At 34.1% G+C, this 72,089-nt stretch overlaps 1 protein-coding gene across 1 annotated transcript; it reads right to left on the minus strand.

The window, feature by feature from the left end:
* Nucleotides 1-51,106: 51,106 nt before the first annotated feature.
* On the minus strand, nt 51,107-57,454 carry LOC149574951 (PHD finger protein ALFIN-LIKE 4-like). The gene is made up of 5 exons (XM_089814796.1): nt 57,196-57,454; nt 57,076-57,108; nt 55,572-55,800; nt 51,821-51,956; nt 51,107-51,632 (listed from the first exon to the last, which is right to left on the minus strand). The coding sequence occupies exons 1-5, from the start codon at nt 57,284-57,286 to the stop codon at nt 51,369-51,371; spliced, it is 753 nt and encodes a 250-aa protein (XP_089670922.1). The 5' UTR covers nt 57,287-57,454; the 3' UTR covers nt 51,107-51,368.
* Nucleotides 57,455-72,089: the final 14,635 nt, after the last annotated feature.

Here is a 72,089-nt window from a genome sequence, read left to right on the forward strand (position 1 = left end):
GCAAAATGTATTCCAAGATTATGAAAACAAAAAATACAAGAGTTCAACCTTAAAGGTGAATGAAACCCTAAAGCCTAAGAAAGCTAGGTTGCAAATTCACAATTAATATAAGAATTAATTATTAATGCACCTAAGAGAAAGCTTAAGCATTGAAGAGTAATAACTTAGCTAATTAAATCAAAAAGATTTAAGTAGTAAGAAAGAAAAATATTACTCTAACACCTCCCTTTAAGCTAAGTGAAGGGGAAAAGCTAACCTAGCAAAGCTATGAAAGCAAGAAATGGGTCTTGGCAACAAGGCCTGATCAAGTACCCAATACAGGAAAATCTTTGTAAACTAGAGACAAAGGAGAAAACCCAGTGGGAAAAACTCCTCTCCAAAAAGAGATGAAAAAAAATAACAAAAATAAATGCCTCAAGAGACTCTCTCAAAACCATAAGTACAACCAACCCCCCCCCCTATGGGAGAGAGATGAGACACCAAAGCCCCCCCAGAATGATTGAACCCCTATATAAATAAGTGAACCAATGGAACTCCAATGCGAAAGAAACAAGGGCACAAAACATGGAAACCCCTAAATGACTGGAAGGCCTAATTGATGTTCAAATGAGAAAACATGAGGATCTTGAAAGGGAATCCCCAATGCAGGTGTGTTGACATTGTTAAGAAAGAGGAGATGAATGTCCTCTGTAGAATCCTCAACAAGTCCAGTTGGAGGCTCAATGAATGGAGCTAGAGGGTCAGGCAAAGTCGAAGAAGAATCCTACTGAAGAGAAAAGACCTCAACTAGATGTGATGTGCTAGTCAAAATAGGGATCTCAGGAACAATACAAAGGTTCAAGTGTCTTGACTGCACCACATGATGCTCTTGTGAAAGAGAAGAGTTGTGCTCTGACAGTGGAGAGTTGTGCTCTAAATTTCCTACAGCAAGAAGGCCTCCTATTGTACTATCTCAAATGAAGACTGAATCTACAGTAAACTCAACTATCTTCCCTGATCCACTACGTGTAATATGATAAATTGAGAGAATTTTTGTAGACAAAGATGGAATATATAATACATCATTAAATGTACCACCTTGAATTCCAACTAAACCTTTCCCATAGACTATTAGGGTAGTGTTATTCCCCATGAGAATATGAGGAATGGGAGAAGCCTCAATAGTGGAGAAGACCCCTGAGAAGATGCCATATGGTGAGAAGCACCTGAATCCAGCATCCAAGGGACCTAGGAAGGGAATGCAATGGATGCCCATAATGCATGACCCTATCCAAAATCTAGTGTAGATTTCAAAGATGTGAAAGATGATTGAAAAGTAGACCCCTATGGGGTAGAAGAGGATGGAGAGGATACAATGCTCTTTTGAGGAAGAGCTTGGAAATTTGCAATTTGGTGCTCATAGCCATCAAATCTCTTTTGAAAATAATCTGACTCATCATGAGGTTCCTTCTGACAATAGGAATAGGTAGGAGTCCTAGTCTTCTTTTTCTCCTTCTTAGAAGAAGATGAAGGACCAGTAGAGTGCTAATAAGGGGAATCTGATCTCTACTTTGGCTTTAGCTTCTGTGTATCTTGAGGTGACTTCGCAAGCAATGCCTATGACTGTGAACCTATAAGTGAATCCATCTGAGTGAGCTTGGACTACTCACGAGTTAACCTGTCACAGAATGTCAAAAGAGGGCATAACATGTCATGCACCTAGAGAATCCATAGTGGAGTAGAAGGTAGAAGTGAAAACTTCATAAGGACCTCAAAGATTTGAGAGTATCAGAAAGATACACTCATCACCTACTTTGTCTTTCCAGCAACCTATAAAATAGATTGAAGAGACTTGAATCTCATCAAGAAGTCCTCAATGCTAGTGAATGATTCAAGAACCAAGGAGGTGAACTCTGCATCTATCTATAGAACCCTGAATTGATTCATTGTGCCAAACAAGGTTTAAAACTTGTCCCACATAGCCTTGGGTGTGGTCAAACCATCTAGGTGAAATAGTAACCCATATGAAATATGCATTGCAAGGAGGCCGATTGCCTCATCCATCTTATTGTGTTGCATGAGAACCTCATAAGGTCTCTGTAGAATTGGTTGAGTCGCATCAAGGCATGACCATAACCCATTTTCCATAAGCAATCTAGTCATCTATCCTTTCCAAGTATGGTAGTTGTGAGGTGTAAGGCGAACGACAAAAGAGTCTGCCATTAAGAGAAGAAGATAGAAGAAGAAGGGTCATTTTTTAATTAAATGAAAAAAATTAAAATGCACCCCCCACAATGTATAAATCTATCCCTCTTAAACTAAAGAACCAAGGAAAGCACAAAAAATGAGAAGAAAACATGGATGCTAGATGTAGAGAGGGAGGAAACATAAACCTCTACTTCAATGCCAAAAATAGAAGCTCAAATAGCCTCACAACAAAATGAGACTTTTATCATTGTCTCTAACTTGAAACTAGCTTTTTAGCACTTTTTTGGATCGAAAAAAGTCCTTTATATGCTCAAGTTATGGCCAAAAAATAACTGCTCCTCCAAAAATAAGCTCACTAGAAAAATACAATCACAAGAAAAAAAATTGATGGTCATATGGCCATCAAATGCCCATCTGCCAAAAAAATCCAGTCACTAGAAAATGACATAAATAGGCTAGAAAGTGACATAAGCTTACTGGTAAGTGACATCAGCTTTTGCAAAAATTGACCAGCCAGAACAATGATGTCAGTGGTCAAGATGTTGATGTCAGCCACTAGATTACTGATTTCAGTGATAGGGATGCTGACATCACATGCTAACAGTCATCTTGGTGGCACTCAGACGGTGCTCCATCATTAGTGGTGGCAGGTGGGTAGAGCTCCACCCACTGTGGTGGTGGGCAAGCGAAGTGCCAACAGGGATCGGGCATGGGTTGGGCCACAGCTGCACATGGGCCAAGCGTAGGTGGCCCTCCAGTGGTGCAGGGGTGGTGTGCGGGTGGTTACAAGGTGGCTACTTGATGAAGCAGCCCAAAAAGAAATTTTTTTTTTTTTTCTCCTTTTCATGTCCATATGGCCCTTGGGAAGCCAAAAAAAAATTTAGAGGTTACAGTAGCTGAAATTCACAAATTTTATATGAATTTCAACTATACTAGGCCTTTTGAGCATGATGGTGATATCTATTTTTTCCCAAAGTGTACTAAAAAATGTGCCTCCTTCTGATTGAAGAAAAAACCTTGAAAAAGTGGGGGTTTCTATCTCCAAATCATGGCTTCAAAATCTCCAAACCAGGAAGTAGTAGGGAAGCTCTAATACCATGTAGAAGTTATGAAAACCAACTTCACAGATCACCAAGAATACTTGCATGCAAATAACTTGTGTGAAGAGAAACCAGAGAAGGAAAAAAGCAAAGCTTGGAAAATCTCAATGGTGTGAGAGCAAAATGTATTCCAAGATTATGAAAAAGAAAAATACAAGAGTTCAACCTTAAAGCTGAAGGAAACCTTAAAGCCTAAGAAAGCTAGGTTGTACAATAATAATTAATATAAGAATTAATTATTAATGCACCTAAGAGAAAGCTTAAGCACTAAAGAGTAATAACTTAACTAATTAAATCAAAAAGATTTAACTAGTAAGAAAGCAAAGTATTACTCTAATAATTTTCAAATGAAATAATATCAAGATTAGATCAAATTTTGATGTGATCAAGTGCCCTGACCACTTTAAGGTTGAATTGAATGTTTTAAAAGTAGTTGCAAGTGACAAGTGTTTGCCGACAGTATAGTTGAGTTTCATGACAAAGCAGAACATGACAAACCAAGATTAGATTTGAAGCTCCAACACATATTATGATGTGTATCTAATGTTTCTTCACAGGATATTTTGTTGATTACTTTAAGGAGATATATCAGATATTTCCACAATAGCATTTATGGTTTTAATTGCTAGTAGATGAAGAAGATCATTTTCAACAACATTAGGATGAAGATAATTTCAGCAAGACACATGTTAGAATTAGATTGCAGATCTAGAAACTTCTCCTCTATAAATATTTCTTATTTTCTGATTGAGGGGGTTCCAATTTTGATATTTTTCACTATTGTAAGACAAGAAAGGTTCCAGGGTTGGAGAATTTGTTGACTTGATACCATTCTCAGTATTCCTCTGTTATGAACAACAGTAGTGTATTTATTTTGAAGCATTTTATACTACATAGTCATTCATTTTGTATTTTCTAAGTTTTGACATACAAATGATGTATTAATTTCAAGTACTTAATAAAAAGTTTTCATTTACAGTTTCATTCTAAAGTTTATCTCCTTTTTTGAGAATTTTATAGTTTTATGTGATATATGCCCAAAGTGCATATTGTCCATTTTTAGCTTATAGTGAAGTTGTATGTCCTTGTATTTCTTGTTGTTGGGTCAAGAACCTGAGTAATTTGCTTGATATTTCATTGATTGAACTGCAGGGATCATTGGAGGATTTGATAAGTATGAACTTCATTTGAAGATTGATGTCTATTTGTAAGTCAAATAAATAATCAAATTTATGGATATATGAGTATACTTCAAGTGTCCATGTGTATGTTAAGGTTTAGTTGATGCCCAATGGATAAGGGACTAGTTAGCTTAGAGGTTGCATGTTCTCTAATGTTGCATACCTAGGTTATGTTGAGATCCAAATATTTAATTGAATATCAATTTACATTTTTATCTATTGAAGAACTATAAGTGTTGGTTGTTACTTATTTTCATCTACTTTCCCTTTGGTTATAATTAGTTGTTGTAATCAGGAAGTTTATCAGAAAATCATAGAAGAATATTGACCATTTCTGTTATAGGGAACAATAGTTGAAGAAAAGAGTATCAAGCTAACAAGATTAATCCCTAAGGTTTGCCCACCTTGTCCTTGCAGAGCCTAAAGTGAAGTGAGTCTTGATGACTCTATTAATGTTGGTCTAGAACTAAGATTTAGCCTTGTTGAATATAGGATTTAGCTATGATGAGGCATATTAATGTCTCAATTTTGATATAGTTTTTATAGTTTAGACTTACTCTTTGTGCTTTGTCTAAAAATATTTCCAAAACATTTTTGTAAATATATTATGAACTTATGCCAGAGATAGGTAGAACTTACTAAACCTATGGATAGTGTGTATGACATACTTTGCTTAATATTATATATAGAATGCAGTATTTCATATAAATATATTTTAAGCTATTTTCTAATATCAGAATATGAGTAGGAATGTTATCTTGCATATGTGTTCCACATGTTTCTAACTTTTAGGAAATGAAGAGTGATGCAAAGGGTGGTGATTACTACATTAAAGGAAGAGGAATGATGGAGATCGATCACGACAAGAAAAGTACAATTTAGTTCCTATGGATAAGTCACGATTGTAGAGAAGTTACTATTCCAGAAAATCCAAGAAGACCCAATTCGCTATATTTCCTATGAGTTGTTATTTTGTTGCTTAATAATAAATGTACTATGTCATGGTTGATCTACCTCCTTTTCTTGCAATGTTTATTCAAGACCTTTTATGTCATGTTTTCAATAAGTATCCAATCCTCTATATAATGGATTGGGATCGTCTTAGTAAAGTAATGAGAAAAATAGATAATGCTTGTTTAAGATTTAGAAGTTACTCTTTTCCTGTTTTTCATGAATTATTCAGTCGATGTAATCAAAGAAGGATTTTAATGAAAGAGTGATTTTGGAATACTTGTTGTGTTCTTAGTTAGTTGAAACCAACCAAGGGGGTCCATTTGAGAGGTGGAATAGATTTAGGTAGAGTAGATTCATTCCTTACAATTTCCTATTTTTAAGAAAGATTTATTGTATTTTCCCTGCAGCATTATTGTTGTGAAAGTACCTGCAACACTTGTATAAAATGATCATGGTGGATGTCTTGAGTTGTTACCTAGTTTAGATTCATTTTCCAAAGCTTTATATAGTTATCTATTGTTGTTCCAAGTGTGTTTACTATTTATAGTAGTATAGATTCCTTTCATGCATTTTACTTTCTTGCAACATAGGTGTTAAAACTCTTAAAGGAACATAGTGCACATACCGTGTTGACTCATTTCAAGTCCTTCATTCCTGGGTTGACAATTAAAGTGTAATTTGTGATGGAATAGGTAGTCTTCATAATAGATATAGTATCCTTGAGAAAGACAATGGTGTGATTATCTTCATATATTATGAAACCCTTACAAGCTAATCCTTAGGCTTGTCCCTATCTTTTTATTTCCTGGTATTAGGTTTAAACCCAATTGATATGTTCCTTACCAAAAAGAACTCCAACAACTCCCACTATATTTTTCACCCTCTCATCAAGGGTTTCCACATATAAATATGTGTCACTTGATGATTTCTTTTGTGTGTTAGTTTACACACTTTTATTCTATTTCATTTATCATTGCTTTATCTATTAAGTGGTTATTGCATAGTCTTGTTAGAATGGTAGTTCAGAAAATATGTTGGAGGGTTTCTATAGATTTTCCCCCCTCTTTTAGGAGTGGTTGCGATAAACCTTTTTAGAAAAAATCTTGACATCTTAAGGGTAGATCCAATTGCATCCTAGAGATTATAAAAGTAACTTGATGAAGCACTTGATACCATTAACGATTTAAGGGACAAACTAAGAAAGTCCTCGACTAAGAGAAAGAAAATCATGAAAAGGTTGAATGAAATCTAAGAGGTCATAAAACAAATGGAAGATTATAATGGTTTTGAAGAATTAAAAGAAGCCATATTTGACCTGATGACTGAGAATGATAAGCTGAAAGAAACCATTTCTTAGAGGAGAAGAGAGAAAGAAGAGTTGACAAGGGAGGTGAGAAAAGATCAAAATGAATGAGATAATGTCATCTTAGAAAAATATGAAGATGAAACAATAATCAGAAGAAGCAAGGTACAACTAGTGCAGGTGAGAGAAGAGAATAGTCATCCTCATATTGAATAGTTCTTTCAGGTGAATGAGTAATTACTCAAGCTAACTAAAGAGTTGAGGAGTACAAATAAAAGGAATTAAAAGTTAAGAAAGTTAAATGAGAGCTTTGAGAAAATAGATGAACAATTAAGAGCCCAAAACAAAAACAAGTGCACCATCAATCTTGTTTATATTGGTGAAAATAATAATGAAGAAGGTGAAACCTCAGCAAGAGAGAACCTAGACAACATAATATTGGGAAGAACATCTCCAGAAGGAAAGAAAATTTATAAACCCACTTGTTATTTATGTTCTAAGAAAAGGAATACATCTAGCATGTTTTGGTTTAAGAAGATAGAAGTTGTTAAGAAATGTACCTTTGAAGGGTACCAAAATAACTACCATTTATATAGCCATACAACAGAAAAATTCTTATCTCATATTAATGAGAAGAGAATACATGGATATTTCTAGTATTACAAGTATGGACATAAATCATAGGATTGTAGAGCAAGAGAAAGATACAACGAATCATCTCCAAAAATAATGAGTTGCACTGGGAGGGACATTTTCCTACACTAGTTTTCTTAACCCATGGAAATGATGGTTAACCAAAAATCCATTGTAGAATAAGGATGAACCAAAGGAGAAATATGGTGGAACCTTTCTTTCAACCAAATAATTAGCTATGTCTACATACCATGGTGTGTGCACACTGATAGAGAACAAATGCACGTCAAGGAATTTGTCAACTATAACTTGTGTATCTCTCATTAATGGGCCTTAGAGGGATAATCCACTATAGTCACTTGGGGGAAGAGCAAGTGGTATCCCCTTGAGATAGGTTTGGTTAAAATCCACTTTTACAATGCCTCAAAGGGAAGCCCTAAGCATTCAAGAATTGGTTTCATATTGTGTGATGATTCTAGTAATATTTGGGACATAGGGGTTAAGTGCTTAGAGAATGGCACCAATGACTTGGAAGAATACTTGGTGGTAGCAGAGGTAATACTCATGGGGATTAAGTTGGAAGTTCAGAATCTCCATTTGGAAGTTGATTCACATATTATGGTTAATGTAATCATTAAAGGTGAATTGGATGCATGGTATTTGAAAAAATATATGAGGAAAATTTAAACCTTTCTAAATGAAGTTGGTGAATATTGGGTTACTCATTAAATAGGCTGAAAATAGGACCAATATCCTCAACTCAAATTCCCAATAGGAATGATCCAACTTGATTAACCACAAGGAAGTGATCAATGCACAAATGGGTCAAGCAATGGAGAATACAAAGAAAGGATGAGATCCTATGGTTTCTCACTATTGAAAGTATGTGCTTAAATCTTAAAATAGATAAAAGATAAAAACTAACCTTGAAGTAAAATAATTATGAAAAATGCTGATTTATGGTGTCTACGTACAATTTTGGGAATCTTGCAATCCGTTCTGAACTAGAAATGTCGAGATGGAGAATACCCAGAAAACTTTTGTCCTTTTGAAAGAAGGTCAACCTTGACCTTGATAGCGGGGCACAATCTTACCCTAGGGCACAATTGTTCCCTAAAAAGTCAACCTTGACCTGCACTTCTCTGATGAAATTTATGTTCACGGATCTCACTAGTTCGATGAAAAGAGTATCCAAATCTACTCTTGAATTTGTTGATCCACACCTGTATTTGCAATAAAAATGTTTTTTTTTGGATGGGGGTTTTCCTTGGTCAAACTCCAATTTTGAATTAACCTTGAAATTGAACTAAAATTTCAATATGTATAAACAAAGTAAATGAATTGTTCACCTCGCTTATATTGAAATCCTTGTGAAGGATTCAAATCCTTGAATCCACAAGTGCGGATGCTCCAAATGAATGTAGAAATGTATGTAGGATGTCTCAAATTAATGGCATTAGATCTTCAACACCAATCTTTAATGTATCTTTGCATAAAAAAGGCTTGAATGAATGTGGATGGAGAAATCTTCAACAAGAGGGCTCCATAGAGATTGAATCCTTCAATGGCTAACAATGGACCTCCTTGATGAATTGGATCCTTGACCACATGAATGCTTGAATGCTAGTGGATCTTTACTTCATAGAATAATGAATGTGATTCATAAAGGGTAGCTCCTAGTTCATAGAAAGTAGATGTCAAAATGAGGGAAGAAGGCTTCCCTATATAGAGATCTAGGGCACTAACTCCTAGAGAAGGTTGAGGTGGGAGCATTAAATCCCAATTAACCTTACCCCTAGGAATAGACCTAGATTAAATGTAATTTAAGAGTCTACCATTTCAAAACCTGAAACAACCGACTTGGAAGTGGGAAAATAAAACTTTCTAAAGCTTGATGTCACAAAACTCCCAAAAAATTTAAAATGGACCTAGGGTCAGGGACAAGGTCGACCTTGCCTTAGGTTAGGGTTGAGGTCTTACTTTAAATCAAAGAGAGAATGAGATCATCAAGCCCCAAGAGACTCAAGTCTTTGTCAACTCTAAGATCACAATAAGAGAGACATCTCTAAAAAAAAGAGAAAAGAAAAAGAGTGTGATTATCTTGCCCAAAGAGAACTTATGTCCCATTGTGAACCACACAAGGAAACTAGACAACTGGAGAGATGGAATTGGACCACCTAGTGGATGTGACTACTCACTAGTCAACCCGTCAAGGATTTACTCTTAAGAATATTCTATTCTATAAGAGTAAAACTATAAAAAAAAAAAAAGATCCAATCTTAAGGACACCTTTGACCTTAAGGGATCAAAAATATATTTGAAACCGGAGGGATCAAGAGATCCTAAAATATAAATAAATACTTTAAGGATTAATTGTCAATCCAAAAAGGGTGAAAAAGTATCTTGAAAAATAACATATATTTATTGAAAAGTGTGTATGTGCAAAAAGTGAGTAGAGTGTATGCCCCCATGTTAAAGTCATTGCTAACACTGTAACAAGAGCAATGGCTTTGATAGAAACATAAACAACTCTATTGATAATGTTTGCACTACAAGATGCCCCTAGACCAAGAAAAATCAAGGTAAAAAGTACATAAGCATACAAAGAACACTACTGTGGGGTCAGTATGGTCATAAGATTTTATATATATATATATATATATATATGATACTATTGCAAATGAATTGACATCATTCCCCGAAGAAAATAGAACTACAATCACAAAGGAGGAAAGATCACGTAAGAGAGTAAGAGATACAAAGGAGAATCTTTTCGGACCATGACTTGGAGACCAAAAAGAATCAGTGCTACCAAGTCGCGAAACCAAGCAGATTACACAAGGAAACATGTAAGAACAATAACATAGGTACAAAATAACATGAAAAAACATATGGAAGAAATAATCTAACAACATTTAGCAAACATATCATGGGAGAAATATAGTACAACACATAAATACACAACAAAGGCTAACATGAAGGACTAGCCAATCCAACGTGTTGCCTGCTCTCCCCATAATTGTTGTATATCATTTAGGGAAGGTGGGTAACTCATAAGAAGGACTATATCCAACATAGTAGGAATGATAGCTAGTTCCAAACAAGAATCCTCTTGAGAATCACAATGTTTGATACTAGGTGTAATTTTTAATTGTGAGGAAAGCATATTAGGTAAATCAATGACAATGTGAATAGTTTCATATTCATCATTAACATCATCAACATTAGCAAGAGTATCTTCTTTATCAAGATTAATCAAAATAGGATCTAAGATATTAATAGAATAATAAGAATCATGCAGCTTATTGTCATTATTAGTAACAACTTCTTCTAACACATCATGCATAGTTGTATCCAAAGAAGGTAAAGATTTTTGAAGAATAGAATTATGAGCTTTAGTTTGAGCACCACACTTTTTACGGCATTCATTAGCAGATTGATTACATTTTTTCTTACTTGAAATATGTTGAGAACTAGGAGGAACAATTATTGGATCCTTCACAGGTTCTATAGGATTATCACAAGATTGACAAGCAACAGGAGGAGCTTGATTAATAGATGTAGAAGCCATAGATAAAGGAGGTATGGAAGGTGTAGGAAAAAAACCAAAGTTAAGATCCATAGGAGGTAAACTTAACTCAAGAATATTACGATGCTTATAGGATTGATATGAATGGAAGAGATGATCATGTCAAAAAGGACATGAATTAGGTAATGAAGGCCAAGATAAGCTAATGGTAGCAGAATCCCTGGGCCTAGAAGTATAATATAAACTATGATTAACCATCTTCACTTCATCATCATAAACAAACTTAAGACATTTATGAATAGGAGAAGCAACAACATGCATGGCATTTAACCATGGTAAACCAAGCTTAAGTTAAAATTGATCAAAAGTAGGAACAACAACAAAGGTAGTGTTCACAATTTTTCCATAAAGTTCAATCAGTAAATCAATAGAACCAAATGATGGATGAAGAAAACCATTACAAGTTTGAATCCACACATCTGATGTATCATAAAAATCATGTTGGAAACCTTTCATAAAAATATTTTCTTCTATAATCACATTAACTGAGGTAGAATCAACAAGACAATCACAAGTGGGTACCTCAGCAATCTTGGCATAAATATAAAGGGGACCATCAAGAGATTTAATAGTCTTAGAATCATCAAAGGTTATCAAAAGTTCCTAAGGTTGTTTTTTCTTAGGTTGTTGTTGAGGTTTAGATTGAGGCTTCAATTTAGGCTTAGGTTTCAGTTGAGGTAGAGCTAAAACTTGAGATTGAAGTGGAGGTTGAGATTGAGGTGGAGAGATAGATTGAACCACATGCTCCACTTGATCAACAACATGATTAAGATCATCCATCTTTGAATCATACACAATGTCCATAGAATATGGTTGAGCAATAGTATTAGTATCATGAGTAAAGGATTCGTATGGATTTTCATATTTTGATTAGGAGGAGAAATAGATTTATTCCCACTACCATCAAAATTATCAACAGATAAAGCATTAGAATCAATTAATTCCTAAACTTTATGTTTTAAATAATAACACTTTTCAGTATCATGACCATTTTGACAATGATATTGACAAAAATATTTTAGATCAACAGATTTAAATTCCATTATAGAAGGTAAAAGAGGTCAAATAGGAGGTAAATTAATCATATTAGCAGTTAATAACCTATTCATAATAGAATGTAAAGTTTCAGAGAGAGAGGAGTAAATGTATGATTCAATTAAAAAGAAGTGGCATTATGAGATGCAACAACAACTTGATCAACAACTACATTTTCTTGTTTATTTACCTTGACATAGTTGTTGAATTTTTGAACTTTATTTGGATTAGGAGCAGCATCACTTTTATTAACAGGAATAGGAGCCATTGGAGTGCTGCTCTCAAATTGACACACTTGTAATTGATAATAATTAACCGTTGTGCAAGGTTGTTGAAAAGAAGTAATTTTAGTAAGTAAAATCTTATGTCTAATATCCTTTTGAAAATTTGACATAAATATACATTGAATATCAATATCAGGAACAAGATAGGAAATCTAAGCATTCAAATGCTTAAATCTACCAATAAATTCAGTCAATTTTTCTTTAGAATTTTTTTTACAAAGCATCAAATCAGTCAAAGACACTTGTAGGCCAATGCTATTTTGAAATTTTTGAATAAAAGCATTAGAAAGTTGAGGAAATGAAGTAATAGAATAAGGAGTGAAGGAAAAAACCCATTGTAAGGCCTTGTCACAAAAAGTTTGAGAAAACAACTTAGCTAAAATCCTATGATCATGAGCATAATCACTACAAAGGATTTGAAATATTTTTAACATGATGAATAGGGTCTCCCTTACCATTATAATTCTCAAGATGAGGAATATCAGCTTGTTGAGGTACGGGAGTACGAATAATATCTTGGGACAAAGGACTTCTCATGTGACATGTAGGAATACTAAAGTTGTTTTGAGTTAAAGATGCAAGTTGTTTTTGTAAAGATGACATAGTTTGATCCAAACTAATAATTGTAGAATCATGAGAAGAAATAGGATAACTAGCAACATTAGAAACACTAGGAAAAGTATACGAAGCTATAGGAATAGAAGACACAACTTGAGGAACACTAGGAACTACAGTTGGCATAGGAGTAGAATAAGTAAAAGGAACATGATAATAAGAAAGTTGTGATGTAGGAAGGGACGCAAGAGGAAAAATCATAGGGATAGAGAGAATTTTCACAATCACCAAAGAAGGAGTATAAATAGGAATGCTAGGAAGAGGAATAGAAGAAAGTTCTACACTAATGACAGGAAGAATCAACCCTAAATCTTGAGCTTCTTGAGCTAAGGGTTTAACATTGGAATGCACAAGGTGAGTAATACCATGCAAGAGATTAGCATCTTGGTTACTATCATGAAGAACTTTCTTAAGAGCCTTGATAGCTTGAATAGAATATTGATTATGGTTTTCTTGAAGAAGCCAATTGTCCATTTTATCAAGTTCATTGGAAAGTTTTTGTACTTTTTTAGGAGGAACTCTTAAAGCATAATCCTCATCATGAGATGAGTGAGAAGAATTTTTTCTCCATAAGAAGATTAGAATCAAGAAGAATCAAAGCCTCATCTGGAATCCTAAGGAAAAGAGAAGAAGAAGAAGACTTGGGCTCAAAAATACCCATAAGTCTATGATTGCATCTAACCCTAAGATTAGAAGTAGGACTCGAAGTAATAAAGCTCATAAACCAATGTAATAACTAAGAAAACATAAAGCATAAATATTTTTGTATTTTGAAAGAAAGCTTGATTTTTTTTTTGTATTTTTGAATTAAAATGCAAGAGCAAAAATGAAATCTAATCTTAATGCAAGAAAAGACCTAACAAATATGAAATGAAATATAACATTGAAAAACACAATAGGGCATCTAATTCCACAAAATAAAAGAGGGCAAGCATGTTGAGTCACCAAAATGAATAGGGTGAAAATAGGACCTATATCCTCAACTTAAATTCCCAATAGGAATGATCCAAATTGATTAACCACAAGGAAGTGATCAATGCACAAATTGGTCAAGCAATGGAAGATCCAAAGAAAGGAGGAGATCCTATGGTTTCTCACTACTGAAAGTATGTGCTTAAATATTAAAATAGATAAAAGAAAAGTACTAACCTTGAACTAGAATAATTCTGGAAAATGTTGATTTATGGTATCTGTGTATAGTTTCAGGGATCTCTGTAACCTATTTCAGAATAGAAATTTTGAGATGAAGAAAACCCCCAAAAAAAATTCCTTTTGAAAGGAGATCAACCTTGACCCTGATAGCATGGCATAATCTTACCCCAAGGCATAATTGTACCCCAAAAAATCAACCTTGACCTACACTATTCTGAAAAAATTTATGTTCACGGATCTTGCAAGTTTGACGAAAAGGGTATCCAAATCTTCTCTTCAATTCGTTGCTCCACACATGTATTTACAAGAAAAATGGGTTACTTGTTTGGATGGGGGGTTTGCCTTGGTAAAACCCCTGTTTGGAATTAACCTTAAAATTGAATTAAAATTGCAATATATATAAACAAAGTAAATGGACCTATTCACCTTGCTTATATTGAAATCCTTATGGAGGATTCAAATCCTTGAATCCACAAGTACGATTGTTCAAATGAGCGTAGAAATGTATGTAGGATATCTCAAATAAATGGCATTAGATCTTCAACATCAATCTTGAATGTATCTTTGAATAGAAAAGGCTTGAAAAAATTTGGATGGAGAAATCTTATACAAGAGGGCTCCATAGAGACTGAATCCTTCAATGGCTAACAATGGACCTCCTCGATAAATTGGATGCTTGAACACTTGAATGCTTGAATGCTAGTAGATCTTCACTTCATAGAATAATGAATGTGCTTCATAAAGAGTAGCTCCTAGCTTATAGAAAGTAGATGTCAAAATGAGGGAAGAAGGCTTCCTTATATAGAGATCTAGGGTACTAACTCCTAGAGAAGGCCGAAATGGGAGCACTAAATCCCAATTAATCTTAACCCCTAGGAATTGACCTAGATTAAATGTAATTTAAGAGTCTACCATTTTGAAACCTGAAACAACTGACCTAGAAGCAGCAAAATTAAACTTTCTGAAGCCCAATGTCTCAAAACTCCCAAAATTTGAAAATAGACCTAGGGTCAAGGATGAGGTTGATCCTTCCCTAGGTCAAGGTCAAGGTCATCCTTGACCTAGGTTAGGATCAAGGTCAACCTTGACCTAAAAGGTTTTCCTTGACCCAAAAAGTCAAAGTCCTCAGTTTCATAGAGAAAGTTGTCAGAAATAGGATGGAAATAGAGAGAGATGCAAAACAAGGGGAGAACAACCAGATCCATGCAAAGACTCATTCAAGACTCTTGACATGACCCCAAACCACTTACTCATAGTGCTAAACACTCATTAACACTAAAGTGATTCCATTTTAAGATGATACACTCATATGCTTAAGGAGGTGGGTGACTTGGAGGATACATTAAAATTGTTGGGGTAGAGGAGTTACTTGAAGATAACTTTGTGTTTTTTGATAATTTCATATTAGTAGACTATTCAACCTTAGACGTAGAGATTTAATAATAGGTGGATTGGAGGGCATATTTGTGACACATCTTGGGAGTACTATGAGTTTAAATAAAGGTGGGGTGAGTGTTTTTGTGACACACATATGCCTTCTCTTGCTCATGCAACATAATGATGGGGTGATCATGCCTTATTTTTAATGCCCATTTGGAGCATTCAAAGAGCGTATGTTTTTGTATTGTAAGGATTTTCCAAGTGAAAGGGTGATGGAAGCTAATTTTTCATTGAAAATGGATGACCAAATTTTGGCCTTCACAAGGCCAATCTGTGTAAAGAGGTTGGGCAATGTTTTCAAGTTTAACAGTGAAGAATGTTTTAGGGTAGTGGGCATGATTTTTGGGGGAGGAGTATCTGCTGAAATATTAGCATTCACATTCAAATTTGGACATATCCTCTAGTTTCCTATTTCTAGCTCTATTGGTAGGCTCAAATAGGAGAAAGGTCTTATATGGAGCAAAAATGGGTCGCTAGTACAGAGAACATTGTTGCAAAAGTAGAGGTTGGTTTTATTTTTCATATAGGTTGCAGTGGATGTATTCTTATTGGAGGATCATTCAGGTTGTGCTGGAAATAATGGTGTAGCAGCTAGGGATGTGTCTTTTGCCAAGGATTTTTTTCCCTTACTTTTCTAATGAGGACATGGCTAGGTGGTTTTAGTGATAGATGGGATGTGGCTTCCTTCTTGTCAACTCGAATCTTAAGTCTAAACATAGTGGCTCTTTCTTATTTTGTGATGCTTTGTATTTGGGGATGTCACGTTAATAATGTATTGAGGGGATGTTATGTATAGGTGATTCTCATAGCCATGTGGTGTCAATTTTGATATATATACTTCTACTTTTATTAATTAAATAGAATCATTGTCGATAAAATGATAATAACTTGTGTATCTTGTATTTGGTTAATTGAAATGAAACAAAAAAATTATGTAGTTCCTTTTTTATTTGTTTACTATGGTGATATCAAAAGAGTAGCCACATTTCTAACCTTCTTGTAATCAATGGTTTATTCATGATATATTTGATTTTTGCATGATATATATGAACAAAAATATGGTGCCTTATTATACAATGTTTGAATTTATTTAGAGCATAAATTATTATTAGCATGTTCTTTTCTATAACACTTTAGTTGAACTAAGTTCCTTGTAAATTATTATTGATGAAGTATAGAATTATCTATGATCCCCTATTTCTATCCTAATATGGCTCCTATTGCATAATCAGATTGGTTTATATAAATGTGAAAAGAAAGTGCTCAATTAGGGTCCTTAAGAATAGGATCTTAGGTTGATTTTATATTCCAAACAAAAATATTAATCATATTAGCTTTGGGAGAGATAATCATAATATCTTTTATATATTCTCAATATTCCACTCTAAAAAAAGGTCTTTCACTATTCCATTTGATTTGATAGTAGAAATGTTAGCTAGTTGAAGAACAATGCGAGTGGACCATCTTAGATTAGTAATGTTTAGATGTTGCTTGATAATTGTTCCTAATTATATTAGGGAATTATTTGTTAGGGAACTATTTGCTTGAATTTCATTTATAATGACCCCATCTATAGGGCTACCTAGGTTTGAATACTTTGGAAGAGTTATTTTCTGTGGTATAATGTCTTGTAGTTTTCCTATGACATGCACTATTTTTGGGTCTTTATTTTTCCTACCAAGATTTTTGAGACAGACATTTCTAATTTATTTTCTATATATGGTCACATCCTTTATAGCTTGAAATAGAGGTATCTTAACACACAAATTCTTTAAGTGATCTAAGAAATAAAATTTTGGTACTTTTGGTTTTCCAACTTCCAACCTTTGAGGAAATGGGGGCTTAGGATAATTTTTTTCAATTGGTTCAAGATTTTTCACTTTGACTAATTGGATAGGTGCATTTATAAAAGCAATGTATCTCCTTCCATATGTAGTTCAATTATAATAATAGAAGGAATTGGAAAGGTTGATCCTGAATGTAGATATATATCACTTATCCAAAAGCATGTCAAGGTTATTGAGTAGGATTTGTAGAATAAACTAGGTTTTTTTACTTAAATATTTAGTTTAGATGTAAGTGGAGTTGCAAATTGATTAGTTCTAGGTACATTAGCATTTGAATTGGCATGCAACATTATTGTCGGTTGTTGAATTTGTAGAGGTGGTTTCAGATGAGTAGATGCATGATCTTCCTACTATTAGCCTCTACTCCATTAAGATGTTAATTACCAATTCCATTTGGGTGGTTTACTAACTCCTTGTTAGGACTCAAAATTGAAGCCTTGATTTTGAGTACCATTATAAAAATTGAGACAAACTAAGGCCCTATAAGAGTTTTTCTTGCATATGTACCCAGCTATCATTTTCAAGCCTATGATATGTTTCATGAGTTTAAACCTTTCATTCATTATATGCATGTTTCCTATGATGATAAGTTGTCATTCTAAGTCATTTTGTGTAGCGTCACTTTGAGCATTATTCAAATCTGCATTTTTGCCTAAGTATCAAACATTGACAAGAAGCCTAGTTTGCAATTGAATATCTTGCACCCAGTTAATTTGGTGACTCTCCGCCTTGGGAGTGTTTAATATGTATAACAAAGCACCTGTGTTTCATATTTCAAGTCATTTTGATAAGTTTTGACTAGGTTTCAAATCCCTCAAAGTTGGTTGTTTACTGTTTTCATGCTAATGAATATTGCTCAAAATTTTAGGTAGCCCTATTTGACTAGTTATAACTTTGACCCAATTAACAAAAATGAAATAATTCCTTTTTCATTGCACTCCAGGGGTTAGAGACATGCTATGTTCCATATTTGAGCCTATGACAAATTCGTTTGACTAGCTTTCAATTGTGATTCCAAATATAATTTTTGAAGTTTTATTGGTGTCCAAAAGTGAAGATTGATCGGTAGCCCTATTTGGGATGTCATAACTTTGAAACTGTGATAGATGAGACCAAATGGATTGTACCAAAATGTTCTACTCTGAAAATACTTCAAGTGTGCCAATTTTCAAGCCTTGACCAATCTGTTTGCACACTTTTCCAAGTCTGTTCCATTTGTGAAAATCATTATTCTGATAAGTGTTCGCAGTTATGCAATTTTGAGAACCCAACTTTGAACACCTGTCAAATTTTTCGAATTATTCATCCCGATATTGAATCACAAACTTATATTTTCCACTTGACAATAAACTAATGCCCTAGTTTTCAGGCTCCCAAGTCATCATATGACCTATTTTCAAAGCCAAAACCAAATGTAGTTTATTGTTTTCTAACATGTTTGATTGCAGGCAGTTTCAAAACTGCATTTTTTATGGTCTATAACTTTTGATTGAGTGATCTTCATGAAGTGAGATTTTGTGGACTGAAAGAATTTGCACCACAGAATATGAATGTGAAGTTTCAGGACTATGTCAAGTGTTTTGGTTAGTTTTTAAGGCCAATTTCAGAGGCTTCCTGATAGAAAATCATAATTTACAAAAAGAGGTAAAATGAGTTTTTAAATGATGCAATAGTAATTGAATTCAAATCTAATCAGTGTTAGGTGATTAATTGATCAATTTGAAGGGTCAAGTGTTTCAGTTTGAGAATTTTTTTTAGCCAGATTGACCTTGAGGCCCGGCTGATTTCATTAGACTAAGGGATGTTTTGGAGAATGGTAATGCTCCAAGTGATTAAGTAATAAAGGTGTTTTTGGATTTAAACACTGTTATAAATTAGTGATAGTTCTCAAGTGTTTAATTTCAAATGGATGGTATTGTATTATAGCCTTTTCTTTTCAAAATGCACATGTCATTTTTGAGATCAAATTGGTGAGTGGGGTTTCTTCATTATGAATCATAAAGAATTTGAACATATTAGAGATAGTCCAATCTTTGTGGTAAAACTAAATATAGATTGCTCATTGATTCAAATGCCATTAAATTAATGGAGGATTTGTACAAAGGGATATTTCAAGTGAGCTTGATTGGAATTCAATCTCTAATGTCACTAAGTGGACGTGTTGAACCTTATATATGTGGAGTGGTACATAATCAATAATGAGTATGATAGAATCACATTCTAGTCAACTCACTGAATACAATAAGTGTTAGAATATATAGTGCACCAATATAATTGAGAGGGGGGTTGAATCAATTATCCAACTAATATCACAATTATCAACCTTATTAAACTTTAACCATATGAGCAATATAATCAAAAAATGCAACAAGATACTCATTACACAATAACACCAGATATGTTAACTAGGGAAACCCTTGATGAGAGGGAAAACCCTAGTGGGGATGGTACCCACAAGATGATATACTAATATAAATATTCCTTGTTGGAGGATGGACCCTATTAGGAGTCTATGAATACATTCAATGCATATGAGTCCCTATTAGGAGATTCCAACCATGTTAGGAGTTGTGGAAGATAGTTGGACCTACTACCCAAAAAACTTCAAGGGCAACACCAATGAACCCACTATCCAAATGATCTTTGTATTATTCCTTATAGAATAATAGAAATAAGTCATACTTCCTTTCTCTTCTTATGTCCTGTCAATCAAACCTCTGCTCCTTTTGATCTTGTAACCAGATCATGAAACTCACATCCAATAATCCCTTGGATCACTTACATGCACTCTTCAAACACTCTACTCCTTTTTTCACTTTACACTTGATACCACGATCATACACACATTACAAAAAAAATAAAACATCTTTCCTTTATACCATATCTTCAAAATAATTCCTTCGGTCAGCCTTCAGGCTTTCCCAATTAATTATAATAAGATAATTAATTAATTATAATTATAATAGCATGGTCGGCTTACAATCTATACAAAACTTCACACGTGCAATACTAGGGCTTGCACACTTGCTGATGTCACTGACATATTTTCCTTTTTCACTGCCTGACTGTGCATCTTCTTACTGCATCTTAGATGTAAGATAGTGAACAAATATTAGGAACTGCTTTCCCAATACTCTATCTCTAAATTTTTCTGTATAAGTCAAGTACAACTTTAGTACATCTTTGACTTAGACTATGCACACTCGACCACATCATCAAGACACTGTGTAGAACATGTCCATAATTGCACACCACCAAGAAATGAAAACATTGTCTATACCATTAAGATTTGTCTGCTACTCAACCAATCTTTATAGAAACTGTGCTATGTTGACATCAATGACAAACACAGTCATGAATGCAACATGTCAATACTCTCCAATGCTTAGGGGAGTCCCCCAAAATAGTATCATCAACATTCATGCTAACAATCTCCCCATTTGGCATTGATGGCAACATAGATGAAAACCCACCCAAGTTCCAGGAATACCAAATAGTGTCCTATTTTTGTTGACTAGCATCAATTGTCCACATGCTAAAAAGTATCAACACAAAAAATGCATACTCCTACTTCTACTAAATAACTCACAATACATCAGGTGCATATTCCTGCTTCCTTACATGAATCTTTCTAAATCTCCATAAAGAGATATCTCTCCCTCATTCATACGATTCTTCTCCCCCATTGCTTAGGAGATGTTTTTCATGCATATTCTCTCCCCCATTGACATTAGTTTCAAAGGCCTCAATGTTACCAATTGTTAGCTACCAATTGCTAATATGTTGCTCCAAGTCTTCAACTAGCTTGAGTGTCCAAAGACACTATTTAAAAACCAAATACCAAGAGTCCTCAATAATTCTTCTCATCACAGATACTCCCCCATACAGGAAGCATCAACATTCAATCTAGTCTAACAATAGTGTTATGTACCATTGGACTGATGCACTCTCTACATCACCTACTTAGAAGTAGGTAGAGGCATAACCCAAGCATGCCTCTCAAGTACTCAAATGTATCTTTAGGAAAAGGCTTCATAAAGATATCTTCAATCTGATCTTTAGTACTCACACACTCCAATCTTATCTCATTTTCCTCTACTTTCTCTCTGAGCACATGATACTTATATATATACATATATATATATATATATATATATATATGTGTGTATGTATATATATATATATATATATATATATATGTATATATATATATATGTATATATATGTATGTATATGTATATGTGTGTGTATATATATGTGTATATATATATGTATATATATACATATATACATGTATATACATATATATATGTGTATATATATACATGTATATACATATATACATGTATATACATATATATATGTATATACATGTATGTATGTATATATATATGTGTAACATGTATATATGTATATACACATATATATATATATGTATATACATGTATATACACATATACATGTATATACACATATACATGTATATACATATATATATATATATATGTATATATGTGTGTATATATATATATATATGTATATATGTGTGTATATATATATGTATATATATATGTATATACATATATATATATATATATGTATATATATGTGTGTATATATATATATGTATATATATATATGTATATATATATATATGTATATGTATATATATATATGTATATGTATATATATATATATATGTATGTATATATATATATATATATATGTATATATATATATATGTGTGTGTGTGTGTATGTGTGTGTATATATATATGCTTAGTCTTAGAATGTAATACATGGTTCTTAGATATACTCACTATACTTGTGTTATCACAGTAAATGATAATAGGTTCTTCAAACTCAATTCTAATATCCTTCAACATTTACTTCATCCACATAACTTGATTACAGTTATTTTTTGTTGCAACATACTTCACCTCAACTATACTTTGTGAAATGAAATCTTACTTCTTGCTTAGCCAAGAAACCAATCTTCCTCCAAGAAAGAGTGCTCCTCCACTGGTGGCTTTTCTATCATCCATATTGCCTAACTAATCTGCATCAATATATGCACATAGAGTAAAATCACTTGATCTATCATATCAAATTCCATAGTCAAATGTTTCTTTCAAATATCTGAATATTCTATTTATTTTTGTAAAATGATATTCTTTAGGATAAACTTGAAATCTAGTTGCAATCCCAACTACATTTTCTATACTTGGTATAGTGTGAGTCGGATACTGCAAACCTTCAATCATGGATCTATACTTATTTTTCTCTACTATACGTATCTCATTTTTAATGGATAACTTGTGACTAGTTATCGTAGGTATACCAATAGGTTTACATCTTTCTAAACCAAACCTTTTCAACAAGTCTTTCAAGTACTTAGCTTGTGAAATGAAAATGCCATCACTATTCTGCGCAATTTGTAATCCTAGGAAAAAAATCATTTCTCCTATCATGCTCATTTCAAACTCATTCTTCATTTCTTCAAAAAACTTATCACTTGCTTCATCATTACCTCCAAAAATGATGTCATCAAAAAATATTACTATTATCAGCAAATCATTCTCAACTTCTTTCAAATACAAGTTACTATCTGTCATACCTTTAGCAAATCCAAGCTTTGCAAAATAGTTGTCCAACCTTGCATACCAGGTTCTAGGTGATTGCTTCAAACCATGTAGAGCTTTCTTTAATCTACATACGATCTCTTTGTCTTCAGATAAAAGAAAACCTTCAAGTTGTTCAATACATACCTCTTATTCAAGTTCTCCATTCAGGAAGGTTGATTTAACATCCATTTGATAAACCTTGAACTTCTTATTTGCTACATAAGCCAAGAACATCCTTACTACTTCCATTCTAGCTATAGGTGCATATGTGTCCTCATAGTCTATGCCTTCTTGCTATGAATATCCCTTGCGTGTAAGTCTAGCCTTTTTCCTCACAACTTCTCCTTGCTCATTCATCTTGTTTCTGAATACCCATTTGGTTCCTATCACATTCTTGTCTTTTAGTCTAGAGACTAATTCCCACGTGTCATTCTTCACAATATGGTCCAATTTTTTCTTCATTTCTTGAATCCAGTGATCATCTTTACAAGCTTCATCTATGCTCTTGGGTTCAACTTGAGATATCAAAGGTATCTCCTCATTTACTATGTTTCTTGTCATTACACCTTTGTCTTTGCTTCCAATTATCTTCTTAGGAGGTTGATTCTTTGTCATATTTTAGTTAGGGGTAGGAGTTGACATCTCAAATCATAAGTAATCCCTAGGTTTAGATCTCTGTCCTCTTCTTTGCTCAATAGTTAACACATCATTATACAAATCATTGTTAGTCTCAAACAAAACTTTTGCATTTTGTCTAACAATTCCAAAATTGTCTTCTTCTTCATCTAAATTATAATCTACTATATTTTCCTTAGTTCCAAACTTTTCATCAATCCTTACATTTGTGCATTCAACTATTGTCTTAGTTCTATAGTTAAAATATTTGTATGCCTTTCTTTTCAATGAATAACCAAGAAACATACCTTCATCACTTATTGGATTGAACTTACCAATGTCGTCATCTCTCTTTATATAACATTCTCTCTCGAATATTTTGAAATACTTAACTGATGGTAAATGACCAAACCATAGTTCATAAGGTTTCTTGTTCATACCTTTTCTTATCTGTACTCTATTTAGAGTGTACAGTGTTGTATTGACTGCTTCTCTCCAAAATGTCTTATAAACATCATTCTCAAACAACATTTCTCTTATTGCCTCTACTACCAACTTATTTCTTCTTTCAAAAATCCCATTTTTCTCAGCTATTCTAGGTGAAGATAGTTGTCTTTTGATTCCATTCTCTTCACAAAGTATGTTAATCTTTCTAGAAGTGAATTCTCCTCCTCTATTTGATCTCAAACATTTTATCTTATTACTAAATTCATTCTCAACTCTATTCAAATTACTCTTTAAGAAATTATACCCACATCATTCTGTTGAAATAGTCAACAAAAATCATAAAGTACCTTTCACCATATAATCCTTTTGTTCTTGAAGGACCACTCAAATCTATGTGAACGATCTCCAAATTCTCTGTGGTAGTGAACTTCTTGCTAGGAAATGATACTTTCTTTTGTTTAGCCAAAATACATTATTTACACACAACATTAGTATGCTTTGTAATATTAGACAAGTCTATGACTGCAAATTTGCTACAAACCTTCACAATATTATCAAATTTTATTTGACATAATCTTCTATGCCACAACCAACTGTTCTCCACTTTAGCTACCAAACATGTGATTTCAATAGGATTCAACTAAAATACATTATCTTTGGAACTTGTGCATGTTCCAATCAGCTTACCATCTATGCCTTTGATAATGCAAGTCTTCTTGGTGAATTACAATTGTAACCCTTGTCCACCAACTGTCCAACACTCAAAAAATTATGCTTCAATCTATCAACAAAACAAACATCATCAATGTTAGTTTTACCATCAAGAGTAATGGATCTAATTCATGTTATATGATAGGTTGCATTGTTACCAACTCTAACAATACCTCCATTATGATTCTTGAACTTAACAAACTTATTCATATCACCAGTCATGTGATGTGAACAACCACTATCAATTATCCAATCAGATTTCTTTTCCACTTGGGAAACTAGAGCTCTTTCTTCTCTAATTTCTCTATCAAGATCATCTTCATTGATAGCCACAAATCCCAATTCATCATCACTTTCACTTTGACCTTTCTCATCAGATTCTTCATCTTCATTTGCATACAAACAATTTCTATCTCTTCTAGGCTTAAATTCTCCCTTATATTTTTTCTCTCTTTTAGGACATTTAGATGCATAACGACTGAATTCATCACAAGTCCAATGTTTAAATATTTTCTTACCATCTTTTTCTCTTCTCACAAGAAGGGTTATTCCTTCCTCAATATTCTTGTCTTTAGCAGATCTGTTGCTACCAGAAAATATCTATGTGTGCTTGCACTCCTTGTCAGATTAGGTCAAATGTTCAAGGCACTAAAAGTTGTTTCGACTCTAGCTAGATGTCTAGACTATCTTAGATCTACTTTTGCAGATTCTAATCTTCCAAGCAACATTTCGTTTGTGAAATCATTAGTGCAAGGCATTTCTAGATGAATCATCTAAGCTACTTGCTTGAATGGTGATGTCAAATTTTTCAAAATCTTCCATATTACTTCATCTTCTTCCTTGTTTCCACCAAGAGACCAAATTCTTGCATCAATTTTTGATATTCTACCAATATAGCTTCTTATAAATTCATCTCCCATTGTCTTAGCATCTTGAAATGCACATATTCAATTCTGCAATCTCATTCTTTTTTCATGTGTATCACCTTCAAAAGTATGTTCTAATATTTTCCAAATTTCATGAGATGTTTGAAGTGACTTTACCTTATTGTATTCATTCTCTAGAAGAGTTGATAGTAGAGCTTCTCTAGCTCTCATGTTACACATGAATAGGTCTCTTTCTGCTTCAGTGCATTGTTCAAGTTGTTCTTCTTCCACAATCATCTTCTCACTCTTTGTCAAGATCCAATAACTTGGACCCATGCACAAAAAATGAGTCTTCATCTTCTCCTTCCAACTGTCGTACTTGGTCCCATCTAGGACTATCCTTTCTAAAAAGACTAGCCATCAATCTCCCAAAGTTGTTAAGCTTATCCTTCAAGGACCTAATGCACTGATATTGATTGTTAGAATATATAGTCCACCAATATAACTAAGAGGTGGTGGTGAATCAATTATCAAAATAATATCACAATTATCAACCTTATTAAACTTTAACCATATGAGCAATATAAACAAAAACCACAAGAAGATACTCATATACAATAACACCAGATATGTTAACTATGGAAACCCTTGGTTAGGGGGGAAACCCCAGTGAGGATGGTACCCACAAGATGATGTACTGATATAAATATTCCTTGTTAGAGGATCAACCCTATTAGGAGTTCATGAATACATTTAGTACATATGAGTCCATGTTAGGAGACTTTGAATCCCTATTAGGAGATTCCAACCATGTTAGGAGTTGTGGAAGATAGCTGGACCCATTGCTCAAACAACTTCAAGGGAAAGGCCAATAAACTCACTGTCCAAATGATCTTTGTATTATTCCTTGCATAGTAATAGAAATGAAATGTACTTCCTTCATCTTCTTCTATCCTATCAATCAGACCTCTTCTTCTTCTGATCTTATAACTAGATCACAAAACTCACATCCAACAATCCCTTGGATTGCTTATACGCATTTTTCAAACACTTTGCTCCTTTTTGCACTTTGCACTTGATACCCCAATCACACACACATTACAAACAAAGAAAACATCTTTACTTTATACCATATCTTCAAAATAATTCCTTGATTCAACCTTGAGGCTTTTCCAATTAATTATAATAAGATAATTAATTAATTACATTTATAATAGCACTATTGGCTCACAGTCTATACAAAACTTCACACATGTGATACTAGGACTTGCGCACTTGCTAATATCACCAACAAACTGTCCACTATCACTACCTAACTATGCATATTCTTACTACATCTTAGATGTAAGATAGCAAACAAACATCAAGAACTACTTTCCCAATACTTTGTCTTTGAACTATTCTTTGTAAATAAAGTACAACTTCCATACGTCTTCGACTTAGACTCTGCTCACTCAACCTCATCATCAAGATATTATGTAGAATATGTCCATAGTTTTGCATCATGAGACAATCAAAACATTTCTTGTACCATTAAGATCTTTGTCTGCTACTCAGCCAGTCTTTATAGAAACCATGTTATGTTGACATCAATGACAAACACAGTCATGAATGCAACATGTCAATACTCTCCAATGCTTAGGATACTCCCCAAAAGTAGTATCATCAACATTCATACTAACAATAAGGTAGTTGGATTGTTTCAATTATCTCCACCATAATGGAGTGAAGCATCCCATCTTTTGCGTAGTTGACTTTAAAAGTCTGAAGAGAAATACATCATTTTCTAGCTTTAATGCTTTTCCAGAGATGAGTATGGAGTTTTCATTTGATGGCTATGTGTTTTCTTGAATGCATCTCATGCTACAACCAATACCAAATGGAAAGCTCCCAAGCCCAGAAGTTTTTTAAAGAGTAACTTGTACCAAGTATGGGCATCCAAAATGTGGCTATTGATTATAATGTCGGGGAAAAAGTTATAAGTAGGCCATATGAAATAGAGGATCATCTCATGTGGCAGCATAGCCCAAATATTTTAATATGTAACTTTTTCTTTTGATTGTATTTTGAGGAGAAATGTCATTTCTTGATTGAGTGGTTGATTGTGATTGGTATTTGTGCTCATCATGGTTGTGTTCCTCTACCAAATATTGGTGATTATGAAGGATGTTTATGCTCTTTTCAGGTAACACATTATGATATACTTGGTTGAATCAAGAAGGGTCCTGATCCTTATGTTAGTTTGTGGTCACTGATCAGGGAAGTACCGTACATACTTCATAAATTCTTTGGGGTTTGGGGCATCACCTCGAAAAAAAAATTTGGTACTATTCGCTAATTTGCCACTAAAGTTTGGGCTAATACTTGCCAATTTATGGTCGATATGTTGTAACCCTAAAGTAGCAAAAATACTTGTATAAAAGGGCTTAGGGTTAGGGATTGTTTGATAGTGAGTGATGCAAAAATTGGTTCTTGTGGTGGTATTGAGTTGTAAGGGATTACGGATTGTAATTAGGTTGTAATCACTAGATCGTAATAATATCGAACTTGCTTTTTGGTAGACATAGCCCAAGGATTGGGTGAACCATGTTAAATCTTGGTGTCTTGTGTTCTTTTCTGTGTGATCTATAATTTTCTAATATTGTTTATATTTGCATGCAATTTTTATTTATGTCCATGGTTTAATCCTAACAAGTGGTATCAAAGCGAGGTTGTTTTTTAGTTATCCTCTATAGGAAAGTCTCATAATTGAGTGGGAGCGATGGCAGACAAGGGTAAGCTGAGGGTTGACAGGTTTAATGGGTAGAACTTTCAATTATGGAAGATGCAAATGGAATACTATCTTTATTAGAAGGATTTATGGAAGCCATTGGAAGGAAAAATCAAGAATCAAGGATCTATGTCAAATGATGAATGGGATCTTTTGGACAAAAAGGAACTTGGAAGCATTTGATCATGCCTAGAACCATCGGTGGCATTTAATATTACAAAAGCGAAGACAACATATGAGTTGATGCAAACCCTAGTGAAACTATATGAAAAGCCTTCCACTTTAAACAAGGTATTTCTCATGAAGCGTTTATTTAATATGAAAATGATAGAAGGTGGATTTTTTGTAGATCATTTAAATGAGTTTAATATTATTACTAGTCAGTTATCTTCTGTGGGTATCAATTTTGATGAAGAAATTAGGGCTCTCTTGATTTTGTGTTCTTTGCCTAAAAGCTGGAATGGCTTGGTAATGGTCGTGAGTAATTCTGTTCCTGAACCTAGTACCCTAAAATATGATGATGTGATCAATTTTATTTTGAGTGAGGAAACTCGTAGGAAATCCTCAAGTGGATCTACATCAAGAAGTGTTTTGAATGCACAAAGGAGGCAGAATGACTAAGAGAGGAAGTAGTTCTAGAAATTGTAGGAAATCAAGAGGAAAGTAAAAGGGGGGGAGGTCTCAATCGAGAGGACCAAATGATTGATGGTACTGTGGGAAACCAAGGCATAAAAAGAAAGATTCTTGGACTAAAAAGAAAATTGAAGGAGATAAACTAGATGGAGACAAGGAGGCAAATGTGGTAAGTAAAAAATATGAAGAGGGTGTTTTGCTTTTGTCTTTAGAAAGTGTTAATGATTCATGGGTTTTAGATTCTGGTGCTACATTTCATGCTACACCTCATAGAGATTATTTTATTGATTATGTCCAAGGGGATTTTGGGCTTTGTTTATTTGGGGGATAATGAACCCTGTCATATTGTTTGAAAGGAAAAAGTTAAGATTAAGTTGCAGAATGGGAATCATTGGCTATTACATGAGGTAAGACATGTTCCAATGCTGAGTAGGAATTTAATTTCAACAGGGAAACTTGGTGATGAGGGTTGTGTAGTTACTTTTAATGATAAAAATTGGAAGGTTTCAAAAGGTTTCCTTGTAGTAGCAAAAGGTGTGAAAGTAAGCACCTTATATCTTTGTATAGGTCATATTGTTTCTTCTACTTTAATTGTTTCAAAGAAAAATGGATGTTTAGGAACAATTGCTACAATTGAGCAGGGAGAACAAATAGCTGCTATAAATTTTGATACAACATTATGGCATAACAGACTTGGGCACATGAGTGAGAAAGGTATGAAAGTAGTTCATTCAAAGAATGTTTTACTAGGACTGAAATATGTTAATATGGATTTCTGTGAAAGTTGTGTATATGGAAAACAAAAGAGAGTGAGTTTTGTAAAGACTGGGAAGGAAAAGAAAAAGGAGAAATTAGAACTTGTGCATAGTGATGTATGGGGATTGGCTCAGGTATCTTCCCTTGGTAGTTGTCATTATTATGTTACATTCAATGATGATGCAACTAGAAGAGTATGGGTTTATTTCCTTAGACAGAAATATGATGTATTTCAAATTTTTAAGAAATGGAAATGCTTGGTTGAAAATGAGATTGGTAAGAAATTAAAATGTAATGGTGGTGAGTATTGTAGTCATAAATTTGAAGATTATTGCTCCACTAATGGTATTCCTAGATAGAAAACTATTCCAAGGACTCCACAGGAAAATGGAGTGGCTAAATGCATGAACAAGACTATAATGGAGCATGCAAGGAGCATGAGGTTGCATGTTGGGTTGCCCTTACACATGTGGGTAGAGGCTATCAATACTATTGTATATTTGATTAATAGAGGTCCCTCTACTCCTTTGGGTTGTGTTATTCTAGAGGAAGCATGGATTGGTAAGAAGGTGAGTTATTCTTTTCTCAAGACCTTCGATTGTGAAGCATTTGCTCATATAGATTCTGAAAATAGAACTAATCTAGAAACTAAGTCAAAGAAATGTGTATTTTTTGGATATGGCATTAATGAATTTGGTTATAGGCTTTGGGATTTTAAAAATCTTAAAATTGTAAGAAACAAGAATGTCATATTCAATGAGAAAGTGTTGTACAAATATTTGTTGCAGCAACATGAGAAGAAAGAAGATGATTATGTAGTGTTGGATGATACTCCAAAAGATGATGTTCCATTCATTCCTCATGATGTGCAACAACGGCAACAACAAATACCACACACACCAGTGAATGTTAGATAGTCAACAAGGCAAATTAGACCTCTAGAAAGATTTTCTCCCTCTTTGTATTTTATTTTATTAACAGATGTTGGTGAACCTAAATGTTATGATGAAGTTGTGCAGGTGGATACTAAGATTTAGTGGCAGTCTACAATGAAAGATGAAATGGACTCTTTGTTGAAGAATAACACATTGGATTTATGAAAGTTGCCTACTGGTACAAGAGCTCTATAGAATAAGTGGGTTTACAGGTTAAAAGAAGAGGATGGAGGTAAGAAAAGATTTAAAGCCAGGTTAGTTGTAAAAGGATTTGCACAGAAAAAGGGCATTGATTTTGATGAGATATTTTCTCATGTTGTTAAAATGACTCCTATTCGTACTATTTTAAGTATTGTGGCTACTAAAGATTTGCATTTAGAGCAATTTGATGTTAAAACAACCTTCCTTCATGGTGATTTGGATGAAGAGATATATATGGCTTAGCCATAGGGATTTTCGGTCAAAGGTAAGAAGAACTTAGTGTACAAATTGAAGAAAATTTTATATGGCTTGAAGCAAGCACCTCGGCAATGGTTCCTGAAATTTGACAATTTTATGTATGAGCATGGATATAGTAGGTGTCATTCAGATCATTGTGTTTATTTTAAGATGTTGGATGATGATAGCTACATTATATTATTTTTATATGTTGATGATATGCTTGTAGTTGGGTCTAACATGGATCACATTAAGGGACTGAAATGCTAGTTAGCACATGCATTTTCTATGAAGGGTTTGGGGGCAACAAAACAAATCCTTGGTATGAAGATTTGAAAAGATAGGAAGAACAAAAAATTGACACTATCTCAAGTTGATTATGTTGAGAAAGTGTTGCAATGTTTCTCTATGGAGAATGCTAAAGATGTCAGCACCCCTTTACCTGGTCATTTGAAGTTGACTAAAGACATGTGTCCCAAGATGCAAGAAGAGGAGGATAAGATATCCAAGGTACCCTATGCTTCAGCTATAGGAAGCATGATGTATGTTATGGTATGTACAAGGCTAGATATTGCACATGCAGTGGGAGTCGTTAGCAAATATATGAGTCATCCAGGAATTAAGCATTGGAATGTAGTAAAATGGATTCTCAGATATTTGAGAGGAACATCCAGTAAGTGTTTACACTTTGGGGGCTATACTACTGAGTTATAGGGCTATGTTGACTCAGATTTGGCAGGAGATATTGATACCAAGCGGAGTACTACAAGTTATGTATTTACTGTTGGTGGGGCAGCGGTGGGCTGTGTTTTTAGGTTACCGAAGGTTAATGCTTTGTCCACTATAGAGGTAGAGTATGTTGCTGCTATAGAGGCAGCCAAGGAGATGATATGGATTCATTTCTTCTTGGAAGAATCGGGACACCCTCAGAGGGATGATTATTTTTTTATAGATAGTCAGAGTGCCATTCATCTTGCAAAGAATTCAGCTCTACATTCAAATACTAAACACATTCAATTGCAGTGCCATTTCATTTGGTCAATTTGGATGATGGATAGTTAAAGATAGATAAGATACATATAGATGACAATGCAATAGATATTTTTACAAAGGTAGTGACAAGGGAGAAGCTTAATTCCTCTTCAGCTTTAGTTGATCTTCTAGACTAAACAAGAATACAAGAACAACAAAGTCCAAGGGGGTTTGATCCAGTGGGAGCCTCATGGAGTAGTGGCATAGCTACAAGATCAATCTCCAAGTGGGAGATTGTTGTCTAGTGTGGAGTATGATCAATCCCCAAGTGGGAGATTGTTAGTTTGTGGTGACTAATTAGGGAAGTATTGTACATACTTCATAAATTCTTTGGGGTTTAGGGCATCGCCCCCAAAAAAAATTGGTACTATTAGTTGATTCACCACTAAAGTTTGGGCTAATATTCATCAATTTATGGCCAATACATTGTAACCCTAAAGTGGAAAAAATACTTTTATAAAAGGGCTTAGGGTTAGGGATTGTTTGATAGTGATTGATACGAAAATTGGTTCTTGCGATGGTATTGAGTTGTAAGGGACTATGGATTGTAATTAGGTTGTAATCACTCGATCGTAATAATATTGGACTTGTTGTTTGGTGGACGTAGCCCAAGGGTTGGATGAACCATGTTAAATCTTGGTATCTTATGTTCTTTTCTGTGTGATCTATTATTTTCAAATATTATTTATATTTGCATGCAATTGTTATTTTTGTCTATGGTTTAATCCTAACACCTTACAACCCTGAGTTTCCAATCAACTCCTTGTGACTGAGTGGTTGTTTGAATCACTAGAGGGCCGCATGTAGAAAATAGTTAGATTGTTTCAAATTTCCATTTCATTAAATGCAAACAATCATCAAATAGAGGTCATTGCAAATTCCATCAACATGGTGTTCGTAAAGAGCTCAAGCATATAGAAAAGCATTTTCATTGACGCAAATGAGTGAGAAGTATGGGTAAGTTGTGTGAAAATGCTAAATTGAAGGCACTTCACTTCATCCTATGGAATATATTAACAATTGAGTGTTAGAAGCCACAAACGAAGGATGAATACAAAATGAGTAGTAAGCTTTAGCCCTACAACTGCTTGACTTCAATTCTTCCCCTATGATTCATATAAAGTTATTCGGGTGCATTTGGAGGGCACTCATTCAATGGGTTTCATCAACCCTTTTCCCTCTCCCAAGAGCTGTCATTGCCAAGTTAGTAGTTTTTCAAACAGAGCAATGTTACGTTACCATTTTGTGATCTTTTTGACTTGAGCTAACTAGTGTAAATTAGGGCAATTCACGTTAAAGATTATGTGTATCATGAAGCAAGGAGGAATTGATTAGTTACAATGGTTGGTGGTCTGTATTACAAATGTGAGGATGAGGTACTATTTTTTCAGGACATGTGTGCTCACAAAAACAAAAAGGCATGAACACATGTAATTTCATGTTTTAGAGCTTACAAATCAAGGACACTAACATCCATTCACACATTCAATTTCTAAATAATGGTGTGATCACATATAACACTACTTTCTAGAAGGAGCTCCATTTCATTTAGCCCAACGATAAAGAAATGTGGAAAGCATTTAGGGGTTTTTATCTCAAATTGGTCTTGTTGGGGTTATTTTTTGTATTTTTATACCAAAGCACTCACAACACAAGTGTCTAAAGCTTTATGCTTTATGGGAAAAGAGACATATTTTGGGTGGGCCTCAATCTAGTTGGAGCATCACTAAAGAAATTTTGACCAGTCACGTACACGATAAGAGGATGATGTGGTCAATGGACCAACCGGACATCAACACGTGGCGACCCGAGCAATCAGTGATAGAGCGACAAGTGGCACAAATTTTGAGAAAAATGGGTGAATGAGAAGATATCATGTGGCACACATCTTGAGGTGGGACTAGTGGTTGTGCAGTCAAAAGTTAAGTTTAAGGTTAACAGCTGGCAATTTTGACTGCATGACTCACAATTTCACGCGATCAGCGATTAGACTGGCAATTTCATGATGGTAGTTTCAATCACACGAATTGTAGTTAATTGCATGGTTTGTGGTTAAGAAAGAAATTAAATGCTAGTGTTTTTTACCATGCGACTAGCCACTAGTGGTTAGTCACATGGTCGTTGGAGTTAACTTGTAGTTGAGGTTTGAGGTAGTGAGAGCATGACACATGGCACCAGGCCCGCAAGTGGATGAGGTGGTAAATTTTGATGAATGAGATGATGACACATGGTGGAGGCACCAAGTGAATGGTGATGCCATCGGTGACTAAGCAAACGTCAGCCAATTAGGTAGCGCTATGTGGAAAGGTTCAATCAACCAAGTTTGACCTGAATTAGAAAATGGGAAAATTTTGCAAAGTGCCAAAAAAAAATTTATTCATTTCATGAATTTTCACATACAAGAATTTTAAATTAAAACTTGATTTTATATTAAAGTTTCAACTTTAGCATAATTAAAATATTTGCAAGAATCAGGGTTGTGAACCAGTTTTCAACCTACAACTTTAAATGGCTGTCCTGGGCATTTCTTTGAGGCCAACATAGGCTTATCATATATTGTCAAAAATCTCTCAATGTCTACTTTTCATATATGCCATCAAATTCTATACAAGTATTAGTGGTAAGCAACAATGAACAATTTTTTCGGAGGTGCTCTTTTCCAATTGCATTCTGGTGTGAGCAGATCAAATTCAGTTTGTGGCTAAACGGTGAATTGGGTATGCGCCAAATTTGGAAAGATTCATTATGCCAATTTTATTATGCCTCCAAATTAGTTTGGTAAGGGTTTTGGAGTTTTTTCCAAAAAAATAGATATTTTATCAGAAAGAATCTTTTCTCATCATTCAAAGAGATATTTTCATATTTTGTTATTCAAGATGATGGGATTTGATCCAGTTTTCAATTGTAGGGAGAAGAGAGAGGATCGGCTTCAACAGATGGAAGAATTTCAAGTAGACAAATGGAATCATTAGATCAGATATGTGATTTCTTCCTCATCTATATCTTTCTTTCTTCTCTCATTGTATAGGGTTGCTTCTAGGCTTTTGGAAAGTTTTCCATAGTTGTGATACCACCAAGGTTGGAAGTTGTTGGTTCCAGACTATTGAGAAGAGCTCTAGTTGTGATTCCACCGTTCTCCTCAGCATTTCTCTCTTGTATGAACAACAACAATAAATATAGAGTACAGTTCTGATCTATTTTGTGTTTAATGAGTCTTTCATGTATCCTAAATGTACTTATTTCAAAGAAATGAATACAAAGAACAAAAAGCTATTTAGTTTCATTTTGAGTCTTGTCTCCGTCCTCTATTGTTTGCAAACTTTTGTGATCTATGGACAGAGAACATAGGTCCAATTGCATTTTTTTTTGAGTTGTATATCTTAATGTGTTTTGTTTTTGGTTCAAAGAATCAAGTATATTCTTGATATATTTTGATAGGGTTGCAGATTTTATGAGAAGGATATCTGATAAGTATGGAGTTCAGTATAGACACTGATGTCTGATTCAAGAAGTGGTAGGATAGATTTGATATCTTGATGTATGAGATATATCATTGATATCTTAGATGTGTGTTGTGATTTATAGAATACCCAATGGATAGGGCACTGATCACTTACAAGATCAATTCAATTTATTGTTGGATATGTAGGGTTTTGTTGATTCAAAATCAAATAATCAACCATCCATTTTCCTTTCTATTTAGGAGCTGAAAGGATACCCTCACTCGGCTTGTGGATTTCATAGGTTTTGTAACTTGCTACTGCATACCTCTATTATTACATGAGTATAGGAGAAATAAGGGTTTAATCTGCTTTGTCTAGATTCATATGTATGCTTTGGAAATTGTTACTATATGAGTGAATCTAAAGGTTTACTCAACTAGGTTTTGTAGAGCCTAAAGCAGAAGGAGTTTAGCCTTATAGTTCGCCTGAGTTCTTGACAAATTGTGTTCATCATAGGATATAGTTGCCCTTATATGCAATCTTGTCTTGCCTACCTAGTATTTGAAATCATTGTTAAATTAGGAGCCAACATTCCTTATATTTTCTTCTACTATGGTGGAGAGTTTAAATAATTTGGTAAAGTGTTTTGTAGGTCGCTCCAAGGTTGAGGCACATAGTTTCCAAAATTTTACAATGATTATTGGATGCATAAAAAAGTTGAGGCACATAGTTTCCAAAATTTTACAATGATTATTGGATGCATAAAAATTAAAATAAGGTCTACTAAAAGATAAAATATTTGGAGGCATACCTTGTTCTGGATCTCATGGCCTCATTTGTGAAAAATAATAAAATATTATCCTTATCACATTCAACTAGCTTGAACTCTAGTAGAAATTGTTTTCACTCTACCATTTTACATCTACAATCTTTCTTCTTTTGCTTACAATGGAGACAAAATTATGCTAGCATTGCCTCCATTTCATTATGATTTTCCTTTACTTGAAGTATGTTTATATGGATGGTCATGTTATTTATGATATCTTTCTTTTTTTTTAAGAGGGGTAAACGCTTTGACCTGGAGCTATGAACCAGTGAGGCCACAAACGGGGGACCTCATCCCCATGAGATTTGAACCTTGATGGCAAGGATAACAACACAACAACTTAACCATCACAACATGCCACTATTGGCTATGATATCTTTCTTGAAGTGCTCCAATGCATGAGTTATTTTCATCCCTGAATCTCTATTAGATTTCTTACCCATACTAGCTTGATAACCTCTACCTTACTTCATGGTTGTCTAAGAGAAATTATGATATATATTCCTAATAATATCCCAAGGATATTGAATGATACCTCCCCCTCCCATCAATTCTAAAGCCTCTGTATATTTCTCATTAATTCCTACAAGGAATAGCATCCATCGGGACTCTTCACTAAGTGTATGATGTTGTGATTTCTATAAATTAAATAAGAACTTTCCTATATAATATTATAGGCTTCCATCCTCCTATTGCATCTTAAAGATATTTCTTCCTCTCATGTCCATGCCTCTATAGTTTTCTTTATACTTATCATGAAACTTTTCTTTCATCTCAACGCAAGTATCAAAAGTGTTTCTACCTAAGCTCATGAACCATCTTAGTGTGTATTTCAATGTAGTAGGAAGTAATTTGGGCTTTGAGCATTAGCAGTATAGTCATACCTTTTTCATAAGATATCAAAGTTAAACATAAAATTATTTGGGTCCATTCTTGTTAGCCAATAAAATATAGGAAAGATTGAGGAATGGAGGTTCTTGAGATTGTCAACTTCATTAGGTTAGTGATAAGAAATGGAAAGGATGGATGATTAGGTTGATTTTGGGAAATAATTCTTGCCCAATAAACTATAAGAGTGAGAAGATGCTCAACAATTAATTGAGGCAAAGGATCTTTGAAGGATGGTGAGCTAGTTAAATGGGCAAACAAATCAGTAAAAGAATTTATCTCAGATTTATCAGGTAGCTCAAAGGAGTTTTCTATACCCTTAATATTATTGCATATAGGGTTATGAATAGTCAACTTGTGGCTATCTTAATCCTTAATTAAGTCATGTTATCATTATTATATTATAATTTAGGTAGGTAGGTCGGCCTAGGTGTTATGAAGGGTTCTATCTATTCAACCTAGGCATAATTAGATAGATATAGGAGGTTGTGAGTCTTATTTCATTAGGATATTGTGAAGTGTGTTCTCATTGGAGATATTTCAAAGGATTTCCCCCCTGAAGTGGCCTATTAATCTCAGATATTATCAAGTATTTATATAATATTTCATATTATTTCTTCTTTTGTGCTAGACATTTCATTACAAGTGGTATCAGAGCATGATCTTGGCACCATAGCGATAAGATTTTTTCTCAACATTGGAGCGATTTTATGAAGAGCATAACTTTCGAATTTTAGCAAATTTTTCAAAGATTTTTAAAGGGTTTTTGAAGAATATATTAAAGAAGCTATAGTCCAAAATTTAGAGGAATTGGAGAAAATTTGAGGAAATTATTTCAGAATTACTATTTCTACATTATTTTTTGAGATCTTCATATCTCTCACATCCTGTCAAATTGGAATATAGCTTGTATTGGGTTTTTCAATACATGGTAGAGGAGCCTAAATTCAAAGCTTGGCAAAATTGAAAAACAAAAATAAGCAAGATATTCTCTCTCAAGGCAGCAAATTTGCTAAAAAAGTTTGCGATTTTTTCCAAGGATTTCTTGGCCCAAGTAAGTTACAGTAAAAAATAAATAAATTAGAGAATTTAAATTTAATTTGTGTGATTTATTTCAAAAATATTTGTTTCCATCATGACGAGGCCTCCAACAAGAGGCCAAAAAAATTATACCACACCGAGAAAATCCTCTGATCAAGATTGGGAAGCAAAAAAGGATAGTAAGCCCAATGAGGAACTTAGTAAGTTCAAGGAAGAGGTTAAGAAGGATATGTGTGACCTACGAGGAAATATATCAAATATACGAAGCATGTTAAGCACCTATATGAATGAAACAAGGAAGGAGCTCTCAAGCAATCAAGGTGAAACCTGCAAGTCGACTAATAATGACACAAAATTTATTAATCCTACGGGATCAAATGGAGAAATTTTTTGAAATACATCAAATCCCATATGGGCAAAAGGTTATGATGGATTCCTTATATCTAGAACTAGATCAATTCATTTGGTATTGTTGGTTTTGTACTCATAGGAGGAAAAAGGGTCTCACTATATCATGGTCAATTTTTATAGAACTCCAAGCACAATATAGTAATAGTGTGATAGAAAACTTCTCTAGCCAACTTGCTAAGCTTCAACAAACAAGATCAGTTAAAGATTACATTCAACAATTCCAAAATCTATCCTTAAGAGTGGATTCAATTACAGAGGAGAACTTGAATGATTTATTCTTGGGTGGTCTCAAGGATCACATTCAACATGAGGTACACATGTTTTGTCCCAGTTCAGTAAATGAGTCTTTTATATTGGCACGTAGGGTAAAGGAGAAGTTCTTGATTTCTAGAAAGCAAGGGGCTAATGTGACAAGAGATAAAGGATATTCAACACCTTATCTTCCTCAACCTACTAGGTTGAATCCACAAAAAATTGAGGAGAAAAGAGCAAAAGGGTTGTGTTTCAATTGTGATAGCAAATATAGTCAAGGACATAAATGCAGTGAAAAGAAATTGTTATGTATTGAAGGTCCAAGTGAGGAAGAAGAGGATGAGCCCATATTAGAGGACGACAGGGAGTCATGTGAGGAATCACATGATTCTCAACCAATCATTTCTTGTCAAGCATTTTTAGGTTTCAGTGCACCAAAAACTCTCAAGGTAGTGGGTTTCTTAAAGAAGCAGAAAGTAATAGTGTTGATTGACTCAAGTAGTACTCATAATTTCATCAACAAAAAGTTGGCAACTCTTCTAAATTATTTTATATATCCAGCAATAGAGTTTCAGGTTTTGATTGTAGATGGGGGCACAATTAGTTGTTTAGGAAAGTGTCATAGCATCAAATCATCCATGGAAGATTATCAACTTGATACCCCATTGTATGTGATATCCATGGGTGCAGCAGATATTGTTTTGGAAGCACAATGGCTTACTACATTGGGAACAATTGAGATGAACTTCCAAGAACTATTCATGTGATTTCAATCACAAGGAAAGGTAGTGGAGCTAAGGGGATTGAAGGCAAAATCCCCACAGATGGTAAGTTCTCATCAAATGCAAAAACTTCTTAAGAAAGGTGTGGATGGATTTGTGGCTCAGCTATGTTCATTAGAAGTCTCTCAATCTAATGCTCTTACTCATCTAGATTTAAAAGGAATAATTGATCATCACTTAGTGATTCTTAGAGATATGCCTAAAGGACTTCCTCCTAAGAGGGATCATGACCATGCCATACAACTAGTTCTAGGGAGTCAGCCACCAAACATTAGGCCTTATAGGTACCCACACATACAAAAAAGTGAGATAGAAAAAAATGTTGAGGAAATGCTAGAGGTAGGAATTATCAGGCATAGCCAAAGTGCTTACTCCTCACTTGTTGTGTTGGTGCGTAAGAAGGATGAAACTTGGTGCATGTGTCCAGGTGCTCAACAAGTACACCATTAAAGATGAGTTTCCTATTCTAGTCATTGATGATCTTCTAGATGAATTAAATGGAGCTGTGTATTTTACCAAGTTAGATCTTAGATCAAGTTATCACCAAATTCATATTAAGGAGGAAGATATTTGTAAGAGCATTTCGAACTCATGAAGGTCGTTGTGAATTTTTGGCAATGTCATTCGGTCTCACCAATGCACCATCTACATTCCAAAGTTTGATGAATTCCACTTTTAAGAAGTTCTTGAGAAAGTTTGTGTTAGTGTTTTTTGATGATATATTAATTTATAGCAAGATTTAGGAAGAACATTTGCAGCATGTAGATCAAGCATTACAATTACTCGAAGATCATCAACTTTATGCTAAGCCATCCAAGTGTGCTTTTGGTCTTAAGGAGGTGGAGTATTTGGGACACATAGTTTCACATGGAGTAAAGGTGGATCCTAACAAAATTAAAGCTATCACGGAATAGCCTATTCTGAAAACTATTAAGAAGTTGAGGGGTTTCTTGGGATTGACAGGATACTATAGAAGACATGAAGAATTATGGTTGTATAGTAGCACCCCTTACAACTCTATTGAAGAAGGATTATTTTCATTGGAATAAATCTGCTAATGTATCATTTGAGCAATTGAAGAAGGCTATGTGTATAACTCCAATGCTTGCCACTCTAGACTTCACCAAGGAACTCATTGTGGAATGTGATGCTTTTGGAAATGGGATAGGAGTAGTTCTCATGCAAGAAAGTTGACCAATTTCTTTTGAGAGTCATCAATTAAAAGGTAAAAATCAACTCAAACCTATTTACGAGAAGAAAATGTTAGCAATCCTTCATGCAGTTAAAAAATGGAGGCCTTATTTAATGGGTCAACAATTCAAGGTTAAGACAGATCATGATAGCCTAAAATATTTTTTGGAACAAAGACTATCATCAGAAGAGCAACAAAAATGGGTCACTAAGATGTTGGAATATGACTTTGAAATTGTATACAAGAAAGGGAAGGAAAATATTGTGGCCAATGCACTTTCCAGGAAGGATGAAAAAGATTAAGACTTATTGTGTGCCCTTTCAATAGTACAAGAAAATTGGGTGGTAGAAGCCAAAGAAGAGTGGAAAAATGATGTTGCAACAAGTAATCTCATCCAGCAAATAAAAAGTGACCCTAGTAGTTTAGATAAGTTTTGTTTAAAGGGGGATATTCTTTGGTATAAATAGTGCTTGTATCTCTGCAAGAATTCCACTCTTAAACACAAGATTCTCAAAGAATTACATGAGTCTCCAATTGGTGGTCATTTGAGATTTTTGAAGACATATCATAGGGTCAAGCAAGATTTTTTTTGGGAAGGGCTAAAAGGTGATGTTCAAAAGTTTGTGGCTGAATATTTGGTTTGTCAAAGAAATAAGGGGAAACAATTAAGACACCAAGTCTCTTGCAGCCTTTATCTATTCCTAGCCAACATTGGGAAGAGGTATCCATGGACTTCATCACAAGGCTCCCCAAATCTAAAGGTCATAATGTCATCATGGTAGTAGTTGATCACCTCACTAAATATACACATTTTATTGCACTATCACATTCTTTTACAAAAAGTATAGTGGCAAAAGTTATCTTGGAGAATATCCAAAAGCTACATGGTACACCTAAGGTTATTGTTAGTGATCGTGATCCTATCTTTACTAGTCACTTTTTTAAAGATTTATTCTTATGTTTGGGTACTCAATTGGCTCATAGTTCTTCATACCATTCGCAATCAGATGGGCAAACTAAGGTGGTTAATAAATGTTTGGAAGGATATCTACGTTGTTTCACTCTAGAAAAACAATCTCAATAGGTAGATTGGCTACCTCTTGCAGAATGGTGGTACAATACTTCTTTTCATAGCTCATAAAAAATGTCTCCATTTTTGGCACTTCATGGATATCATCCTCCTTCTATCACATCATCATTAAAATTGTCACCAAGAGTTCAAGCAGTAGAGGATCACTTGCTTCATCAACAATAGGTACTTTCAGGACCCATGGAGAATTTAGCTATGGCACAAGATCGAATGAAACAAGTGAACCAACATCGTAGTGAAAGAAATTTTGAAGTTGGGGAGTGTGTCTTCTTGAGATTGCAACCTTATAAACAAATCTCAATGAAGCAACAAAAAAAGAATAATAAGTTGTCTCTGAGATATTATGGACCATACCAAATCATGCAAAAGATTGGTAGTGTTGCCTACAAGCTTGAGTTGCCACCAACAACAAAGATACATCCAGTTTTTCATGTTTCTTGTTTGAAGACGGTAATTGGGTAGAATATTCCTACTCAAACAGTACTACCAGAACTTGATGAAAAAGGAAGAATAATTTTGGAACTAGAGTGCATTTTTCAAACACGTACGAAGAAGCTGAGGAACAAAACCTTGACTCAATATCTTATCCAATGGAAGAATTTACTATTTGAAGAGGCCACATGGGAGGATGAGGAATTCATTCAAAAGAATCCACACTTGGTTAGCATTGAAGACAATACTTCTTTCAAGAGAGGGGGCATGCTACGCCCTTAAAATTATTGTATATAGGGTTATGAATAGTCAACTTGTGGCTATCTTAATCCTTAATTAAGTCATGTTATCATTATTATATTATAATTTGGGTAGGTAGGTCAGCCTAGGTGTTATGAAGGGTTGTGTCTATTTAACCTAAGCATAATTAGGTCAATATAGGAGGTCGTGAGTCTTATTTCATCAGGATATTGTGAAGTGTGTTCTCATTGGAGATATTTGGAGGATTGCCCCCTCGAAGTGGCCTATTAATCTCAGCAATTATCAAGTATTTATATAATATTTCATATTATTTCTTTTTTTGTGCTAATTATTTCATTGTAGAGTTAGTGTTCACATTTTAGGTCATTCAAAATGAATCTTCCAAAAGAATCTCTTCTTCTACCCTTATGCATATAGTTCTCTAGTCAATGCCCATTATACTCATTTAACAAACTAAAAATATTGATGGGACTTCTGATCATTTAAGTCTTAGGCAAGAAAAAAATGAGAGAGAAAATGAAATAATTCAAATTCTACGACTTCAATAAGATTCCAATTTGACACTATCCAAAAAAATGGTGGACTTGTATAATGGTTCAATAACTACGTTTATAAAAGCATGACATAAGTACTAGACTTCCATTACTAAGCAATTATTTCTTCATTGTGAAGAAGAATTTCAATGTCAAGCCAAATATGTGAAACTTGAAATGGTGTAGTGTTGTATGTGTACAAAGAAGTAAATAAAGTCACACCTACTCTAAAGAAAAGAAAACAATTGTTGGAAAGTGAAGTACTATAAAGAAAATAGCATTAAAACTAAACATGCATCAATAGCTAATCTTAGTGGAAGAACTAACAAATGAACAGTCTTTAGTGAACAGATAAGGAACTACTTTGTTCTACCTTAGTTGCAAGAACAATCACATAAATAAAATCTAGTAGTCATAAAAGTAGACAGTTGTCAGGACTGAATCTAACTACTACATAGAAAATTACCTACTTGAACACAAGGGATGTGATCCTCCTAAAGTGGGCCCCCTTGAGTGATTTTTCCAAAATTTAAATTAGATATAAGAGATTAACGCAACATTTCATTCATTGTGAACTTGTTACAACATAGCAGCAAATAAGATTGCATTTCTTTAAAGTGGTAAATTAGAAACAAAATTGAAAAAAATAGAATTTCTAACCTTTAAGAGGAATAGCTATGTATTATTTATCTGAGGAAATCTTAACTACTTTTAACTACTTAGTAGTTCACTTCCAACAAGCTAGGAGGGCACAACTTCATTGAAAGCATGACAAAGGACAGGAAGTTGGGCATGGACAAAAATTAGTAACTCAATCTTGCTCTAGAGAAAATCTAGCACAACAAACCCTCTTATATTTACTCAACTAACAAAGACACAAGTATTGAATAGAGAGTTACTACTTCCACAAGATATGGAAGTCCTTAATCATTTGACTTCATCAATGATCAAGCAATTGGAAAGAGTTTCTTCCACTTTCTAAGCTTCACTCATAATTGCAACATGATGATAGTGTGCACAAAACATTTGCATCTTCATGGTCACTTCAGTATAACATTTATTCAATTGCATGCAACATTAATATAGATATATCACATAGTAGATTAATATTAACAAAAAGATTTCAAGGATAAGTTTATGTATAGTGCTTAACAAATAAGGAAACATTATGAAAATTGTCAGAAAACATGTCCTAAACCCTTAATAATAGTAGTATAACTTTTAGAAAGTTTAATAAAAATGAGCTATAAATTAGGTGTGTCAATCATCACACATTGTAGGTGGCTTAATCTCTTGTCTTATCTTTATGGATTCATTCCTGAGCCAAAGTCACAGTGGAAAAATTTGGATTGGGGAGATGAGAATAATCATATCAAAGTATTTATTGGTAGTGGCATCAGCTCTTGTGTTTCCTATTAGATCTACCCCGGGTTCATAGGTAATCAATGACCACGCATAGTTTGGACACCTATTTGGCAGCATTTTGGAGATTTACTTATTCTTCCATTCCCAATTGGTCTTTTTTTAGATCGTCACATAAAATTGGTGTTGATAATATGCTCTCTTATGATAATACCTTAAAGGAGATTGGATATTGTGCAACACTTGATAGTTGTAATGATTTACAGACTCTGCTTACAACTCCTACTTCTCCAGTTAAGATCACACAATCATCTTTTGTTGGTGGTTCCAATGATTCATTGCAAGAGGTATTTATTTGTCTTCTTGGTTGGGATTCCTATTTTCCATTCCCAAATGATCTTGTTTGGGATTGTCTCCTTCCTATTAGTGTTCATAATATTCTCTCTTATCATAATACCTTAAAGGACATTGTATATTTTACGACACTTGAGAGTTGTAATAATTCATAGACTCCACCTACAACTCCTACTTCTTCGGTTAAGATCATACATTCATCTTTTGTTGGTGATTCTAGTGATTCATTGCAAGAGACATTTATTTGTCTTCTTGGTTTGGGTTCCTATTCTCCAAAGCCTCATTGTTTGTGGAATGTCAACTTTAGATTTGGAAGACATATTTAAGAGGATTCATTTTTTCTTTGATGACAACTTCATGACAATTGGAGAATCGTCTACACCATCTTTAGAGATTGGTATCCATGAATCTCTTCCTTCACTTAATATGTCACTTTGTTCAGTTCAATTTAATCATGCTTATGTGATGGCTTCTTCAAGCACAGAGAATCTCATCCAGTTCTCAAAGGAAACTCTTGTATTTGATGATGGTTGTGGTAATAACACTATCACTTTATCTTTGTCTTTAGAGCTTGTTCACACCAAGTTTCCATCGGTTACCTTTTTTTCACCTTTTCCAATGATAGGGTGTGTTTTTAATTGGTTCATGGCATATTCATCGTACAATTACATGGCAAAATATGAGCATATTTTTAAGGCATTGTCATCGTACTACATTTGGATTTCACTTCCTAGTTCCTATCCAAGATAGGAAACATTCTTGCATTTGTACCCTATCTATCTTCTTCCCAAGGAGAGAAATGTTGTTTGTAGGCATTGGACTATGTTTTTCCTTCAAGCACTTGCCATTTTAGCAAGAGATTGTTCATTATTGAGGGGCAATGTTGTCTCATTTCCTTCTTATGGAGGGATACTTGATTATATATGTATAATGTGTTGTAGTAACCCTTGAGGGATATGTAGTCCATGCATCTTGTTTGTTTTCAATTCTTTTGGAGAAGAGATTTGCCCCTCCCTTTCTATGATTTAAGAGAGCTTTGTTGTGCTACATTTACATATCGTGCATAGGTACCTAACATTGCCTAGTAGTTAGGACCCATCTTGTATTGTGAACTTAAGTTTGCATTTCTTTAAATTGCATGTGGCGGGGGGCAAGGGGGTGGAGTGGAGTGGTTAGTGTATTTAATTATTCACCTCATTACACCTTGCTTAAGTTTATTTTGGATAATGCACACAATGGTTTGCAATTGAGGCACTTAGTAGTTTGTACATAATGTAGGAGAGGTTTAAGTTTTGTCTCTACATTTAGTGCAGTTTAGTGCAATTATCACTTTCTCATCCTCCACATGATGCACATACTTTATTGCACAAAAAAGGATGAATCACCTTTGGTGGGTGTGGTTCCACCTTGTGTGAGTGATAACTTCTCTTTATCATGATCTCTTATTATCTTGACTATAGAAACAAGCACATCTATCATAAATGAATCCATTAATTATGTTATTGTAATTCAATTCATTATTGCATCATTGATAAGAGTACAACTTGTTCATATTATCTCTTTCTTTTGTTTTATGTATTAGCTTCTATTCCTAAGTTGTCAACATTATATGCTAATTCTTACAGAGGCCTATACAAGCATTCATACGAGATTATGTACCATGTCATTAAGCATGATAAAACACTTACATAATGTAAAAACTTGTATGGTGTGCTCAATATTTTAAATTTTTGACCAAACACTAGTAGCTTTACAACATATAAAACATGGAGATTCCACAAGGCACCCCAACATAATTCTCCTCGCCAACATCAAATTAAATGTTAGCTTGTGCAACTAAAAAAGACTACCCCAAACTACAAAGAGCAATAGCTCATTCTTGAGTAACTCCATACCTAACTTTCATAACTAAAGAATGCAAAATATTTATCCTACCACAACATGAAAGACAATTTAATATACAATTGTAAAGCTCAAATAAGTAAAGATGTGCACCTCTTTCCATGGATGACATGCATACATTCCTTATCAAAAATGATCTTTGTCAACCTCAATAAGCCATTGGCCTTTGTGATCCACAAATATTCAATTTCATTCAAATGAAAACACACAAGGATGTTGGTGTGGGTTCTCTTTTCAAGGAGCGATAAATGATTTCATCACAAATGCCCTATCCCTTTTGACCAAGTAAAGTTCACTCCCCTCACAACGTATTTGTGAGTTTACAACCACTTAGTCATGCAACTTAAGGAGCAACACTAAAAGTTCAAACCTTGCAACATGATAACTTTTTGTTGACACCACTTTCACAATGCCCTCCCAAGGCATTCGACAAAGACAACTTTCTATTTGTACCTTTACACAAGAACACCGAGTGATCAAATTTGCATCTCACATGGTTAATCATGCACTAATAGTAAACACACCATAAAGTCAAATCTTTCAACATGACAATAACTTTTCGTTGACACCACTTCTACAATACCATGTGTAATAAGAAACCTACTAGTCGCATTTTCACCCTCCCAAAGCATTCAACATACGAAACTTTCTATTTGCACCTCTATGCAATGAGAACGCCTATTGATCAAGTTCACAACTCACAGTTTAATCAAAGCACCATTAGGGTAAAACACTTTAAATTCGTTCATATCTTTCAACATAACTCTTTGTTAGAAACCACTTTCACTCTTTGTTAGAAACCACTTTCATAAAAATATGTTCAATAAGAACACGTACTAGTCATATTACGTACTAGTCATGTTTGCACCCTGCCAAGATATTCAACATGGTATAGAAACACTACCGGTCAAGTTTGCACCTCACAAGCATGCTTGCACCTATAATATTAATACTCCTGTCCAACATTTAAAATGTAAAATATTGCACAAAAATTAAGAAACACTCCACGTGCTCTTCAAGAAATGTCCCAAGAGACGGTGGAGCCCGTGTTTAGACAAGAAAATAACACTTCTCCTTTAGTCAAGAGTCAATAAAGTAAAACTGATTGGTATATAAACAAGTTCATTGAAGTTTAAACACACAGCAATAAAAGCCATTTATGTTTTCTCGAGTGGAACAAGCAAGCATATAAGAAGAAAGTATTCAGGCAAACATACATATAATAAAAAAGTCTAAACGCATGATTCCGTCATCTATGGACATTCTTAATGATACTGTACAATCCATCTAAATATTCAGCCTACAAAAGTAACACAATTGTGAACGTGGGAGGCTCTAATTGTATCCTTAGCACAATGCACAATGCACTCGTGATTAAGAGCTCTTTGCTACCTATGGACTATGTTTAGTGATTGATGCCTTTGTAAATGTCTCTTTCATTTTCATCTGTGTACAACAATTTCACATGTTACTATGGTATGTTCATTTATTATGTATTAAATCAAACTAGGTGTAGGCTCGGTATGGATTAATTTCCATATATTCTCCAATCAAAGCTAACAGCAAAAGGGGTCGTAGCTTTTCAGGCACCAGTAATTATTTGTGCATTCTAAACCTGATGAATACAACAGCTTTGTTTGCTAGTTACTGAGTTTGTTACAAATCAATGCCGCTTTGAGTCTGTATTCTCTATTCCCCGTTGACTGTCCCATAAATTTCACGTAGTAGTTAGGCAGATATATATCTCAAATATTTTGTAGATCCATCCATAGATCATTTTGAGCTCGGTACAAGTCATGTAATAATGTGAACAACACCTGGTCCGGAACATAATATAGACCCACATCCAATGTTATTTACTACAAAGAAAACAAATGATGTCTAAATGTACCAATGATTTGCCATGAAGACACTAACCTGAAGTAAACCAAAAGGGTTCTGTTAGAGATAAAATAGACAATCAAATAAACATCTATATTTAGGTAAAAAACTGCTCCACTAGTAATAATCATATTAAGATGATATCCAAAAGTAAATGCATGACTCCAGTATTATTGCATTTGATCAGAAGAATCACCAGATGCAAGTGTCTCAATTGACTGAAATGCTTGGGGCCCTGAAGTGTAGGACAGCAACAACCATTCTGAAACACCATCATTAAGCCAGTTATTTGATGAAATTTAATGAACAAAATAAATTGGTAGATTAATGGTAGCTCCGCTTTAAAATTAAATCACTCTCAAAAGTTTAGGCAAAAAACATATTTGATATGATAGGTTACATGTAACGACAACCAGCCATAGCACCATAGTTGCCTCAGACCTGTATAAAATACTGGAAAATAGGCAGAGGTTAACTTAAATTTTTCCAAGAAACAAGGTGAAAGTGGATAAAAGCATTACAAGGGGCTACCATTATTTTTATCCTAAGGCATCAAAGCCTGAAATGGCTAGCTCTTTCTATTTACATAGCTCCAAGATCAACAAAAAAAGGCAGCGATCTTAAAACATGTGGAAGTATGATAATGCAGCATCTCTTACAAGCTGTAACACTTGATTTTCCATTTGAGATGAATTTCAGTCAGTATGTGTTTTTTAATGCTACAAGCTATGTTACCTCGTTTCAGAGATAGGGTGGAGCAGGGCAGGGGGATTCATTTTGGAAATAGGGGCAGCTACTTAATATACAGAAATTCAAATAAGCATGCACAATGACAAAGAGACTACAAAGACAGAGGGGAGTTGTATTTTCTAAATTTAAAATATAGAAAATTTAGAACATTCAAACTATTCCATTTGTCAAATTGCAAAAGCCCTGTCCCATCCCATCCCCACATCCCCGGGATGTTTCAATAAAAGCAACAACCCCAGTTTGTCTGGGGACATAGGCTACAAGCTTACAGTGAGAACCTTCCCTAAAACAAGATAAGAACTTCATCAGAAGAAATATCTAAGGAAACATGGTAATATCAATAAATAAATTATTGAAAATATAAAAATACACAGTTGAAAAATTCAGTAAGTATATTTTGAATATAAAGCCTACATTTCAATTAATTATCCGTTGTTTTATAAAAAGTACCACATTCAGTTATTGAAGATACCTGATAGGCTCCAAACAGGAAGAAATCGGGCCTCCATTCCAGTTGTCATGTAACCACTAGCAAGCAAACATGACAAGAATATATACCGACTTTAAACAAGTCCAATGCATAACATTGTTTTCTTAGGTAGAATCAAATCAATTAAATATCTGATTTCCTTCAAGGTAGAATGTTTCAGATTCCTTGAAATGAAGAATGACACTTCTCTGTAGGAACTAGGATACTTCTCAACAGTATAGGATAGAAATGCAGCCAAATATACCCTTACCCTTTTATTTTTCAATTTATCTCTTTTACCTTCAAATTCACAGCACCTACCAACATTGGAATTGGTTTTTTATAAAAGAGGCTACGTAATAACTACTTCTGTCCCATAACATTAACTATTTACTCACCCGCAAATATCTTGAAAATTGTACAAATATAGGCATTGAAAAGAAACAATAGGACAGGCTCCCCAAGATGAATTACTAGACTACACGATTTTAAATTTTGAAGGGATCTGAAGTTTAAACATAGCAGCCAGGAGACATGTTGTACCAGAGACTACAGCAACATTTTGAAACAGTGCAAATGTACATGTGTACAGTATTACCTATATAGCCTTTTGAACATTGAGACTAACAGATAGGAACTGGGAGTTCTGATATGCTGAAACCCCAAATTTCCTGGTGACTGATGCTTGAAACCAAAGAAAACATGCAAGAAACACAAACTTGTGAATCCATGTACCCACCAAGAGACATCTTAAAAAATTAAAAATTGTCAACTTGGATCCCAAAATATTTACTGGCTGGCCTGCTGTGTCCATTAATTAGCTTGATAGTTCAATCAATGCAAAGTGTACCTTCTTTAAGGTTGTAGTTAGTTTTCTCTTAAAAAATATCAGGAAAGGGCCAAGTTAGCACCAATGTCATACGATAAACACACATGCTTCTATCAAGACTGCACACCCTACATTTCCAACTTCAATAGAAACTAATCTAACCAACCAATCCATTACAAATAAACTACTCCAAGAATAAAATTTAAGGCCTTAATTTGAAGATAATCATGGTACATGATCACGACACTTTACAGAAACAGCATTTGAAAACTTCAACAAAACAGCTTCTGAAACCAAAATCAAGTAGTCGCTTACAATTTGTAAACAAGTAGCCGAATATTCATACAAATGCTGCATGGAGCATTTCCACAATGTCACAAATAGCATCAGCATTGAATATCTAAACCTATATACCCTTCTAATTGCAAGTTAAGCACAATTAATGTAGCTTAACTTTGAAGCCATCATGTTGAGATAACACCTCAGTTGAATCTGAAAAAGAGGACAGTATATATGCCAGCATCTCAAACACGAGCCCTTTTACTGCAATTTGGACATTTATACTGCTTAATATGTTCTGCTCTTGCAGGTGTCATCCTCACACATCGTCCATGGTACCATTTCTCACAATGGTCACAAAATATCCAAAACTCTTCAGGATCTCCAGAGGTTCCACAAGCTGGACAGGCTGCTTCACCATGTTCCTCGTCATCATCTTCGTCAGGTGTGTCATCCTCAGCCTTAGGTGGCAATCTTGATGCTTTTGTGTGCGACTCAGAAACATGTTGCTGAATACCATAAACAATTTATATAACTGGGGCATTAGTATTTTAGAAAGCAACTACATTGGCCAAACATTAAACATTATTATCAAAAGCCTACAAGATCATAACTTGGAAAATAAAAAGGAAATAACATAGCTACACTTCATGCAGTTCTGCACATCTGTCTGCTATAAAATGTCACACGTACTCACCATTTTCGCATTAGGCTTGCTTTTAGTGCTACTGTTATTTGTTATACTCGATTTCTCTTTCGCTTGCTTCTTTGAAGTCCCACTCACTACCTCAAATATAGTTGGAAGTTCATTGATCAGGTTAAAAAGACGCTTCCTGTCATCAGCCCAAATTTACTCCAATAAATTCCAGTTACAAACCTTGATCAAAGATGCAGAGATGCTTTATTTCAAGGGCAACACAGATGCTGCACAAAATGTCCTAACTCCAAAACTTAGGATGCAGGGACAAGTGAGATGGGAAGACCACCCTTTCATGAGAATACAACAATACGCTTACTAAAGACAAAATGTATTGAAATTTGTTCAAGATCTTCTGTGCTTTTAACATTAAAAGACATTGTAACTCGAATGATTATAGGTGTAGGACACACAAATAATGCATGCGAATATAAATTTAATCAACCATTTCTCCAAAATGACAGACTATATTCAAGTCATACACAGTGACAAATGTGGACACAACTTTGGAATTGCATTGTGTTTAACAAAAATTCTGTGTATCAAGCCATGTCTTCTATTTCAGTAACTGCACACTCATTTTTGGACAAAGCTATAAAATTAATTATTGACAGAAATTTTAAGCAAATAGGTTGGTTCCCTGTTTAAAATTGGCAAGTACACCATATAATTTAATTCCAGTATATTTACGATCAGAAGAAGATGCAATCCAATTCTATCAATATCAATGTTATTGCTGGAGGTAAATCAAGTGCCTGTCATTACCATCCAAAGTAATACAAGTCAACATCATAGACTTGTATGAGGATCCATTTTCAACATCACACTATCCATGGTCCTTGTGGGGATAACATTATAACAAAACAGCTGTACAAAGTTGGGTTGTGTGCTAGACACAGCTAACCAAAGACAAAATTGGGCTCTCGGCATTTATATCATTTACATTCAAACCTCAATAGAGAGAACCATTTTTTTAATCAGATTTTTTAGCTAAAATGCAAATGTCCTAAATAGTGTTCCCCCACTGTAAGAAAAACATAACGCACCTATCATGTAAACTGGAGAGGAAAAACCTCTTTATCCAGCCATGTTGACATCTTTTACAATTGTTGGCATTAGATATTCACAAGTCTATATCAGTGGTAGAACGCTCTTATGAGATAACCATGTAACAAATTTCTACTTTTTTAACAATTGTTATGGTTCTCCATCTGCATTCTATATGTATTTAGGCATTGACTTGTATTCTGTTTGGTCATAATTCAATTGAATATTGTTGGGTTTCTAATAATTGCTGCTGATGCACAAGTAATATAATAAACACTTAGCAGAAATATTTGTTCCACGTGTTATAATGCACTTCCACTACCTTAATGACAAAGGTAAATTATTAGATTTCAGCAATTCCCAACTACCACTTATCACTGTCAAAATTCTGACTTCAGCAATTCCCAACCACTACTTATCACTGTCAAAATTCTGACTCCTTGTGCTTCCTGCAATTTTTTATTCCTTCCAACAACCCCCTAAGCCCTTAATGGATTGTTTGCAACTTTTTCGATCATCTTGTGTTGTTGGCCATAATATGTCTTTACATTACTGACTTACCGTGTTTATAAAAGCAGTCTGTTATATTCATGGCAACTGGAAGGAAAGACATAAAAACTATGCTGGGAATTTTTACCATATAGCTAAAATCTGCATCATATATCCTCATACTTATGTTCAGACACAAATCTCAGTTCAGAAATATCCTATATGTGAAATGATGAAAAATCACGGGTAGATATTCTTCGAAGTTGGGTAATATAAAAGAAATTTTTTGTATAACACATTTGTAATGCAATTATCCCAAACATTATTTGGTGACGTATATTTTTCAATTTCAATAGATTATAGCAAGCAACTATCCCTCAAAAACTTATTACAACTCTTATGACTTCTGCAGTTCTTGATACCTTCCCATTTACCCCTAGGATCCATCTATTTATTCTTTTCTTGTGCTTCCTGCAATATTTTATGCCTTCCACCAACCCCCTAAGCCCTTCATGTATTGTTTGCAACTTTTTCAAACAGCTTGTGTTGTTGTCCATAAGATGTCTTTATATTACTGCCTTACCGTGCTTACAAAAACATTATGTTATATTCATGTCCCTAGGATCCCCATGAAGTGCAAACAACTTTCTCCTAGTTGTTGCTGCTCTCTCACAACTTTGAGACAAACCATTTCTGGCCAAAGCTGACTAACAAGTTTGACATTTATTTCATACTTGGACCGTCCAACTCACTTATTGGGTCTTGACCCTTTTCTCACCTTACCAATTTTTAAGAAAAAAAGGCATTCAACAGACTAAGAATTCTATATTAATAATACAATAAACACCATTACAGCAACCAGGAAACAACAGAAACAAGGAGACATTCAAACAGATTCTTGGGCCAATGTGTATTCACATGATCATACCTTACAATTTCTTAGAGAGGAGATATTTTATGCTGGGAAAGCTAAAACTAAAGTAATCTGGAATCAGCAGAAACTAGTGGGAGACACTAGGGACACAAAAGCTAATATTTGAATATCATGCTGAGCTGTGCAAAGAGATGAGGGATTTGGTAAATGTTTCTAAAGTGATTGTGCCATTCACATGATGACCAGTGAGCAAGTTACAAAACAGAAGAAAAACAACCCCAACAAATTAGGCAGCGGACAATCAAAATTAGTCCTGGTGGTAATGGATAATCCACCAAACATATATATCAGAAAATTACATGTATAATTGAAAAAGTCTCGGCAAAAGCATTAAAAATATTATTAGACCATGATGAGCCAGCCATGCACAAGTGGAAAACTTATTACAACATGCCGACGAAAGAATTAAATGAAACAAAACCCACTTTCTATTACAGTGTCTTTAGGACATGAAATTCTAATGCAGCTTGAATTACAGGCTTAGTTATCAATTTTGAATTCTCCAAGAATGGGTTACAGAGAATGTTGCAAGTACAACATATTTGAAGACACAAGTTTCAATCCGCAGCAGCTATAGCAAATCAAATAACAAAACTTACGCTGTAAAGGTAAAAAATTGGATCATTAGAATGATAATCTGCCCTAAAATAGAAATTCAGAAAACTTCATGTCTAATCAAAAAAGTCCCAAAACAAGCAGAAATATGTTACTAGAAAAGATTATGAGGAACAAGACATGCATAATGAGATAACTTATTATAACACATAAAACAGTTAAATAAACATATTCCAGCTTTTTTCCACATGTTTTTGTTCAAAAATTCCGAAGGAACTCGAAGTAAAGTTATCATATTGGGCAATATATCTAAAAGAAAGGATTGTGGAGAAAAATGCAAGTATGAAGTATTGGCTGACATGAATCACAATCTTCGGCAAGCTATGGGAAGTCAGACAATTCAAATTATACTGCAAAGCAAAAGATTGGAATATATATTGCAATATTTAAACGCATGTAAAGATTGAATACAAAGAAGAAAAACATGTAAACGATACTATAGGTAGCCAAAAAGGTGCAGTACAAGTGATAAAGATGGCAATGACTGTATGTTTATTAAATATTTTTACAGCCCTAGAGACTCAGAGAAGCAACAATAAGGATTTGACTGACCCACAACTAGAGCCTAGCATGTCAAAGCATTTGCTATTCCTAGGAGTGTTGCATTAAAGAAAAACAAATCTAATACAACAATTAAAAAGTTGACCAATTCAAAAAGAAACACACCTTTCGTTTTTGTCAAACCCAAACCGCGCACCAAAATAATAGGCAACTGCAAGTAACCATGAATCACTGTGAACTGCCACCAAAGCCAGCCAATCCTTATCCTGCATGCCATCTCTTGCAAAGTTGATACCCAGAGCAGGCTCGGGAAGTTCAGGTGGCACCTCCTCAGCGGGTAAATTTACTTCCCACTCTTCACTTGGGAGACCATATAGACAAAGGTTCTCCTTTTCTGAAAATGATGCATCACAATGTTGTTAAAAATGGTGAAAACATGAAATTTAATAATACCCATGTAAAACATAATCAAATTAACTGCATTAGTAGTCTTGCCACGCTTAAATAACTTACAAATCAAATACATCGAAATGTCTCAACCATTGGTAATAACTAGACTAAAAGCTGCACATTCACAAATGTTGAATATGTGTAAGGTCTTAAGATTGCCGTTAGACAAATTACCTAATGACAACGAAGGAGATGTTAAAAGATTTGATGAAACGAAGGAGACAATAAGGCAAGAAGAGAAAAATGGCAAATTGACAGAAAAGGAAGTTTACAAAGGCGGTCACTAAATCAGGAAACTAATAACAAGAAATCTAGAACTTACAAAGAATCTAATGAAACAAGAAAAACTAAAAGGTAAGAAACAATATGCATAGAAAATCTCCTAAAAACTCATATAATATTGAAGATAACCCCAACTCCGCTCCTTGAAGGTTGTGAGAATTCAAAATATTAATAATACATAATTATAAGATAAGCTCTAGCAACGAAGACACTGATAATATCATTGACCGTGATTGTGGCTTGGCTTGGAAAGCACGATACTACCCAGAATAGTTAAACAACACGTCTATCCATCTCCAAATATACATTCGACGGCCAAAGGATAGTACGCAATACGCTTAGTGAGATCTACAGGAACCGGGAAACTGTTCACTGATACAAAGACAACAAACAGAGAATTATGTGCGTGGGGGTATACAAGAGACCAACTATATATAACCTATATTTCTGGTGCTTCATAATGGCAATATTTCCAAAAACCCAACATTGTAGACTTGGGTATTAAAACATTTAACTGGTTCCGAAACAAACCAATTTTATTTTTTTCACACATACGCCCATGTGCAGACAAAGCCTAGCAAAAGTCAGAGCCAGAATGATAAACTCTATAACTTTCCAAACCAATGACACATTTACGCGTCTTTTCGACTGAAAGGACTTAAAAAACCCATGAAACAGCAATAGATGGGTTTGGCATTATGGGCCCAAATTGACGATCCATGTTCCTGTTTTCTCAATGTTACTCTAAACCGCATAGGGATTTAATCCATATTTAGTACAAGCTACACAGCGCAAGTAGGTTAACATTACACTCAAAATAAAAATGGAGAACGAGATACAAGTAAACACCCATATGATTCGGGTTATAATATAAAAATGACCCGATAAAAATTGCATGAATCTCAGAAAACGATACGAGATAAAATTACAAACTGACCTGGATCGCACTTCTGGTAAAAATCCGAAACCTCTGCAGGGGCAAACCGAAACGGATGGTGAGCAAGCCAACAGTCAACAGAAAGAAAAAACAGAGAATTAGTGCTAATATCAACGTTACCAGTGGTGAGGGCCTTGATGAGTCCAGCTCGGCGGCCCTTGAAATCCTTGAACACATCATCCACAGAGCGAGGGCTCAAACCACCCTCCATTTTTCGCAAGAATTGTAACACTTACAAAGTTCAGATAGTGTCAGGAGGACAAATGGAGCAGGAAAAGCATTCCGCACGCAGATATACAGAGGATGGGGGGAATAGGAGCGAAAAGAGAGTTTATTACTGAGGGAGGGAAACTTTAGCCTCTCAATATGATTCAGCCCTCAATTCATGTGACCACCGCTAACGGCTTGACAACACAATTCGATTATCCAATTCCGTTTATTCGATTTTCAGTCCCGCCATGCATATCGATCTGCCTCAGCTTGGCTCGCAAACATCGCCCTCTTATTTCATTAAATCTTAAAAACACAAAAAATTAAGAGAGTGAAAATGGTCTCCTTACACTTAGAGATGTTTTTGTTCTATTTAATATATTTTTATTTCCTTTTTATATGTAGGAGATATCTTAGAAGTCACTTGTGTGAGTTAGATATTACAAATTTAGGTGTTTTATTTTTTAAAATAATGATTAATTAGGGTTTTAAAAATGGACAAGGTTAGATAGATAGATGGATGATTTTTATTGTCTATCAGGCTAAACATAGTCTGTGGAACAACCTTCTGACTAAACCAACTTTAACAATTCAATTTTTCTGTGCAAGTCGATGATGAGTCCAACTAACTTCTCAGTGTTCTCTTGGTTGAATAAGTTGCGCCAAGAGTTGTGACACAATATCCACAAATTTTAACCTGATATCCTTATACCTTCACATTCTAACATAAAGTGTTGCTCGATTTTCACCTTTCCAAAGTTGCAAAGTGTGCAAACTCTTTCTTCCCAATACTCTTTTAGCCTCTTACATCACTCAATTAACATGTAGTTGATGTCGATATAATGTAAAAGTCTTGCATGTTATTCCTTCTAATAAAGAAATATTTTTAGAAATAGTCTCATTCTCATGTGGGAGGTCTTCACTTGAGACTAATTATGAAAGGACTTGCATATTTTCAAAATGTTCTCACTTTTATAATGTGTTTGTTTCCAAGATAGCATTTCTCTTACTCATTGCCAAAATTTGAGAGGTATACTAATTTTGAGTATAAAAGATCTTTGAATTAGTGACATTTACATAAATAGTCATTCTTTTAAGATTTTGGATTCCCTTGGTTATTACAAGTTTGCATTTACAATTAAAGTGTAAATAATCATAAGTTAAATTTATAATTACAATGATGAATTGTCGCAAAAACAACAACAACAAAAAACTAAGATAAAATATTAGAGCAAAACACATGTCGATAATTATTGAAGCCAAATGAATGAATAACATATTAGTGCTTGGAGATTTTCACGATCCATCAATTTGAGATAGCATAGTTTCTGGATTTGATTGTGTGTGATTTTTTTGCGTCAACTTACACACAATCAAATCTAGAAATTGTGTTAACTCTAACAAATAATTATTGATGGTAATGGATAACAAGATTCACTTAAACATAACTCCAAAACTTACATGGAGATCAAATATGCTAATAAACTCTTTCAAGAAAAACTTCACACCCAAACAGACCCAATACCTGCTGTGAAATTACATTCATATGTTTCAATTCAATCACTAAATATATAGCCAAGAGATTTTAAAATAAAAAAATTTAAAAAATTGTTTCCAAAACCATTTAAGCATAAATCGTAGAAAATAGAAACATTCCTCTCTCGAGTTGTGAGCTTAATCATCTTTCAAAATATATGCCCTATCTTTATTCACACTTTCATTTATCTTTCCCTCTTTCACTTTATTATCCACATCTCACAAGTTGTCACATTGCATTTAGCAACTTCTATGACAACTTAAAGATAATTATATTTGTCAAATAATAAGTTAATTCAAATATACAAATAAGAAGGTTGAGATATTTTTCTCACTAATTTAAGTGAGAATTTCAATCTTTGAAGGTAAAGGTTAATTGATTGACAGCATTTATTATAGTTGAATAAATTTTGAACTCAAAGCTAACACCATGTTCTCATGTGGCTGCTCGGTTTTATGCTTAAATTTAAGCACTAGAGTGTTCCTATGGAGAATTAAGATTGTGGAAAAGGGATAATATTGAATCTTTTCCTATTTTTATGGAGCGGCTATTATTTAGGGAATGAAAATAAGCTACGAAGAAAAAGGGGGGCTCAAAATAAACAGTGGTTGCTTATTGAAAAAGCTCCATATGTCATCATAAATTTACTTCCCTCCATTTTTTGTTTCTAAAATTTATTTTAGTTTTTTAAGCACTAAATTTTATATCAAATTTTTATTTTAAAAAATTATATTGAAATGATTAGCAGTAACATTAGCAACTACATGGGACCATAAACTGTGCAAAATATTCCTAAAAATACTAAGCAATAGATTGTTTACATTTATTTTAGAAGGTCACAATCCCAACTCTGTTGTATGGTATCTATTGATAGTTTCATTATTTATTTGTTAGTATTATAGTAAGCAATACTATTTTATTGACTTAAACTCTATTTAATTTATGAATGTCCACAAATCATATTACTTTATTATTATTCTTTATAAAATTAACTAAATGTATCAAAAGTTAATGTTTGAAATATAAACTTCTATCTTTTCAAGTTTATGAATACTTCTGTATTAGTTTTTAAAGAAACTTCTAACATTTTTTGTTTTCTTTTTAATAGATATTTCCAACTTTTACCATTTCTAACTTTTACCAAGTTCTAGTTGTCTATATGAATAGTTTTATTTTACAATAAATTATATTTAACATGCATTGATTAAACAACCATATTTGATTTCCTCTGACAAGTGACAAAAGTTGAATTGTTGTGTAATCTTAGCCTTCATTTCTTATTTATATTTTGAGAGATGCATACCCTATGAAATGGTTTTCTTTTTTAGCTTGAAAGGTCACATATATGTATTGGTATTGATATGAATAACATAGTTTACAATTTAAATATAAGTTTTTCTTAATTAATCTCTAAAATTTTCTCCACATTTTGATGTGCTTAACACCTTGTTCAACATTATTCTCAATTGAAGTTATTGATGAATCTTATTTTTTGAATAGATCATTTTTAGTTTTTGGCCTCGGCAAGGTTCGAGCTCCAGATTTGTAAATACAAAACTCATGTATCATGGACACTTTGTTTTCATTTTTTTTTCCTTTTATGTATTATCAACACTTTATTTTCGTCTAGATGTATGAACTAATATGCAACAAAGCAATTCCATTAATGTTAGTCCTAGTATTTTTCAGAATCGTTGAGTGACTGTGTTTCATTTCCAATCTTGAACTATTAGCTTTGAGCCTTTATTTGATATTCAAACTTTTAAGTTTTGGGATGTTAGTCAATTAATCATCTATTTTAAGGTCTTTGTGGTCAAGTTCATTTGTGGTGAAATGTAAGTATTAAGTTGGGTTCAAGTCAATTGAAGTTTTTGTTAACAAAACAATCGAACTCTCGAAATATTTTGACTTTTGAACCAACTGAATCACTTTGAACCTTAGTTCAAAATAGTTCAAATCAGTTCAACAACATATGTAGTTCCTAACGAGATTGGTGGCATGTCCCAATACTAACATATGTTGGTGCATTTCATCATCAACTAAGCAAAAATCATAATGACTCTAAAAAGGGAAAATTCTTTGATATGGGTTATGATATGGTTTCAAAGTGACATCGAAATAAAAGGTAATTTCCTTGGACACATCATGCACGACAATCATTAAATGTTGAAGTTTAAACTAAAAGTACACGACATGTGGTATAAGGTATCAGGAAAGGTTGTCACGTGAGGAAGTGATTGTGATGTATTAAAGTATGCCAAAATTGAAAAGATTGTCATAAATTAAACTTACCATGAGTTGTCAAATCAAGTAGTATTTTTTGCATGCAAATCTTTCTAAATCTATGCCTCAAAAATTGTTATGAATGCCTTCGTCATTTAAAGATCTTTTCTTGAAAAGGGTAAGTGTAAAACTTCTTCAAGCACCTACAACAGAGGTGAAGTCTAGGAAGTTCAATGAGTGTGTTACTTTTTTTTCTTGTCGATTCAAGGTAATATTAGTCACCCCATTTAGTTTCTTTCTCCTCTGCAATCTTTTCATTGTATACAATATGGGTGTTTGTGATCACATTGGTGTCAGGAAAATATGAAATCATCTCTCCATCTCTTTGGTAATAGTTTTAGTATGAATTGTAAAGAGCATGTACTTATGGATACAAATTTAAGGGGGCTATATGTTGAGTCCATTCCCAATAGATTGTTGAATGAATTGGAAGAACCCAGTGTAACTGAAATCTTCAATAATGGTTTGTTAGAACTTGTTGCTTTCCCCCTACCACAATAAGTCATAAACTTATACAGGAATTTCTGAATCATTATGATACCAAAACTGGTTGTATTAAGGAAAATGATGGGAAGGTTTTTCTTGAAGTCACTTGGGAGAATATAATGACTATCTTTAAATTACCTCAGGAATCCTTTTCGGATTATTCCCCAACTCAATCTCTTGCTAAGTTCAAGGAAGACCCTGATAAGTGTCACAATGTGATTGTTAGCCACTAGATTGTGAAGAATTATAAGGGTGGTTCATGTTTGCCTTTGAGCCTACATAAATATCATATGAAGCCCCATATTCAGGACCTAGTAGTTCTACTACATAGTGTTAGAGGTTCACCGGATGCTTACCTGTGGGAAGATTGCATGTTCTACTATATAAAGATCATATTTAAAGGAAAGCAACACCTGGATTGGGCCAATATGATTGTCAATTCAATGAGATCATAGCTAAAATGGACTCGGACCATTAAAAAGGACTTCTTCATGTCCTCATATCTTATGTATTGTCTTGCCTGCATGGAAAATCCTCTCACCCCTTCCTCGTGAACCTTTTGGTAATAGTATTACCATTTATAATTATTGGCCTTGCTACAAAAGAACCAAGATTTGGCATATTATAGGAGGTTTCATGATGTTTTCATGGGAAAATTATGTTTTGAACTAGCATGGACGTCTGAACAAAGGATGATAATTGAAGCTTAATAATTAGTGCAAACCTATGGTAGTTTATTTATCCAGTTTCCTAAGTTCACTTATATCAAGATAGGGGGTTTTGATGAAGAACCTATGCAGCTACCCAGGTTCACTCTAGATTGTTTCATATTGGTTGAGGTATGTAGACAACTAGCCATTATGATTAAGATGTTTCTCCTTGAAGATAAGTAGGATAATGTCTTTCTAATTAAACTTAGAAAACTCTTTTGTGAAACCATGGAAAATGTTGTTAACATTGGTTGTGATCTCTGTAATTTTGATTTCAAGTTCTATAAAGAGAGAAACGATTTGTAATAACAAAATTGGAGTTGGAAGACCAAATTTTTTCGTGACCCCATATTCAAGACTATTGGGAGGATTATGCTAATGAAAGAAGAGTCCTTAAAAAAGATCATTCCATATTATTGGTATCACAAATCACTATTTTCCATCTAAAGTATAATGTAAAAGGAATTCAAGGTGATGGTTCAGATGTAATCAAACTCGAGTTCATAGCCCAAACAAAGGTTGTTCTACCTATCCTTGATTGGTCTCAAGTCGATGAAGATGGCATAGTTAAAAGCAGTAATGCAATTATTGAATGCATGAAAGCATGGTTGAAATAGAAGAGAAAACAAGGGATGGTTCAGGGTCAGTCAGAAGAACGAAGCCAAGATACACAGTCTCCTCTAATTGTTGATACTTTTATTTCCATTGATCATGTAGGTAATAAAAGGGGTTTAAACCAACCAATCCCTGAACTAGTGAAATGTCAACCCATTGTGCAAAGAACCAAATAAAAAACCAAATCCAAGAAACGAGGCATGATAGCTACTCAAGAGACTACCAAGGTGAACCTGGACAAAGAGAAGAGCATGAAGTCTTTGGTTAATGAGAAACAGGTTCAAGCAGTCATGGATAGTGTTACTCAAGTGGTGAGGTAATTGACAACCCCAACAAAGGATTCAGGTAAATCTGAGTCATCCTCATTAGTTCCTAATTGGCTTACTAGTTCAGTTAGAAAGAAATGGAGCTTGGTTCTTGTTGAGTTTTCATTTTGCATGATGTTGAATGACAGGGGTGCTTTCAAACCCCTCTCTTGAAAAGCCAATCAAGGACCAACTCCAAGGTTCTAGGTGGATTTTTCAACCAATTGGGTAACTCAATTGAAGATAAATGTGTATGTTCATGAGGAGGTGGTTAGAAAGAATAGTTCACCAATATAATTGAGAGGGGGGGCGAATCAGTTATATAACAATTTAAAACATTTGTCCTCTTAAACAATCTTGACCATTTAACCAAAGTAAACAACAATCATAAAGAGATGTACATAAACAATTACACTAGATATGTTGACTAGGGAAACCCTTGATCAGAGGGAAAACCCCAGTGGGAGTGATGCCCATAAAATGATGTACTAATATGAATATTCCTTGTTAAAGGATGGACCCTATTAGGAGTCTATTACAACATTTAGTACAAAGAGTCCCTATTAGGAGATTCCAACCCTGTTAGGAGTTGTGGAAGGCAATTGAACCCACTGTCCAAACAACTTTAAGATCAGATTAACAAACCCATTGTCCAATTGACCTTGATACTATTCCTTTCAGAATAATAGATGTGTAATAAGCTTTCACTTCTTCCTTTGTCTAGTACATCAAACTCCTTCACCTTCAAATCATGCAATCATATCTAGAACTCTAAACTCAGTAACAATAACCCTTAAGGTCACTTATACGCATAGGTAGGTTATTCTACTTCTATATCGCTTTGCTGCTTAGTAATTTGCAAGTCTTCTCTACTCTCTAACAATAAAACATGGAAGACATCTTTCCTTTATACCGTGCTCAATAATAAATCCTTGAGATGGCTTTCCACATGTTAATTGAATGAAATACGCATTTAATTAATGTTTTCAACTCATAGTTATACACAAACTTTCACATGTGCGACTTCTGTACATGTGCACTCTCTAACGTCATTAGTAGTTAGTACACTATCTCCACTTGACTGTGCAACCCTTCACTACAATTGTAATGAACTGTAGAAATCATACAATAGGAACTACTTTCCTAATACTCTGTTTCCATATGGTTCTCTGTAGATCAACCATATCTTCCATACATTGTTACATTAGGTTTTGTGCACTTGCCCTTGCAACAAATGCACGTCATAGTATGCATTGGTAACTGTGCATCATCAAATAAGTAATATAATGTTCTCAATACAAAAATCACAGTCTATTGCTCTGTCAGTCTTTTACAAGCTTATTACTATGTTGTCATCAATGACCAACACAGTCATGAAAACATCACATCAATGTTCTGCAATGCTCCCCTATAGCATCAAAATTCATGCTAACAATCTCCCCCTTTGGCATTGATGGTAACATAGATGAAAAACATCTAAGTTCCAAAGATACCATCATGTTCTACTTACTTCTCAATTGAACATTTTTCACGTCACTATCTCCCCCATTGACATCAATGTCAAAGATAATGTGCAAATGGTTTAATTGCTTGAATCTACAATAATTTATTAGCATGACCACAAGTCGGTCTGTTGCTTTACAATGTTTGTATATAGATCCATAATCAACTCAAGTGTCGAAAGACACTATTGCATACCAATTACCAATTATCAAGAGTCCTTTGCTGACTCTGTTCATCACAATTACTCCCCCATTGAGGAAGCATCAACATTTAGTCCAGTCTAACAATGGTGCTATGTACCTTGGACTGATGTACTTTTGCATCTTCTATTCAGAAGTAGGCAGGGGCATGACCCCAAGCATACCTCTTAAGCACTCAAATGTGTCCTTTGGTAAGGCCTCTGTGAAAATGTCTGCAATATGTTCCTTAGTATTGATATATTCCAGTTTGATTTCTTTCTCTCTCAACACATGATACTTTATAGAGACGTGCTTAGTCTTAGAATGCAAAACAAGATTCTTAAACATGCTTACTATACTTGTGTTATCATAGTAAATAATAACAGGTTCTTTGGATGTAATTCCAATGTCCTTCATCATCTGCTTCATCTATATAACTTGATTACAGTTGTTTGTTGCTGCAACATATTTTGCCTTTGTAGTACTTTGTGAAGTGCAATCTTGTTTCTTGCTGAGCCAAGAAACTAGCCTTCCAACAAGAAAGAATGCTCCTCTACTGATGCTTTTTCTATCATCCATATCTCCAACCCAATCAGCATCACTATAAGTATAAAGGGTAAAACTATTACTTCTATCATACCAAATGCCATCATCGGATGTCCCTTTCAGATATCTGAATATCCTTTTTACAATTGCATAGTGATATTCTTTGGGATCAACCTAAAATCTTGCCACCATTCCAACTGCATAGTTATATCTGGTCTATTATGAGTCAGATACTGCGATCCTCTAATCATAGATCTGTACTTCTTTTATTCAACAGTGGGTGTCTCATCCTTGCTTGATAACTTGTGACTAGTTACCATAAGAGTTGCAATAGGTTTACAATTTTCTAGTCTGAATCTTTTCATCAAATATTTCAAAGACTTGGTCTAAGAAATAAAGATACCTTCTTTGTTTTGAACAATTTTCAATCCTAGGAAAAATTGCATTTCTCCTATCATGCTCATCTCAAATTCATTCTTCATATCTTCTAAGAATTTGTTACTGGCTTCATCATTTCCTCCAAAAATGATATCATCAACAAATACAATGATTATCAACAAACCATTTTCTATTTCTTTCAAGTATAAGTTGCTATCTGTTGTTCCTTTAGCATCTTCTATTCAAAGTAGGCAGGGGCATGACCCCAAGCATACCTCTTAAGTACTCAAATGTGTCCTTTGGTAAGGCCTTTGTGAAAATGTCTACAATCTGTTCCTTAGTATTAATATATTTCAGTCTGATTTCTTTCTCTGAAACTTTCCCTCTCAACACATGATACTTTATAGAGATGTGCTTAGTCTTAGAATGCAAAACAAGATTCTTAAACATGCTTACTGTACATGTGTTATCATAGTAGATAATAACAGGTTCTTTGAATGTAATTCTAATGTCCTTCATCATTTGCTTCATCCATATAACTTGATTATAGTTGTTTTCTACTGCAACATATTTTGCCTCTATAGTACTTTGTGAAGTGCAATCTTGTTTCTTGTTGAGCCAAGAAACTAGCCCTCCAACAAGAAAGAATGCTCCTCCACTGATGCTTTTTCTATCATCCGTATCTCTAGCCCAATCAACATCAGTATAAGTACAAAGGGTAAAATCATTACTTCTGTCATACTAAATGCCATCATTGAATGTCCCTTTCAGATATATGAATATCCTTTTTACAACTGCGTAGTGATATTCCTTGGGATCAACCTAAATCTTGCCACAATTCCAACTGCATAATTATATCTAGTCTACTATGAGTCAGATACTACAATCCTCCAATCATAGATTTGTACTTCTTTTATTCAACAGTAGATGTCTCATCCTTGCTTGATAACTTGTGACCAGTTACCATAGAAGTTGCAATAGGTTTACAATTTTCTAGTCTGAATCTTTTCAGCAAATCTTTCAAAGACTTGGTCTGAGAAATAAAGATACCTTCTTTGTTTTGAACAATTTGCAATCCTTGGAAATATTTCATTTCTCCTATCATGCTCATCTCAAATTCATTCTTCATATCTTCTGAGAATTTTTTATTGGCTTCATCATTTCCTCCAAAAATGATATCATCAACAAATACAATGATTATCAACAAACTATTTTCTATTTCTTTCAAGTATAAGTTGTTATCTATTGTTCCTTTAGCAAATCCAAGTTTTTCTAGGTATTTATCCAACCTTGCATACCAAGTTCTAGGTGCTTGCTTTAATCCACACAAGGCTTTCTTTAATCTACAAACCATATCCTTCTCTTCTATCAAAGGAAACCCTTTTGGTTGCTCAATGTAAACTTCTTCTTCAAGTTCTCCATTCAAGAATGTTGACTTAACATCCATCTAATATACCTTGAAATTTTTATTTGCTACATATGCCAAGAACATTCTGACTGCTTCCATTCTTGCTACAGGTGCATATGTTTCCTCATAGTCAATTCCTTCTTGTTGAGATTAACCTTTGCATACTAGTCTTGCTTTGTTTCTTATTAATTCTCCTTGTTCATTCATTTTATTTCTGAATACCCATTTCTTGCCAATCACATTTTTGTCCTTGGGTCTAGGAACTAATTCCCATGTGTTATTTTTTATTTTTAGTTGAAGTTCTTCCTCCATTGCTTTTATCCAATGATCATCCTTGATTGCTTCATCTGTGCCTTTTGGTTCTACTTGAGATACTAGGCATAGTTCTTCATTGATTCTGCTTCTTGCCATTACTCCTTTTTCTCTACTTCCTATTATTTGATCAGCAGGATGATTTCTTATCACATTCTTATTTAGGGTAGGAGTTGTTGCTTCAACTCTTATTTCAAGTATTGCACTATGTTCTTCTCTTACTTCTTTAGTTTGCACATTATTCTACAAGTCATTGTTAGTCTTAAGGAATAATTCATTACATCTATTGGTCATCCCAGAATAATTATCTTCATTAGAGTTATAATCCATCATCTTCTCTTTAGTACCATACTTTTCATCTATTTTCACATTTACACACTCTGTTATAGTTTTTGTTCTATAGTTGAAACATCTATAAGCTTTACTTTTTAATGAATAACTAGGAAACATACCTTCATCACTCCTTGGGTCAAACTTATCGATATCATCATCTCTTTTGATGTAGCATTTGCTTCCAAATATTTTGAAATATTTGACTGATGGTGAGTAACCAAACCATAACTCATAAGGTGTTTTCTCCATACCTTTTCTAATCTATACTCTATTCAGTGTGTCTACTACTGTGTTGACTACTTCTCTCCAAAAAGTCTTTGGTACATCATTCTTGAATAACATAGCTCTTGTTGTTTAAGCAATTGATCTATTTTTTCTTTTAGCAATCCCATTCTACTCAAGTGAATGAGGTGAAGATAATTGTCTCTTGATTCCATGTTCTTTGTAGTAGATATTGAATTCTTTAGAAGTGAATTCTCCTCTTCTATTAGATCTTAAGCTCATGATTTTAACTCCAAATTCATTCTCTACTTTGTTCTTGAATATCCTGAATTTCTCAAATGCCTTTGGTTTTTCTTTAAGAAAAGCTACCCATGTCATCCTAGTAAAATCATCAACAAAAATCATAAAATACCTTTCTCCATAGAATCCTCTTGTTCTTGCAGGACCACTCAAATCTATATGAACCAATTCTAGCTTTCATGTAGTACCAAACTGCTTGCTAGGAAATGAAACTTTCTTCTACTCGACCAAGATACATTCCTTACAAATAATGTTAGTGGGCTTAGTGATCTTAGGTAAATCTCTCACAACAAGTGTATTACTAGCTTTCATAATGTTATCAAAGTTTATGTGACAAAATCTTCAGTTCCATAACCAACTGTTGTCAACTTTAGCTACTAAACATGTTATTTCAGTGGTGTTTAACTGAAATACATTACCTTTGGTTCTTGTTCCAATACCAAGCAATTTTCCTTTCTTGACCTTGATGATGTATGTGTCATTACCAAATTGTAATTGATAACCTTTGTCCGCCAACACTTAACAAGTTATGTTTCAGTCCATCAACAAAATAAACATCATCAGTATTTGTTTTACCATCAAGTGAGATAGATCCAATTCCTGTAATGTGACAGGTTGCATTGTTCCCTACTCTGACAATTCCTCCATCATGGCTTTTGGATCTGACAAATGTGCTCATATCACTAGTCATGTGATGTGAACAACCACTATCAATGATCAGATCTTTCCTTTCAACTTGTGAAATCAATGTGCTTTCTTCTCTAATCTCTTTGTCAAGATCATCCTCTTTTATAGCTACGAATCCTAATTCATCTTCACTTTTTGTTTTGATCAAATTCTTCTTCTTCTTCTTCATTAGCATATAAACAATTTCTAGGTCTTCTAGATTTGAATCTTCCCTTATACTGCCTTTCTCTTTTAGGACACTTAGATGCATAATGACCATATTCATTACATGTCCAACATTTAAATATGTTCTTACCATCTTTTTCTCTTACCACAAGAAGAGCCACTCCTTCCTAGATCTTTTCCTCAATAGACTTGTTGCTGCTAGCAATGTCTCCTTGCACTTTTGTGTTCCTTGATAGACCAGGTTTAATATTTAATGCACTAAATGTTGTCTCAACTTTTGCTAATTCTCCAGATTGTTTCAGATCGAATTCTTCAACTTCTAATCTACCAAGCAATGTTTCTTTGGTGAAGTTAGTAGTACAAGGTATCATCACCCAAATCATCTGTGTTATTGTCTTGAAAGGGGGTGTCAGACTTTTCAAGATCTTCCATATTACTTCATCATCAGATTTATTTTCACCAAGAGATGTGATATCAGCAACAATCTTAGATATTCTACCAATATAGGTTCTTACAATTCTAGCATCTTGGAATGTGAAATGCAGATTTTGTAATCTAACTCTTTTTGTATGTGTATCACCCTCATAATTAGCTTCTAAGGTTTTCCAAATTTCATGAGATGTTTTGAGTTGGTTTACCTAGCTACACCCACTTTCAGGTAGAGGTGGCAATATTGCTTCTCTTGCCCTTATGTTGCACATAAATACTTCTCTTTGTTCCTTGGCACAACTTTCAATATTGTCTTCTTCCACAATGTTTTTAGGTGCCTTGGTTACAAGCCAATATCTTGGAGCCGTGCACAAAAGATGAGTCTTCATTTTATCCTTCTAGCTATCGTAATTTGTGCCATCAAATCTTGGACTTTCCTTTATGAACATATTTTCCATGGATCTCCCAAAGTTGTTAAACTTTTTCTTCAAGGACCTGAGGCTCTGATACCAATTGTTAGAAACAATAGTCCACCAATATAAGTGAGAGGGGGGGGTGGTGAATCAGTTATATAACACTTTAAAACATTTGTCCTCTTTAACAATCTTGACAATTTAACCAAAGTAAACAACAATCATAAAATTATCATTTTATCCTTCTAGCTATCGTAATTTGTGCCATCAAATCTTGGACTTTCCTTTATGAACATATTTTCCATGGATCTCCCAAAGTTGTTAAACTTTTTCTTCAAGGACCTAAGGCTCTGATACCAATTGTTAGAAACAATAGTCCACCAATATAACTGAGAGGGGGGGGTGGTGAATCAGTTATATAACACTTTAAAACATTTGTCCTCTTTAACAATCTTGACAATTTAACCAAAGTAAACAACAATCATAAAGAGATGCACATAAACAATTACACCAGATATGTTGACTAGGGAAACCCTTGATCAGAGGGAAAAGCCCGGTGGAAGTGATGCCCACAAAATGATGTGCTAATATGAATATTCCTTGTTAGAGGATGGACCTTGTTAGGAGTCTGTTACAACATTTAGTACAAAGAGTCCATGTTAGGATACTTTGAATCCTTGTTAGGAGATTCCAACCCTGTTAGGAGTTGTGGAAGGCAACTGAACCCACTGTCCAAACAACTTCAAGATCAGATTAACAAACCCACTGTCCAATTGACCTTGGTATTATTCCTTTTAGAATAATAGATGTGTAACAAGCTTTCACTTATTCCTTTGTCCAGTATGTCAGACTCCTTCACCTTCTGATCATGCAATTAGATATAGAACTCTGAACTCAGTAACAATAACCCTTAAGGTCACTTACATGCATAGGTAGGTTACTCTGCTTTTGTATCGCTTTGTTGCTTAGTAATTCATAAGTCTTCTCTACTCTCTATCAATAAAATATGGAAGACATCTTTCCTTTATACCATGCTCAATAATAAATCCTTGAGATGGCTTTCCACATGTTAATTGAATGAAATACACATTTAATTAATGTTGTCGGATCACAATTATACACAAACTTTCACATGTGTGACTTCCATACATGTGCACTCTCTGACATCATCAGCAGTCAGTACACTATCTCTAGTTGACTGTGCAACCCTTCACTACAATTGCAATGAATTGTAGCAATCATACAATAGGAATTGCTTTCCTAATACTCTGTTTCCATATGGTTCTCTATAGATCAACCATATCTTCTATACATTGTTACATTAGGTTCTGTACACTTGCCCTTGTAACAAATACACATTATAATATGCACTAGTAACTATGCATCATCAAATAAGTAATATAATGTTCTCAACACAAAAATCACAATCTATTGCTTTGTCATTTTTTTACAATCTTATTACTATGTTGTCATCAATGACAAAACACAGTCATGAAAACATCACATCAATGTTCTGCAATGCTCGCCCATAGCATCAACATTCATGCTAACAGCCTTTTCTAGTCCGAACCAATCTTTCAATCTATTGATGTCTGAAATATAATCATAAAAGAGATATATTTTTGTATTTTATGTTTTTATGATGAATGTAATTTATTGATGCAACTATATGGATTCCTATTTTAACCAAATGTCTAAAAGGAAAATAATAAAGATAGAGTAACAAGAGATTAAAAAATAACTGAAAGGGAAATTCCTAATAGACATAAACCAAGGTAACAACACGTCTATGAATTAAATTATCAAAAGGATCAGGTAGGAAACTAATGAAATTAGGAGCAATGCTTCCTCAACTCCGTTGATGCAATCATTGATGGGAACTTCAATAATGACAGAAAGATGTTTCACATTTCATCAAATCATGAGGCCATGGAAAGTGCACTCACACAAGACAAGATGTTATGCAAGAACAAAGATGATCCTTTCTCCAATT

Source organism: Cupressus sempervirens, chromosome 2 (assembly GCF_028749045.1).
Source record: "Cupressus sempervirens isolate cs-2001-9-10 chromosome 2, ASM2874904v1, whole genome shotgun sequence".
In the NCBI taxonomy this organism is placed as follows: Eukaryota; Viridiplantae; Streptophyta; class Pinopsida; order Cupressales; family Cupressaceae; genus Cupressus; species Cupressus sempervirens.

Coding starts and splice junctions, on each gene's coding strand:
- LOC149574951 (XM_089814796.1), bottom strand. CDS start 57,286: ATGGAGGGTGGTTTGAGCCCTCGCTCTGTGGATGATGTGTTCAAGGAT. Junction 57,109..57,195: donor CATCAAGGCCCTCACCACTG/GTAACGTTGATA, acceptor TTGCCCCTGCAG/AGGTTTCGGATTTTTACCAG. Junction 51,633..51,820: donor GCAAGCCTAATGCGAAAATG/GTGAGTACGTGT, acceptor TATGGTATTCAG/CAACATGTTTCTGAGTCGCA.